The 72,089-nt window shown below is 37.8% G+C and overlaps 1 protein-coding gene across 2 annotated transcripts; it reads right to left on the reverse strand.

The window, feature by feature from the left end:
• Positions 1–31,077: 31,077 nt before the first annotated feature.
• LOC107771276 (K(+) efflux antiporter 3, chloroplastic) lies at positions 31,078–52,791 on the reverse strand. Of its 2 annotated transcripts, XM_075254772.1 has the most exons (20): positions 52,292–52,791; positions 50,433–50,813; positions 49,020–49,121; positions 47,829–47,909; positions 41,212–41,313; positions 39,345–39,422; positions 37,911–37,979; positions 37,569–37,619; positions 37,012–37,125; positions 36,791–36,892; positions 36,574–36,708; positions 36,290–36,471; positions 36,082–36,217; positions 35,578–35,649; positions 35,401–35,493; positions 35,131–35,292; positions 34,767–34,856; positions 34,529–34,690; positions 32,295–32,541; positions 31,078–31,446 (listed from the first exon to the last, which is right to left on the reverse strand). In XM_075254772.1, the coding sequence occupies exons 1-20, from the start codon at positions 52,331–52,333 to the stop codon at positions 31,424–31,426; spliced, it is 2,424 nt and encodes an 807-aa protein (XP_075110873.1). In that variant the 5' UTR covers positions 52,334–52,791; the 3' UTR covers positions 31,078–31,423. The 2 variants fall into 2 exon arrangements, with proteins under 2 accessions (XP_075110873.1, XP_075110874.1); XM_075254773.1 differs by lacking the exons at positions 31,078–31,446; positions 35,131–35,292 and having other exon boundaries at positions 32,002–32,541; positions 34,767–34,832; positions 35,365–35,493; positions 52,292–52,788.
• Positions 52,792–72,089: the final 19,298 nt, after the last annotated feature.

The following is a 72,089-nucleotide window of genomic DNA, read 5'->3' on the forward strand; positions in this document are numbered from 1 at the left end:
AATTAGAAATATAAATCTCAATCTTTATAATTTAGAAAATTGTTCAAACTTGTCTTTTTAGTGATATTAAACAGATATAGCTAAGTGTCACGTCCTTAGTTGTTATCTAAGTACACGTGCGGCACTTGACAACTCGCTCACGATCTTGCACAACTTGCTCATGTTCTTCCTATGCCAAGTCATCCTTACTACCTTTAAGATCGCTAAGAGAATGGAAGAAAGAACACAAGAGAATTGTTCAAGGAAGCTTTGTATTAGAGAGAACTTGAATTGTTTGCTTGATGAATTACAAATGAATGGCCCCCTTTATATACAAGTCTCCTAGGGGCTAGTGTGTAAATATTAATTACTACACAAGTCCTTGATATTTACAAGATAAGGGCTTTTTCTAGAATTCTCTACAAGCCTAGAAGATTCCAAGGACTTTCCTAGCAAATCCATAAGGATCTAGGTTCTTCCTAAGGAAATGTCCATACCTCTCTAGAATCTTCTCACAAATGCTAGCCTTCTTCTTATGTAAGCTTCCACATGGCATTAATATATGCCAAATGTCACCTATGTGGTATGATGACATGGTGGGTCATCACACTCTCCCCTACCCAATATTTCAACGACCGCAGCGCAATGCTGTTGCATAAACTCTCAGATATTATCTTTGAATTGCCACAAGTCTTCATATCGTTCCCACGTGGCCTCCTTCGGTGATTGCCCTTTCCAATGGACGAGGAACATAGCGATGGCTTTTTGCCCTTGTTTTCGCCTGGCTTGGTAATCTATGATAGCCTCAATCTCCCGATCATGCGAGGCGGTGATAGTCATTGGCGCCCGACTTGATTGGCCCCTACTTGGATCATCCTTATCTTCATGATATGGCTTAAGCATGCTGGCATGGAAGATAGGGTATATCTTAAGATACGATGGCATGTCAAGCTTGTATGAGATCTTGCCTACCTTGGCGACAATCTTAAATGGCCTCTCATACTTGCGAATCAGATTCTGATGCATGCCCCATAGTGCCTTGAACTGTCTTGGGTTAAACTTCACCATGACCATGTCCCCAACTCCATAGTATGTGGGACACCGCTTACGGTTTGCAAACTTCTTCATCTTCTTAGTTGCCTTATCCAAGTAGGACTTAGCAGTGTCGAGCTGCTCCTCCCATCCTTTAGTCATATGATAAGCTCCCAAACTCTTTCCCTCAAATGCGGCTGGTAATGAATGTGGAGTTTGTGGTTGTTGGCCTGTGGCTAGCTCAAATGGTGTCCGCCCAGTGGACTCACTCCGCTGCAAGTTATAAGAGAATTGGGCGATGTCTAGGAGCTTCTCCCAATCTTTCTGATGCGCGCTTACATAATGCCTCAAGTAGCATTCTAGTAAGGCATTGACTCGTTCCGTTTGTCCATCCGTCTGTGGGTGGAAACTAGTAGAAAAGTGTAGTTCCGTGCCAAGTATGTCGAACAACTCTCTCCAAAAGTTCCCAGTGAAGCAGGGGTCTCGATCACTGATGATATGCCTTGGTAAGCCCCAATACTTTACTACGTTCATAAAGAATAGCTTGGCGGCTTCCTTAGTTGTGCAACCTGGTGAGGTAGGCATGAAGGTGGCATATTTGGAAAATCTATCCACAACCACCATAATAGTACCATAACCATCAGACTTCGGTAGGCAAGTGATAAAGTCCATAGTCACGCTCTCCCATGGACGCTCTGCAACTGGTAGTGGCTCCAAAAGTCCTCCGAGTTGTTGTTGTTCAACCTTGTCCTGTTGACAGACAAGACAAGTCTGCACATAGCACTCTATGTCATCTCGCATGCATAACCAATAGTAGACTGACTCAACCAAGGCCCTAGTGCGACGTTGACCTGGATGACCAGCCCACATTATGTCATGACTCTCCCTTATGATCCGTCGTCTAATGTCTCCAAACTTAGAAACGTAGACCCCGCCGACCTGTGGTAAGTAGTAGGCCGTCTTCTATCCAAAACCGTCTCGCCTTGCCTTTGTTAGCTAACTCGATAAGCTGTCTGGATGCTGGATCATGCTGCATGCCTTCTTTTATAGCCTCCTGAATGTCCCATCTCGCTGAAGTGATTTCAGTAAGCTCGGCTTTCCGGCTCAAGGCATCGGCTACAACATTACCTTTTTCCGGATTATACTCCAGCGCATAATCAAACTCGGCTAAGAAATCCTGCCACCTAGCCTGCTTTGGTGTGAGTTTCTTCTGTGTCTGAAAGTAGCTAGTAGCCACATTATCAGTCTTGACCACGAACCTCGACCCGAGCAGATAATGTCTCCATGTACGAAGGCAATGCATAATGGCAGTCATTTCCTTCTCTTGTACCGTGTAACGCCGCTCCGTCTCATTTAACTTGTGGCTCTCAAATGCTATGGGATGCTTATCCTGCATCAGGACACCCCCAATGGCAAAGTCTGAGGCATCTGTGTGCACTTCAAAAGTCTTGGCAAAGTCAGGTAATGCCAAGACTGGCTCCTCTGTTACAGCTGCCTTAAGGCATTCAAATGCCTTTTGACAATGCTCTATCCAAACCCATGGCTTGTTCTTCTTTAGCAACTCAGTCAATGGTGCGGCCTTTGTTGAGTATCCATTGATGAACCGACGATAGTAGTTAACAAGGACAAGGAAGGATCTCAACTCAGTTACCTTTATAGGTGCCTCCCACTCCTGGATAGCACGTACCTTAGCCTCGTCCATGCGTAGCTCTCCATTGCTAATGACATGGCCCAAGAAGTGCACCTTTGATTGTGCGAACTCACATTTCTCCCTCTTGATGTATAGCTCGTTCTCTCGCAAGACTTGGAAAACCTTCCTTAAGTGCTCCATGTGCTCCTCCAAGGTGTTGCCTTAGATGACTATGTCATCTAGGTAGACTACCACGAACTGATCAAGGTAGGGATGGAAGATCTTGTTCATAAGGGTGCAAAATGTGGCTGGTGCATTGGTTAAGCCGAAGGGCATCACCAACCACTCAAAGGCTCCATATCTCGTTACACATACTGTCTTTGGATCATCCCCTTCCGCAATGCGAACCTGGTAGTAGCCCTTTCAAAGATCCACCTTGGTAAAGTACTTGGCTTGCCCAAGTCTATCGAACAAGTCAGCAATGAGCGGGATCGGGTACTTATTCTTCACGGTGACCTTATTAATTGCTCGGTAGTCTATGCACAAATGCAACGATCCGTCCTTCTTCTTCTGGAACAATACTGGTGCGCCAAAAGGTGCCTTTAATGGGTGAATGTGACCAGCATCTAGCAGCTCCTTCAATTGTTTCCTGAGCTCCTCTAGCTCGGGAGGTGCCATACGATATGGGGAAAATGTGGGTAGCTTAGCCCTTGGCTCCAACTCAATCTTGTGATCCAACTCTCGCTTAGGCGGTAGGTGCTTAGGCAACTCCTCGGGAATGACATCTTTGTTTTCCTCAAGCAACTTCTCTATGCAAGGCGGCAGTGTCTCTTGAAAACTCTTGTTTTCCTCCAGACTTGTGATGGTTGCCACGAACATCGGCTCCCCCTTCTTGATCCCCTTGACAACCTGCATAGCTGAGAGTTGTGCTTGGCTATGTTTGTGTGGTATAGTCATTGTAGGTACCATGCAAGCTCCTTCTCGCTCCATAACCAAGAGACGTTGGAGGTAGGGGTCGATTAAAGTATGACAATGTCTAAAGAACTCTTGCCCCAGTATGATGTCAAAGATATCCATAGCGGTTACGGTAAAGTTTGTCATACCTTTCCAAGTTCCCAATTTGACACCAACTCCATTAGCTACCCCATGAGCATTCTGTATCTCGGCATTCACGGTCTTGATGCGAGAGTTGATTGGAGCAAGCTTCAATTCCAGTCTCTTTGCGGCAGCCTCAGTCACGAAATTATGAGTTGCTCCAGTGTTCACCATTGCACGAGCGGGCTTGTTGTTGATGGTGAGATCCACGTACTGATTGCCATTCTCAGTAGGTTGGATAGCTTGCTTTGTGACAGCACCACATAATCTGATCATACCCAACTGTGCGGTTCCCGAACTCTCTCCTTGTGGATGCTCCTTCCGCTCACGTACCATGGCACTAAGGCTCTTGAGGTTAGGACAATTCCTGAAGCCATGTGGCCCTCCGCATATATAGCATCCCTTCTTCTCGACCTATGCCTTCTTCTCGGCGTAGCCCTAACGACCACTCGAGTTTTTGAAGTCTTGAGTCTTGGAGTATTGTTGTTGTATCTCCTTGACTTTGCCATGGTCTCCCCCACCTTTGACATTGTTAACCTTTGACTCCTTGCCATTGCCTTTGTCGTGCTTGTCATGCCTAAAATCCATCAATGATTCGGCCTCTACTATGGCTTGGTCTATATCAGTGACTTGTCGGCGTTGCAACTCCTGCTTAGCCCAATTTTGCAACCCGTCCATGAAGTGGAACAACAAGTCATCATTGGTCAGGTTGGGGATTTGAAGCATAAGGGTAGTGAACTCCTTGACATAGTTACGTATGCTCCCTGTTTGCTTCAATTCCCTAAGCTTGCGCCTTGCCTCGTACAAGATATTATTTGGAAAGAACTGTCGCTTGAACTCCGCTTTGAACTGATCCCATGTGCTAATAGTACCTAGACCTTTATCCACGTTGGCCATCTTCCTTCTCTACCATAGCATGGCAGTCTCTGAGAGGTACAATACCGCAGTATTGATCTTGGCCTCGTCGTCCCTCACTTTGCCGTGCCTGAAGTAGTTCTCCATGTTCCACTTCTTGTGCATCACGAACACCTTTGAACACAGGGGGTTTGGGAGCCTCGATCTTGGCCTTCCTCGCCACCACAACATTGCTGGCTACCTCGGTCACGCGAGCATTGACATGCTCCTCAAGTGACTCTATCTTTGCTTTCATAGCATCGATAGTACTCAAAGCCTCCATGAGTCTGCACTCTAAGGCAGTGATGGTTTGCCTTAGTTCCATCTCAGTCTGTGTACGTCCCTCCAAGTCATTTCGAATACTCTCAATCTCTTCAAGAGTGCACCCCTCAAGAACATTAAGGGTGCCTTCCACCTTCCCCAAGCATTGGCCAAATATCTCCATGGCATCCATCCCCGCGTTCATCTTCATCACCCACTCTTTACCGAGCGAGACGTCCTCTGGAAGGACCTCCACTTCATCCTCGCTCACCTCAGTGGAAGATGGTTCTTGGGATGTAAGCCCTTCGTTTGACACAACCTCAGGTGGCACCTCCTGGCTCTTATTGGTGGCATTCCTCTTTTTGCTACGGTCGCTCTTGCCAGCAGCATCCTAGATGACGTTGGCTTGGGTGTTGCCATTCCCTTAGTTTAAACCTTCGCTCTGATACCACGTTTTCACATCCTTAGTTGTTAACTAAGTACACGTGCGGCACTTGACAACTCGCTCACGATCTTGCACAACTTGCTCACGTTCTTGCTATGCCAAGTCAGCCTTACTACCTTTAAGATCGCTAAGAGAATAGAAGAAACAACACAAGAGAATTGTTCAAGGAAGCTTTGTATTAGAGAGAATTTGAATTGTTTGCTTGATGAATTACAAATGAATGGCCCCCTTTATATACTAGTCTCCTAGGGGCTAGTGTGTAAATATTAATTACTACACAAGTCCTTGATATTTACAAGATAAGGGCTTTTTCTAGAATTCTCTACAAGCTTAGAATATTCCAAGGACTTTCCTAGCAAATCCATAAGGATCTAGGTTCTTCCTAAGAAAATGTCCATACCTCTCTAGAATCTTCTCACAAATGCTAGCCTTCTTCTTATGTAAGCTTCCACATGGCATTAATATATGCCAAATGGCACCTATGTGGCATGATGACATGGCGGATCATCACATAAGCCTTAGTTCTCTATGGGATTCGACTCCGGACTTTAAATTTGCAGCGACTGCTTATCCTTTTTAGGACTAGAGTTGGGCGTGATCAAATTTTGGCGCCGTTGTCGGGGATGCAGACCTGAAGGAGATCAAGGATATGTTAAAGTGCCTTCTGGAATAAAATAATGAGAAACAACTGCAGATAGAGAGGCAAGAGGCAACTATTCGCAACTTGGAGGCTCAATTGAGTCAAGTGGGTGGAGTTGTTAATGCTCAACAAGCCAATATTAGGGATAGTAGCCAAGAAGAGAATGAATTTGAGGTGTTAATTGGGGAGGCCAGAGTAGAACATCAACAACCTAGCCAACTACAATTTGAGGATGTCAATGTTGAAGAAGTGGGATTAGAGTCAGCCAAGGACATTGAGGATACAAATTTTGTTGACTCTAGTATCATTGATGTTGAGGATGCTGAAAGTCTTGAAGTTCATGTGTTTGAGCGCATTGGTACTCACTCCAAACATTTTTCCACATTGGGATTGGATGATGATATGGAAATAGAGTCATCCGAGCCGATTGAGGAGTCAAGGAATGAGGAACAAGGTGCCTACAGTCTGGAATATTTCTTGCCAGAAAGACACGACTACATACCTCATCTAAAAGCAAAGAAATGTAGAATAAATGGTTGCTTGGGCCAATTAGATTTGTCCCTCCACCCCTAGATCATAGCCGAAAACTTGATGCCAAATTGGGGGTTCAATTTATAAGCTCAAGGTGGAGGCAAAAAAGTGATTCGCATCGTGCCGCGACGTTAAATCAAGCGCTTGTTGGGAGGCAACCCAACTTTATTGCTTTCTTTTATTTTTTTATTTTTTTTTAATTGAATTATTTTTGTAGTGTCAATTTTTTATTTTATAGGAGCATGGAAAGCAAAGGTATTGGAAAGATGCAACAACAAACCAAATGGTTGGAACTAAGTGTGAGATACCCGCACGAAGGACCAAGCTTGGGAGAAGTCTGAGTACCCCATGAGCTGTTAGTGCTTCGGCCTTTGGCCGACCAGGGAGTTTCTTTTATCCTTTTATTAGTTATGGTGTGCATTGGGGACAATGCACAATTTTAAGTGTGGGGTGAGGAGATTGTCTGGGTGACTTTCTATGCTATTTTAGTTGTATTAGTTTAATTGAATAATTTTTTTTTTAAAATAGAAAAGATTGAACTTTTCACGACGATGGATCTATTAGACAATTTTCTTGAGGGATTTAAGTCTAAAGAAAAAAAACAAAAAGATTTTCTTTTGTTAGGTAGTGTAGCAATTACCCCTTGCTTTTTTCTTTAAACCACAGTTCTTTTTCAAGGGTTTTGTTTGAACCGGGTGTAGTTATTTTTTTTTTGGAGTAGGAGCCATTGTGTTGTGTTTTGAATTGAAGCAATATCTCTTGACTTTGTTATGCCTTGAGAATAGTGAGTACTTTGGTTGTGATGCTTAGGCTCAGTTTTTGACTCTTGTATAAGTACCTTAAATTGTATGATCTTAACTTTGCTTAACTGCTTTGACTAGAGTGTCTATGAATCCAATCCTGAGTGAGTTATGTGCCATGTGTGTGCAAGGTTTTGTGTCATTCTTTGCATTGCATTTGATGCCTAGAACTTGCCACGTGTGTTTGCAAAGAAAAATAGTAGTTTTGTTCAGTCTTGGAAGTGATATAGGCGTTTCTTTGTTGACCCAGATATGTATATTTTATCCGCCTAATTGTTATGTATCTTAGTTAACCCCTTTGAGCCTGTAATATTGTTTCTTTGTCAACCACATTACAAGCCTTACCCATTTTGTTCGAATTAACCATCTATTTGAACTATTGTAACCTCTCATGAGCACTTGAATTGTTAATGAACTTTGTAAAGGTTAAAGTGTGGGGTGGTTGGTTTGGCTTTTGAGTGGAACAAATTAAATAAGGAGAAAGGTGCACTGTTTTGAAAAAGTAAGAGCCACTTGAATTAAAAAAAAAAGTAGTTGGATTGTTGTGAAAAAAAATTCCTTGATAAGTGGTGGCTCTTGATGTAAGTGCGCTTAAAAAAGAATGGGGTAATATATATTGATGTGAAGGTGGAGTTTTGGTTTGACATAAGTATTGTGTTTGAATGTTAAAGTATATGTATTAAAGTGCTTAGGGAGGTGTAGTCACTCTTATATATAAATGTATCATACCCGTCCCGTAGCCTACATTAACCAAATAAAGTCATAATTGATCTTAGATTGAATGAGCTTTATTAGTGGAGTAACACACTACGGGCAAGCTTATGGTACATCTTTTGTGGCATATGAATATTATTTCTGAGAGTGAGTGAATTCTTTCTATCTTGAGTTCCTAAGTGTTCTTAAATTTTTTTGTGTGGAACTACTCTCTTTTGTTGTGTGAGGGCACTTGATTCATGAAGGAAAGATAATGTCAGTGACCTCTATGTTAGAGTAAGTAGGTGAGTTGTGAATAATGCGCGGTACTTGTGAGTTAAATCTTGAGGTGAAGATGTTACGCTTTTGTGCTTAGTCTATTTTAAATATTCTTGGTGTGATGAGTTAGGAAAATTATTTAAAAAGGTCGTGTCTATATAAAGTGTAGTTTGATTGCTCGAGGACGATCAATGGTTTAAGTGTGGGGTGTTGATGATAGGATATAATTGCGTATTTTAGTCGATTATTACACTCTAATTTACTGCACTTTAGTTGAGTTTGCGCTTTAATCGCTAGTATTTTGCATTAACAGTGTGTTTTATGCCTTGTAGGAGTGATTCCGAGCTATATAGATGTTATAAAATAAATTCAAGTGATTTTGAGCTTTGAAGTCTGATTAAAATCCCAAGGAATTAAGCCGGGATAGTATTTGGGGATCAACGGATGATAAAGCAACAAAACGAAGACTCGAGTAGGCATATTGCGTACTGTCTAGTAAAATGCACATAACGTTTTGCTCCGAACTCCATTTGGTCTCCACAATATATGGTTGAAAATCTAACTCAAAGAGCTACAACTTTCATGTTTTACGTTTTTTCATATTCCAAACGGAACAGGGTTAAAAGCGCGGTCGAAACCGTGACCGCGGAGCTGAGGCGGGCTGAGGCAGTATACCTGCCATATACCGCGGTTGACCGCGGCCGCGGCAGTCCAGACGTGAAATATTGTCCTTTTTCGTGTAGGAGAAGGGATAATTGTTTGGGCCCAACCCTACTTGGTATATATGCATGGAAAAACGGTATTTTTAAGAGTGGGACACACTTTTGACATAAAAATTAGACCTAAGGAGGCTAAGGAGACCGAGGATTCGACCTAAGGAATCAAGAACACAATAGGAGCAAGGCGGGGAATTCTTCAACGAGTTTTTCCTTCCTCTTCCTATTTTTCATTGTTGGTTATGATTTTTAGTATAGTAGTTTTACATACTATTATGAATAGCTAAATTGTTATCTAGGGTTTTGATAGAACCTTTTGTAGGATAAATTCTTGTTATGTTTTTATATAATTGAGCCGTTGGATTTCTCTACTTGTTCAACTACGTGTTTATTGTTGTTGATTGAATGGCCATCGATTGACTGTGCCTATTTATTATGTGTTGCTTGAGAAAGTTACATATTTAGGTGATTGTTGAATAACGTCACTCCTAATGTATGTAAGAAATCAATACAGTGAGTTTAAAGGTAGGTTTAGAAATAACAAAGCCTTGACGTGGTCATAATGAGCGGTTAGATAAAGCCAACTAGCGTAGTTCGAGAGAATATGTCTAGTAAATTGTTGTAGTTGCTCGAGAGAGAATTACGGCACCTAAAGTGCTCACGATCAGTAGATAATACATTGGCGAAATTGTAGGGAATATAGCTAGAAGGATTCCGACAATTGGGGAAATCATAACTCTAGACCTCTTTAATTTAGTCTCCAACCCTTTGTCTCGTTAGTTGATAATTTTACCATTTTCTAGTATTTGCTAGTTAATTAGTTAGAAATATAAATCTCAATCTTTATAATTTAGAAAATTGTTCAAACTTATCTTTTTAGTGATATTAAACAGATATAGCTAAGTCTTGGTTCTCTGTGGGATTCGACTCCGGACTTTTAGACTGAATTATATTTGCAGCGACCGCTTATCCTTTTTAGGACTAGAGTTGAGCGTGATCACGGAGCTTGTGAGTAGCTTGAGGTAGCTGCCTTCAATCCAGGGAGACCAAGGTAGATCTGCTGGCGTCCGCATATCTAGAAGTCCCCCTTTCCCCGCTTTAGTTATTTGTTGTCACTTTTCATTTCAAGAACAGTTGTACTTTTCTTTCTGAACCAGTGTTTGTAGAAATTTTTAGATGTTCGTGAGATTGTGACACCAGATTCTATGGGGTAGTTATGTACTTGAGTTGTGGCGCTATCATATTACTTTCGCATTTCTTAATTATTTTGCTTAGCTAATATCTAATTTTGTGTGATTAATGAAAATGGTGGTAACAACTGTAATTGTCGACTTGCCTAGCTTTCATGAGTAGGCGCCATCACGACTCCCGAGGGTGGGAAATTTGGGTCGTGACAAAAGTACATGTTATAACATTCCCAACTTGTCGACTTTCGACGAAACATTGTTTTCTTCAATTCCTTAGCTTCTGAACCCTCTTTGTACTTGTTCTTCATGATCCTCAATATTTGTAACCTCCGTGGTAACATGATTAAATTACTTTATATCCTTTCAAAGATGATCTCATTTGTGAGCTTACATCAATAGACTTACGACATACTCTCACGTACGAAACTATGGGGTGTAACACCAAGTGAAGGGAAGCATTCAAATATGGTACATGTATAGTGGATGCTCAAAGCATATGACAACAAGTAAGAACCAGTTCCTTTCACTTGAGGACCTCAAAGGAGGTAATGTCTTCTTTGAAATGGTAAGAAAGGTGAGATCATTGGGGTTGGAAAGGTAGGTAAGATAGACTCACACTCCATTGAGAATGTCTACTTGATAGATGACTTGGAATACAGCCTAATCAGTGTATCACGACTGTGTGATAGAGGTAACTTGGTAGCATTCATCTCTACCAAATGTATTGTGATAAATCTTACCACTGACAAGATTGTTTTGCAGTGAAAAAGAGCAAACAATATATACATAGTAGATCTATCCACTCTTTCAGAAAATGAACTCACTTGCTTAAGTGTGTTGAACAATGATCCCCTCATTTGGCACAAGAGACTTGGACATGCAAGTCTGAGTCAACTCAACAAATTAGTCTCCAAGGACCTAGTGATAGGGTTACCTAACATCAGGTTTAAGGAAGACAAAGATTATGAGTCTTGTGTACGGGGGAAGCAGGTAAAATCCTCTTTTAAATGCAAGAAAGTGGTAAGCACAACCAGATTGATGGAATTGGTCTATATGAATCTCTGTGGTCCAATGAGAACTTTAAGCAGAGGTGGTAATAGATATGTGATGGTGCTTGTTGATGATTACTCTAGGTTTACCTGGACGTTGTTTTTAACATCTAAAGATGAAGCATTTGACATGTTTACTTCTTTTGTTAGAAAAACTCAGAAACAACTAGGTAATCAACTTGCATCAATTAGGTCTAATCATGGAACTGAATTTGAAAATGCTAAGTTTGCTGAATTTTATGATGTGCATGGCATAGATCATAATTTTTCTGATCCTAGGACTCCAAAATAAAATGGAGTAGTTGAAAGAAAGAATAGGACACTTGAAGATATGGCTAGGACTATGCTTCTTTCTAGTAAACTGCCCAATAGTTTCTGGGCAAAAGCTGTAAATACTGCATGCTACATCATCAATAGGTGCATGACTTGACCTCTTGTAGAGAAGACTCCCTATGAGTTACTTAAAAGGAGAAAACCAAATATATCCCATCTTAGGGCATTTGGATGCAAGTGCTTTGTGAACAATAATGGAAAAGATTCCCTAGGTTAGTTTGATCCCAGAAGTGATAAGGGAGTATTCTTGGGATATTCTTCACATAGCAAAGTATATAAAGTGTACAATAAAATAACTATGTGCGTAGAAGAAAGTGTAAAAGTAGTTTTTGATGAAACAAACATTCTTTCTGAGAGACAGGAACATGAAGATGAAGTTATTCGGCTGGTAAGAAGTTAAAATGAAATCACAACCCAGGCTGAATCTGCACCATAAGAAGGAACAAGTGATGGAACAGGTTCTTCTATCCAAGGCAACCTAACAGGGGGAGCTGAACAAAGAGGAACTGAATCTAATACCTCAATGGAACATGTCATGAGCATGTTCCTCAGCAACAAAACATTGGAGAAACATCAAGAGAAAACCAATTGGTTGTGAAAACTTACAAGTACCAAAGTTCTCATCCCATTGAGAACATAATTACTGATCCAACCTCTAGAATTAAAACTAGATCTTCATTAAAGAATCTTTGTGATTTTGATGCTTTCTTATCTCTTATTGAACTTAAAAATGTTGTTGAGGCTTTGCAGGATGCAGACTGGGTAATTGCAATGCAAGATGAACTCAACCAGTTTGAATGGAGTCAAGTTTGGCATCTGGTTCCAAGACCCAAGGACAGATCAGTAACTGGCACAAAATGGGTCTTCAGAAAAAAACTTGATGAAGGTGGAACTGTTACAAGGAAAAAGGCAAGATTGGTGGTTCAAGGATATAGCCAAGAGGAAGGCATAGACTATGATGAGACCTTTGCTCTAATTGCAAGGTTGGAAGCAATAAGACTCATCATAGCCTTTGCTGCTTACATGGAATTTACTCTTCACCATATGGACGTCAAGAGTGCCTTCCTCAATGGCTATTTAAAGGAAGAAGTGCTTGTCAAGCAACCTCCAGGGTTTGAAAGCAAGGAGTGTCCTGATAATGTATACAGACTTGACAAGGCACTCTATGGATTCAAGCAGGCTCCTAGAGCATGGTATGAAAGATTATCAAAATTTCTACTTGAACATGGTTACAAGAGAGGTAAAATCGATAACACTCTATTCTTGAAGGAAAAAGGTAAAGATCTTCTAGTAGTACAGATATATGTTGATGACATAATTTTTGGAGCAACTACTCAAAAACTAAGTAAGGAATTTGCTAAACTAATGGGGAGTGAATTTGAAATGAGTATAATGGGTGAGCTTAATTTCTTTTTAGGCTTACAAATTAAACAAAACTCAAACGGAACTATGATCTATCAGCAAAAATATGTAAAGAATTGTTTAAAAAGTTTAAAATGGAAGAATTAAAGGAAATCGATACTCCTATTGGAACAGCCACAAAATTGGATATAGATGAACCCGGTTCATCTATTGATCAGAAGTTGTACAGGGGGATGATTGGTTCACTTTTGTATCTTACTGCTAGCAGACCTGACATTGTTTTTAGTGTAAGTCTTTGTGCTCGATTTCGAGCAAATACAAAGGAATCCCACTTGACTGTTATCAAGAGAATATTGAGATACTTCAAAGGAACCATTGACCTTTGCCTTTGGTATCCAAAAAGTAGTAATTTTAACCTAGTGGGATATGCTGACGCTGATTATGCAGGTTTCCTTGTAGACATGAAGAGCACCTCAGGTATAGCACACTTTCTTGGTTCATGTTTTGTGTCATGGGCTACTAAAAAGCAAAATTCAGTGGTCGTATCTACTGCTGAAACTAAGTATGTTGCTATTGCTTCATGTTGTACTCAATTGCAGTGGATCAAACAACAATTAATGGATTTTGGAATTGATGTTGGTTGCATCCCTATTTTTTTTATAACACAAGTTCCATTAGTATGACAAAGCACCCGGTTCATCATAAAAGAACTAAGAACATAGATGTTAGGCACCATTTTTTGAGGGACAACTATGAGAAAGGCTTTATCACTATAGAGTTTTGTGCTACTGATAAGCAAATTGCTGACATCTTCACAAAAGCCTTAAGTAGAGTGCACTTTGAAAGGAATAGGTTAGAATTGGGGATGATTAAGATCACCTAATAGAACCAGTTCAGAATACACAAAAAAAGGGGGGAGGGAAGAAATGAAAAAAAATATTTGTTTAGAAAATCTGAAACTTGTGTAAATAACTAGGTTAATCTTTACTCAGTCTCATACTGTAAATAGTATGCTCCTGTGCTATGTGTTAATATGATTCACTGGTCTCTAATGAAATTTTTCTCTATTTTGGCAAATTGAGACATGATCAAGAGGATTCTCAGTGAGGAACCTGGTTCATCAGTGCTGGTTCATTTGAATAGCGAGGTATGTTTTCTCCACTCTGCACAATTTGAAATACTAATATTTAAATCATGAGCAGAGTCCTACCCAAGTCCAAAATCTTCAAAAGCCTATCCAATTAAGTTTGAACCAGTTCCGTTTCAACAAGAATCCTCACCGTTTTAAAATACCTAGATTCTAGGAAAGCCTTAACCGTCTATTCAAACTGAAATTTCAGGATGATTCGACTTCTATTTGACTGCTAAAAGCTACCGTTGCATATTAATTACCCTCCTCTTTTAAATCCCTCATTAGCATCCTTGTTACTCCCTCATAATTTCTGATAATCATCGAACCTTTCTCTCTTTTCTTCACCTTCAAAATTAAATCAAGCCATCCCCTCCCTTACAGAACCATACTCAAAATGACTAACCTAGTGATAATCCTGGTACACCTCCTCCACCTACCCCTTCCTCTTCTTCCACTACCCCTCAACCTAAGAGAAGGCGAGTAAAAATGCTTGCTCGAAAAACTGTGACTAGAGGTGCGCTCTCAGGAAAATTAAATGCCCAGCTTTAAGCAATCCAAGCCCAAGAGTGCCAAAATTCTTATGACTCTTTCAAGTCGGCGACTGAGGGGGAAGAAACTGGGTCTTCTGATTCTGAGCAAGTAACATCTGTCCTAAACCCTTCTTCTGGGGTCATCTCTAACGTTGTTGAAATCTAGAAAATAGGTTCATACTGGTTGGGTTTGTGGTGGATATGAAAATGCATGTGACAAGAAGGAGATGAGGTAAAAATAAAATAGAAAAAAAAGGAGAGTGAGGAAGTACAGGTTGATGAGAGGGGAAAACGGAAAGAAGTGGTTGATTCTTCACCTACATCTGAAACTGTTAGAATGGCTATCTGTGGAGCTGAGCCAAAAAAGGTGGAAGAAAGTAGCAAGAACGTAGGGGGAAGTGGGTCGGGAGAAGCCGCTAAAGGGCTAGTGAATCTTGGAAAGCAAGCAGATGAACCTAGTTCATCTGTTGAGGAAACACTGGCTGATCTCTTGAAAAATATAGATGACAGTTACAAACCCAAGAAGAAAAGAACCCCTAAAGCAACGAACCCTAGCATAGCAAGAGCCAACAAGAAAAGGAAGGAAGCTCTTTCTGAGACTTCTGAAATTCCTCTCCCAAGGGGAAGAACTACAAGGATCAAGTTAAAACAAAGTGAGGAGGAGTTGCAGAGAGCTTTAGAGGAGAGTAAGAAGAAAAGAGTGGAAAGGGGGAAAGAAAAAGTGGTTGAGCATGTTGAGGCTGTTGAAGTGGATAGGATGGACCTGGTCCATCAAGGTGAAACAGTGACTGTTGAGGTTGAGGTTCATACCCCCAAGCCCAAGAAAGCCAAGACTTCCTCACAGAAGTCTTCATCTGTATCTAAGTCTATTGAACCCTCTACCTTGGCTAAATGGACTAGGTCTGCAGTGAAAGCCAAGCAAGTGAATATTACTGAAGAAGAAGAATGGAGTGGTGAAGATGAGGGAAGAGTAGAATTAGAACTCTAATTATTTCTTCATATACTAACTCTATATATGGCAGAATGTTCTCATTTTACAGGTTGCACAAACGCAGAAGTTAAACGTGAATTGAGAGCAAAATAGCAAGGCAATTTTGCAAGCAGTTCGTGTGTGATTAAAGTATGCAAACCTAAAGCTACATGAACCAGATAGAAGAATTACTCCAAGTATCTATATTTTATTCTAGTTCAATTGTAGTAAGTATTTTCATATTGTACCTTTCAGATTTATCAAGAGTCAATTGTAATAGGTACTCAGAGTTTTCAAGTTAAATTAAAGTTGTCGCAACAGTTAGAGGTTGTTTGCCACAACAGGATTAGAGTTAGTCCTAGGTTTACAAAAGTATTTTTGTAAATGCATTTTTTGGCTCAGTGATTTAGTGAAGAGTTTGGGAAAATCCTACTAGGAAGTAGGTCGTGGTTTTTTCACCTTTTGAGCCAGGTGTTTTCCACGTAAAATACTTGTGTTCTTTGCTTTCCGCATTTACTATTTTTGCAATAATAGGTTAAGGAACACTTAGAAGAACCAGGTCCTTCCATAATCAGTTTAAGCGAAAAATTGGATACCACACAAATCAACCCCCTCTTGTGTGGTATTGAAGTATAAAACATCAGGTGGTACGTACTTCCTCTATACATCTGAAATCTCCCATGCCGTCTAGAACTCGTGACCTTCCTTTCAAAAATAGAACCGCAACCTTGCCCATGAAATCTCAATCCCACTAGACGTACCACTTCTATCATGCTATAATCTAAAAACCATGAGGACCTTATTCTCAAATCTGAATAACCAGTAGGATAGACACTCCATCAACTAAAAACCTTCCTCTATCTCAAATCGTAGAACAATATCACAACATGTAACAGACTCTCCGTGACTGTGGAGCACATCTACCGCAAGTCGTGGCCAAACCACAGCAAACTCTTTGGAACCTATTTGCAAATAATCAAATCATTAGAACTACATCCTTCTGAATCAATCCATGTAATGTAGACCGCTAAGAGCAAGAGTACCTTAACATGAAATTGCTCGCACTAAAGAACCCTTCAATGAATCTGAAGCTGTTCATTTCACCTTTATAATACCACATTTTAGAATCAATAATGATATAAAATACTGCAAGTCTCGGCATCATCCAATGTAAGCCCCAAGTCCTAACAATACTCAAATCTAAAAATCCTTAAATATCACATATGAGTCCTAAACCCATTGGAATCTTCTCGAAAGTCATTCACCTTGATCTAAATCATCCTTGATTAAACCTTCCTCAAACCATAGCCAATCCACAAGCACATCCTAGTCCTATATAACACATGACCATGCAATCCGATCATCAATAGCAGACTCCCCCACTTGGCTCGAAACCATAAAACACATCATTTATAACCCTTAGTACCCTTCCTTTATAATTGTCGATCTTGCTCTACTAACTAACTAAATACTTCATAAAATCATGTAAAACCAGTCATAAAACACTCAAAAGACTCTGCCAAGTGCATACTCATCCTTGCGAAAGTCGTGCAAACTTCTTCAAGCCCTCCAAAATGGTGGTATACTCGCTTTGTTGAATAGAAGCCTCATACAAATCACAAAACCTCGATTCCCACCGGCTAACCTCAAATCAACATCTTCCCATGACCCTACTGTTGTCATAATAATTAGGCAACCAATTAATCCTCTCGAGCCCGTACTCATCAACTAGATATAAGAATCTGTTGCATCCCACAAAGGAACAAGTAAAAGATCTACCATTGCATCTGCGTCTAAGACTAGGCCATATCGCAATGATAATTAAACATCCATAGCCCTTCATAGTCCATCCATAGCATCACAAGTCGTTGTTGCATAGCAAATACTGAGTGTGAAACATCATATACGAGTGAATGAAAGAAAATAGAAGGTACATGCTTCAAGATGAAACAAGGTTGCACGATAAGAAGAGAAAGATGGGAAGTTTCCTAGATGCCCTGTAGCCTCTCGAAGAAAAGTATGGACGTCACCATACCGATCCGCAAGACTCTACTAGATACTTGTTCATGACTTGTAGAACCTATGAAACTAGAGCTCCGATACTAGCTTGTCACGGCCCGAAATCCCATGATGTCATAATGATACCTAACCCAACCTGCTAGGAAAGCCAAATATTATAAGTCACTTCAACATGAGGAATCATCATTATTAGAAATAAAACTGCATAGAATTTAATACAATTTCCCCGAGGACTTGAAGTACAAGTCATCAACCAATATAATTTAGATACAAAGCTGGTAAAATGATTTCAATACAACATCTATTTGAAATTTACATAAATAAAAATAAAATCCTAAGATACCAAGAACAACAAGTAGCATAAATTCGGCACGTGGGTACGTCCCCAATGCAAAGCTCCCTATTCACAGTTACTCAGCTCCAAAATCTACACGCAAGGTGCAGAAGTGTAGTATGAGTACAACCGACCCCATATACTCACTAAGTATCTTGACTAACTTCAAAGGAGTTGAGACGAGGTTACTAAGTCAAAAGATACTCACTTGTCAAATAACCTGTGCAATATATCCAAGACTGGGAATGGAAAGTATAGCAAATAAACAATAACTATAGTCTTATCAGAACAGGTGATAGAAATATACAACAAGTAAGGCTCAACTTCAATAACAAGTCATCAAATGGAATGGCACAATTATCAATTACCCTTGCACGACAAAGACCTTGTGTCACACATATGTCAAACCCGCACGGCAATGACCTCGTGCCACATTATAATCCGATTTTGTATAAATTTTAAAATAACATGTTCAAGAGAACTTTTCAAAATCAATTATAGTAATGCATGATAACAGCTTATTTTTTACTACAATCCATTACGTTTCCAACAACTCAATAAAATATGAGGTAACAATTCTACGCAGGTAAACCCATCTTGGCAAGCAATCATCAAGTAATAAAATAGGCATAGATTAGAATGCTATAAACAACATAGAAAACCATGTAAAAATGCATGACACACATGAATAATTCATAAGAACAATGAGAATTCCCCTCTTTAACCACCACACGCACATAATCAATACAAATCGCCTTCGGGCTATCACATAACATACCCACAATGCCACTTTTATATCACCGCGTGAGCATCACATTAAATATTTCCTCTTATATTGCTACACGCGCATAAACCACCTTTATCTCGTCGGATTTGCATCAATACACACCATCTTTATGTCATTGCACGTGCATCTAGCCACCCTTATCTCGCCACATGCGCATCACAAATGAAATGCTTCCCTTATGTTGCAACATGCACATCTAAAATCAATACACACAACATGTCCACATGTGCCACAATTATCAAACAATGCAAAGTAACAAATTATCATCAAGAGGTACATCCTCATAACTCAACAAAAAGCATACAAGGACATGATAACAACAAAAGTATGAATAAAGCATAATCTTTGTTAAATCAAGTATTGCAACTGTCACGACCCCAAAATCCCTCCTTAAGGATCATGATGACGCCTAGTCTCTAAAATAAGGTAAGTTGATCACTTACAACATATAAACTAAAAATTAGAAGCAGATTTTAATACAAATGCGAAAATAAAGGTGATACAAGCCAACGCAATAATAACCACAACAAATCCCCAAGATTAGGTAGTACAGTGTCATGAGTTGTAACTGATTACATAAACTATCTCAAGTATAATATTGTTTGGATAGAGAATTGACAATATAAGTGTAAGTAAAGGACTCTAAGGGACTACGACGAACAATGCAGCTCTACCATAAACCCTTGCGATCAAGAAAAATTTCGCAACCTGGGGCCGCTACCTACAACACCTGGATCTGCACAAATATATGTAGAAGTTTAGTATGAGTAAACCACGGTCAGGCTGTGATCGGACTCCATGCTAAATTCACGGGGTTATATCGGTACTAAAGATCTCCCAACCAAAAATAATATTATCGTTGGGGCCTTGTTACCAGCACTTCTATACTATTCTTCTATTGTAATTAGAGGCTTCGCAGATAGGTTGTGGGTGGTGTTTGATGTTGGGAATTGAACTAGAAGTGTTGGTATTTGGAAAACATATTTTTCATTATATCTATGAACTTGTAATATTTTAGAAATTATAAATGAAGCTGATTATGGTAATGAAATGGGAGTTGTTAATAAAATCTTTTCAATTGTTTGATTAATGGAGTACATTTTCTCTTTATTCATGGATGAGTTTGGGTAGAAGGAAATCTAACAGGCTTGCTCGATCGGGTTATCTAGGTTGAGCTTCGGTCGCGCTCCCCGAGGTCGGGGCGTGACACCAACCATACTAGTTTCACTCAAATCTGACTCCGAATCTATGTTCAAACTCAAAAATTTACTTTATTAAATTTTAGACAAAAACCCTCTAATTTCACTTTAAAATTATCAATCATATACCAAAAATGGATATGGATTTATGAAATATAACTAAAATCGAGTATAGAACACTTACCTCAATCCATGTAGTGAAAATAACCTCCAAAATTACCCAAATCTGAGCTCCTCAACTCAAAATATGACCAAATGAACAAACCCTTGATATTAAATATTTTTGTACAACTGTTCTGCCTCGTTTCTTTTGTCAAATAATCCCGAAATTTGCTTTTGAAATAAATACATTATTTGTTGGAAATATACATAAACAAATTGGTAAATCTAAAGCTACCAAGAAGAAGAGGCAGATATAACCAGAACACAGGTACATCTTCAATGTCATCTCCCTCCACACACAGCAACATCAGCTCCGAAATCTGCATGCAAGGTGCAGAAGTGTAGTATGAATACAACAGACCCCTTGTACTCAATAAGCAACTACTCTAACCTTAGGTTGAAAGCAGTGACGAGCTTAGACTATGCTGAGAGTCCGACACCAACAGCCAAGAAAAACATGAAACAGTATAATGAAAATAGTATAAGTAGTACTCAAAGATATGATACTCAGCTCGTCCATAGATACGGAAAATAGACATGTTTTTCAGATAACAGTAAAACCTAAATATTTTGCCGAAATCATCAAAATGTGAGTATGTTACAAAAACTAAGATTCTTCCCAAAACTTTCAACAACAGATAAGATGTTTCATTATCGGATGGCATGAGGAAAGTACATCTCTATGCCTACATGTCAATGTGCATGTGAAGTCATGAATGTCACAATACCGTACAGCATGAGAAAAAGTATCTCTATGCCTACATGCCAAGTATGCATGTCAAGAGTAATTCACCATAGTGATAAACTTATGTGCTCATTCTCTCGGAGAAGTCAACCTCACTCACCACGCTCAATCACTCAGTTCTCCCAATCACTCAGTCCTCTCAATCACTTAGTTCTCCTAATCACTCAGCACTCATACTCAGTAGGTACCTGAGCTCACTACTGGTATGTTAAACTCTGGAGGGACGGATCCTACTGAATCGCTAATATAAGCCAATCATGGCATGAATCCATAAAATATGTTGTGGCGCACAGCCCGATCCCATAAATAATACTTACAATTAGGCCATCGGCCTCACTTAGCCATCAATCTCTCCAGTCTCTCAGCTCACAATCTCATGTCAATTAGCCCAAACAATGATAACATGATGTGACAACAAATGATAACAGAGACTGAGATATGATATGCAAATGAATAAATATGATTGAGTGTGTAATTTAAATTTAAACAAATAACTCGACAACAAAAATGACCTCAGTGGGTCCTAACAGGATGAGCATATAGCCTAAACATGGTTTCTAACATAGATCACAGTCCAATTAATTTAGCACGTTTAAATTTCATGGATAGAAACAAGATTAGGTAACTACAAAATACCAGGGAATCAATCGAGTCATAATTCTCACGGTGCATGCCCACATGCCCGTCACCTAACATGTGTGTCACCTCAATACCAAACACATCACACGTATATTCTAGGGTTCATATCCTCAACATCAAGTTTAGACGTGTTACTTACCTAGAACAAGACAAATATAATACCAAGGAAGCCAAACAATACTCTTGAAACACCATCTCGTGTGTACCGACCTCTGAACGGCTCAAAACCAGCCAAAGCAACTCAAGAATATCAAATAATGCCAAAGTAAACAAACCAAATCGATAGAGGTTGAATCTTTAATCAAAAGCCCAAAGTCAACCAAAAAGTCAAACCCATGCCCGCACCTCAGAATCTGATGAAACTCATAAAATCTGATAACTCATTCAATTACGAGTTTAACCATACTATTTTTACTCAAATCTGACTCTGAATCGATGTTCAAAACTCATTAATTCACTTTATAAAATTTTAGACAAAACCCCCCAAATCTCACTTTGAAATCACCAATCAAATACAAAAAACGTAAATGAATTCATGCAAATTCTCAAAGTAACCAGTTGGGTCGTAACAGCCAATTGGTCACAGTTGACCGAAGATATTCACAAAAAATCAAACATAAATCAAACATGTATATATCTCTCTTTATTTCTTCAAACATGTATTATACCTAAAGCTAGAAGAGTTGACCTAAATTTTGACTTTTTAGTATTTGGCCTCAAATTGGAGTTTTGATGGTATCGTTAGGTTCGGATGGTAGTTTTGGACTTAGGCATATACCCAAATTTGTATTTGGATATTTCTAGAAAGTTTCAACATTAATTGGCGAAAGTTGAAAATTTGAAGGTTTGGAAAGTTCACAAGTTTGACCGAGAGTTGACTGTGAGGATATTGTAATTGAATTGTGGTTCCAAGGATTTTAATAGTTTTGTTATGTCATTTGGTACTTGTGTGCAAAATTTGAGTTCATTCCGAGTTGATTTGATATGTTTCGGCGCGAGTTTTGGAAGCTGAAAGTTGAAAGTTCATTTAAGTTTGAATTGAGGTGTGATTTGTCATTTCGATGTTTTTATGTGTGATTTGAGGCCTCGAGTAGGTCTATGTTATATTATGGGACTTTTTGGTATATTCAGATGGGGTCCCGAGTGGCTCAGATGAGTTTCGGACGAGGTTCAGATCATTTTTTCCTCTTGTTGCATTAGTGAAGATTTTTGGTGCTGGTGTAGCCGCATCAGCGAGTATTGGTCGCAAAAGAGACTTCACAGATGTGGGAAGTTCATCACAAAAGCGGGAGAAGACTGGGCTAGGAGTCTTCGCAGATGTAGAATTTGAGTCGCATCTGTGACTTTGCAGAAGCGATTGTCAGGGGCGCAGAAGCGAGTTCTTGCGCATGAGCAAAGAGGAGCTTGCACCTGAATGTCGTAGAAGCATAGAATTGTTCCGCATGTACGAGTGGTCGGCTGGGTAGTTGTGGTCGCAGAAGCGTAAGTTTTGTCGCAGAAGTGATGTCGTAGATGCGACGAACAGTACTGGGTAGAACCTATAATTTCGAGGGTTGGTCATTTTATTCACATTCTTGAGACTTGGAGCTCGGTTTTTGGCGACTTGGAAGAGAAACTTCACCACGTGAATTGGGGTAAGCATTCTTGGCTCGCTTGTGATTATATTTAGGGGTGGGCATTCGGTATTTCGGTTCGGTATTTAAGAATTTTGGTTCTGTATTCGGTTTATCAATTGTGTATACCAAATACCGTACCAAAATATTTCGGTACGGTTCGGTATTTATTATTTTGGTTCGGTACGGTTTCGGTTTAATATTCACTAAATAAGAAACACTAACGAGTGACAATTCTCCAATGTTTGAATGCCCTGCTGACTGCTGTCTAACTATTCAGCCAAGAAATACAATAAAATTGAACAGCCATTTCGTAATACATAGTATACAATATCTACAGTTTCTGTTATCATCATTGGAAAGAAACATCTTTTTTTCTACTCCTAACATGACAGTAACAGCATATACTCAGAAAGAAGTAAATAGAAAGAAGCAAATACACATGAAATTGAACAGCCATTTCGTTAAATGCTGGCATTTGGAGCCAACTCACATTCGTGTGGCTTAATGCCTTAATCTATTATTCAATAAACATGCGACAATAGCAGCCCATCAAGCAAGAACTGTTGGAAATGTCAGAAGATATATACCGCAAAAACAACATAAGCATGCTGCTCCAAAAGAAATATGAGTTGAACTTAGTCCTCTCTTCAATTAACTCAAAATGTAAGAACACAAGAAACCCAATAGGACAAGGAGAACATTTAGATCAAAATGATTTTACTGATAAAGTGATTAAGGAGAAAGATATGAAAGCATATGAAACATAAACAAAATGTAGGAGAAATATATGAAAGCATATGAAGTCACAACAGCCGATCTCCTGAAGTCATAACAACCGATCTCTTGAAAAAGCAGTCGATCTCTTTGAATTTTGGTCTTTGTTTGCCCGGAATTTCTAAAGCAGCAGCCGATCCCTAAATCCTTTCTGAGAAGTGAGGAGTGAGTTCTATGTTGTGAGTTGTGACTGCCTAATGTCCTAATCTTTAGACCCTAATTGAATGAAAGACAAAGAATAGAGAATGGACTTGGGCTGGGGCGCTGGAGTGGGCAGTGGGCAGTGAGCTGGGAATTAGATTAGAAATTGTTGGGCTGGGGCGCTGGGCAGTGTAGTAGCTAACTATATGTCCAACTTAAAAAAAATAAAAAGTCTTTAAAAATTTGGTATTTCGGTATACCAAAATTTCAAGATCCTAATACTGAGGACCGTACCGTAATACCGAAATACAGAAAATGTTATACCGAATTAGACTGAAATACCGAAAAAACCGAAACCGAAATACCGAATTAATTCGGTTCGGTTCGGAATTCGGTTTTTCGAATTTTATGCCCACCCCTAATTATATTTCATGAATAGATCTTCGTTTTCGGTGTATGATAATTGATTTTAAAGAGAAAAATTGGAGGTTTTTGTCTAAAGTTTCATAGAATGAATTTTTAGTTTTGAACATCAATTCGAAGTCGCATTTGAGTGAAGCTAGTATGGTTGAACTCGTAATCGAATGGGTTGTCGAATTTTGTTATTTTTTCTAGGTTTCGAGATGCGAGCTCGAGTTTGACTTTTTGGTTGACTTTGGGCCTTTGATTGAAGATTCCACCTTTATCATTTGGAATTGTTTCCTTAGGCATTGTTTGATCTATTTGAGTTGCTTTTGGCTAGTTTTGAGCCGTTCGGAGGTCAGTGTGTGCAGGATGGTGTTTCCAGAGTATTTTTTGGCTTGCTCAATATTGGATTCAGCCTGTTCGAGGTAAGTAACACTTATAAACTTGATGTTGAGGGTATGAACCCCTGAACATATATGTTATGTGTTGGTGTTAAGGTGACGCATATGCTAGGTGAGGGGCGAGTGGGCGTGCACCGTGTTAATTGTGACTAGATTGATTTTGTGGTACTATGTAGTGTCCTAAACTTGTTTCTTTTCATGAAATTTATATGTGCTAGAGTAATTGAGCTGTGATCCATGCTAGAAACCATGTCTAGGCTATATGTTTATCCTGTTGGGACCCACTGATGTCATTTTTGCTATTGAGTTATTTGCTTACATTGCAATTACATACTCAGTCATACTCATTCATTTACATATCATATCTCAATCTCTGTTGCCATTTATTAATACATCATATCATCATTTTTTGGCTGATTTATATGATATTGTGAGCCCGAGAGAATGGAGAGATTGATGACTGAGTTGGGGCCTGAGGGCCGAATTGTGAGTAATATTGATGTGTCGGGCTGCACACCGCAGCATGTATTATTGATTCATGACGGGATCGGGCTACATGCCACAGCAGGCTTTATTGATTCATGCCATGATTGGCTTATTATATTCCCACCATGAGCGCAGTTGCTATTGATTCACGATGGGATCGGGTTGCGTGTCGCAGCAGGATTAGTATTTTTGGGTTAGATCTGCCCTGGGCTAGATCTTCCTTATACAGTGCTGATTGTGTTGAGTGATTGAGCATGATGAGTGGAAGTGTGAGACAATAAGATTGAGTACTCTGAGAGTGTGGGTACATGAGTTCATCATTGTGGTGCATTGCATTGACATGTATACTTGACACAGAGGCATGGAGACGGATTCTCTCATGTTACACGGTTTTGTGACATTTATGACTTTACATGCACATTGACATGTAGGCATAGAGATGTGCTTTCCTCATGATATCTGATAATGAAACATCTTATTTATTGTTGAAAGGTTTTGGGAAAATCACAGTTTTTCGGACTTACTCATATTTTGGTGATTTCGGTGAAGGAACGGTTTTACTGTTGTACTTGAAAAGCATGACTATTTTTCGTAACTATGAACTAGTTGAGCATTATATCTCCGAGTTATTTATTGTACCACTTTTATTATATTGTTATAAGTTGTTGTTGGCTATTGGTGTTGGACTATAACCTTTGTCCCAGCTCGTCACTACTTTCAACCTAAGGTTAGGTTTGTTACTTATTGAGTACATGGGGTCAGTTGTACTCATACTACACTTATGCACCTTGCATGCAGATGTTGGATATTGATTTTGTTGTGTATGGCAGGAGTTGGATTTGAAGACGTACCTGCGTTCTGGTCATAGTTTCCTCTTGATCTTGGTAGCTTTAGAATTTTAATCTGTTCATGTATATTTTAAATAGATGATGTATTTATTTTATACCAGCTTTTTAAACTCTAAATCCTAGAAGCTCATGATTTGTACTATCAATCCTTGGGAAAATGTATAAAGGTTCAGTTATTTTATCATTTATTTGTCCTAATAAATCTCATTAAATTGGATAATTGTTAGTTGGCTTACCTAGCGGGTTGGGTTAGATGCCATCACGACTAGTTGGATTTTGGATCGTGACAAGTTGGTATCAGAGCTCTAGGTTCATAGGTTATACGAATTGTGAGCAAGTGTCTAGTAGAGTCTTGCGAATCGGTATGATGATGTTCATACCTATCTTCGAGAGGCTATAGGGAACTTAGGATAAACTTCTCATCTTTCTTTCCTTATCGTGCGACATTGATTCAGCTTGAAGCGTATCTCTTTGAATTCCTTCCACTCACTCGTATGTGCATGTGAGCGCTCGGTATCAGCTGTACATCGATGGATTGTGATTCTATGGATGAGGTATGAGATGTGTTTTCTGTGTCTTGGTGATGGGCCAGCCTGGAGGACTTGAGGCTAGGTTTAGACTGCAGCTTAGGCTCGGTAATATTGGTTGTGTGAGTATATGCTCTTGGACTTCTATGTTCGTCAGTTTTCCTATGTGTGGAATTTGTGGCTCGATGAGTAGTTGGATGGCTATATGATGAGTAAGAAGTGACTGCGGGAAGTGTTCAGATGGTTTGAATTTGACAAAAAGAGTTTGCTTGAGATGTAAAAAGGACTATTTGGTGCTTGATTTATGTCTTGATGTTACGTATAGTCTCGAGTTATTAGTGTATTGAAGTATCTTTTATGTTATTTAATTGTGGGATGAATTAGATTCTCAGGGCTTGTTGATGAGTTTGGATTCAGGAAGATTGGGTGATTGTGTAGTAGTTATGGATGTTAAAGGGTATAGAGAGATGTCAGTTTGAGGCTAAGCAGGTGGATTATCACCTACGGGGTAATCTACGGATGTGTGATCCTTATGATATTGCATGGAGGCTTTCTTTTCTACCAGTGGGTTATTTGTGCTATTTGAGTTTGGATGGTATTGCTGGTTCCATTGCATCTCGACTCCTCCCGTAGTTGTTCTTAGCCCAGTCACTTAATAATTATCTTAAGTGATAAATTTTAAACAGCATTGAGACCTCTTCACGAAGATGCCGGAATTCCCCAGTTCTATGGACATGTGTTCTGTGGAATTCACACCGAAAATTAAGATCCCTTTGATTAGGTTCTGGTCGAATCGATTTCGGGAACCTTGACTTCTTGATATTTCTCATGGTCGAAACCAACTCTACTAGACTAATGTTGATATTTTAATCTGATAACTGGGGATATCCTAAATCCCAGGACCCCGATGATTCTTTATCCTACAATGTCGTACTACTAGAACCACGATCCGTCCTTCTATCCGGTCTGAATCTTTCCAATGATTGAAAAACTTTAGCTCCACGTGCATCAGATATTTCATTTGATAAATAAGGTTGGAAATGGCTCTTGAATGATCTCCGGTATGCATCAGAATTATTTTGGAACTTTTCCTGATTCCGATAGTGATTACGACCCTTATAGGACACCGAAGAACTCAGTTAATCATCTTTAATTCTGATTTTTTATAATGATTATGGACATCTGCTCATGTGGTTGCCTGAAATTCTAACAAGATCTCTTTTAATTTTCTCGAGGCATCAGAGCTCAAAGGATTGAGGCCCTTGGTGAACACCTCTACTTCCCATTCATTCGGTACTGCCAACAATAGTATTATCTCCTTTTAGAACCGGATCATGAACTCTCGAAGCAATTCAGTTTCTTCTTAAGCGATTCTGAATATATCCGCCTTCCTGTCTTGGAATTTTCTTTCCCCGGCATGAGTTTGATGAAATAATCTGCAAGCACCTCAAAAGAATTAATTGAATATTTAGGCAAAAGAGAATACATGTTAAAACTCCCTTTCTTAGGGTTTTGCCAATTTTTTGTAGCAAAACAGATTCGATCTCATGTGGAGCCAAATTATTTCCCTTTACAACCATAGTGTAAGTTGTGATGTGCTACTGTGGATCCGAAGTTCCATCATACTTTAAAATATCCGACATTTGAACCTTTTGGAATGAACTCTAGGGCTGCACTTTGTTTGAACGATAGCTGAGTATTCTTTGAATCTGGGCCCTTCAACACCGGAGGTACCCCCGAGATTTGATCCATCCGAGAATGAAATTCTTTAGTATTTTGATCCATCCGATCATTCATTTCCCTCATGAACCTCATGAGCTCGGTTTTAAAAGGATCATTTGTGTTGTTATCATTTTTGGATCCACTGCCTGCTCCACCTGCTTGATTCTCACTGAATCTGAACTCCTCCCTTGAAGCAATGTTACCAATTCTTTGTGTTGTCTAATTCGCAGGCACGCTGGGAGGGGCTCAAACACCTCCAATGAAATTATTTGAGTCAATGTGCCACTGAGACATAAGGGTAAGTTTTATCGAGTGGTGGTTCGACCGGTCATGCTGTATGGGGCTGAGTGTTGGCCAGTTAAGAACTCTCACGTGCAGAAGATGAGAGTAGCAGAGATGAGGATATTGAGATGGATATGTGGGTGTACTAGGAGAGATAGGATTAAGAATAAAGTTATCCGGGACAGAGTGGGAGTAGCCTCCGTGGAGGACAAGATGCGGGAGTCGAGGCTGAGATGGTTCGGACATGTTAAGAAAAGAAGCATTGATGCTCCTGTCAGGAAGTGTGAGAGGCCATGGAGAGATTGAGAAGAGATCGAAGTAGACCTAAAAATACTAGGGAGGTGATTAGGCAGGACATGGCACTGCTTCAACTCACTGAGGACATGACCCTTGATAGGAGGGTGTGGAGGTCGAGAATTAAGGTAAAAGGTTAGTAGGTAGCTTATAGTTGTTTACCGATAGTCTTTGTAGCATGCATGTCTCTTCATATTCTTAGATTTTTATTGCGTTATGTGGTTTTATTCGCCTAAGGTATTGTATTCCCTGTTGCTATTATTTGGTACTACTTATCATTTATCTCTCCCTTTTCTTTTCTCTTCCATCTTTCTTCCTTCGTTGCTTTCCTCTTCTTTTTCTTGCCCTTCCTGAGCCGAGGGTCTATTAAAAACAGTCTCTCTACCTACATTGGGTAGGGGTAAGGTCTGTGTACAAACTACCCTCCCCGGACCCCACCTGTTGGGATCAAACTGGGTTTGTTGTTGTTGTTGTTGTTGTTGTTGATAGTGATTGTTGGAGCTCAGTCATTATTTGGTCCTGTCTAGAGAGATGATTCATGATTTTTCTTTGTTGTGCTCTCAAAACTTTCACCGTAACATCAACGGGTTCATTACCCATATCATCAGGGGTAGGAATCCTTGCAAGCCGAGTATTTTGTTCTTCTCGGATCGGAGTTGCTTCATTCCAATCGTTGTTGGTTCATTACCCATATGATCCAGATGATTTCTACCACGGAAGTTGTCCTCATGCTCATTGACGTTGTTTGTTCCAACATTGAGCGAGTTGTTGACATTATTAGGTATCATATATGTTTTTGTTTTACTAAAGAAAAGCATCAAAATACGTTAGTGAAAGATGAATGGAGCAAAGTAATACCACAATTATATATGCCCCACGATGGGCGCCAAATTATTTACCCATAAAATGATAGAGTTAAATTTGTATATAGAGACGTGAATTAAATTGATCCGAGAAAATTAAATGATAAAGAACAAAATTGAATAAAGTAAGAAATAATTGAATAAGAGATGAGCCTGAGCCGGGAATTGTGCTTTTCTGGTAGCAAGAACAATAACAAGAACAAAGTACTTGGTAAAATAATGTTACTAGCATAAGATAATAAGTTTAGCCTTTTTTCATACATGTATTTCGTGTCCTTTTCTGAATACAGATTTCTCTATTTATAGCTAAATTAGGAGAGACAAGATCTCCAAATCAAGCGCCTCTTTAATGTGAATAAAGACCCCTTTTGGTAGCCACATAATGGTTGAGTATAAAAGCTAAGATTCTTTGTAACGGTTGCTCCTTGAATGCTACATTCTTCAATTGGTATCTTACTTTCAAACTTTTCGGCTCCGGTTCCAATATATTCGGAACTCACACAACACTGGTCACATGCCGGTAACCAGTGATAGCTATTTGTTGATTCATACCTTACTTGTTTTTACTACCATGTGTCAACTCGACAAACGTGTACCGATCATTCGTTAATTTTACCCTCATACACCAACTTTGAAGGATTCTTGGGATTCTTGAGATCTCTGAACAAATCATGGGATTTGGAGGGTTATAAAGATTCATGTTAGCAAATATAATGTAACATAAACTAACCATCTCCAACTTCCGTTGACGGTTGAGAGGGGGTTGGGGTGAAAAAGTGGCGTCCAAAGCCATGACTTAGATCCCATTTCTTTTTTGGAACCAAAATTCCCGAAGTGAGACTCTTTTATAGACCTTCAGCCCATGCTGGAGACGGAGCTAAACTCTGATGGTTCATGATGCCTTCAATGCCATAGCAACATAGATTGTGCCAGCCTCTAATGTTCCACGCTTTCAGCCACGCCATTGCGCCACATTTTTGGGGGGATAAAATCCATTTGAAATCCAATTACTCTTTCAATCCATTCCAAACTAACTCCCTCCATTATCAAACGTCAATATCAAACACATTATTCAATTAAGTCAAGCAATTAAGTATAAGTCAAGCAAGCTCGTGTATGTAGGACATTGTGCGGGGCGGTATACCAGAGAAGTTGATAGGAAGAAAGGTTTCATCATATATAAATGATATGTGATTGAGAAAACTCCATTGTCAAATTTGTCTGGTAGTTATAGAAGCAATGAGGATTTGAAGTGAACAAAAATACGACTATGACTTTGTAGAGGAGAAGGATAATACTATTGAAGATGATTTTTTGCCGGTTAACTGAAGAAGACATAGTATGGTCTACTGTGGAACAGTTATGAATTGTTTTTAATCACTCTTTTCTCCCCAAAAAAAGTGAAGTTGGAAACATGAAGATCAACACATGGAACGGTAATTATTTTGTGAATGCTAACTTGTGGCCGGTGACTGGTGATACAGTTCTTGTTTCAGTCAATGGCAGCACTTAGGAGAGATCACTGGTATTCGAGTCCATACATCATCAGGCACAAGTATGTATGTATCTTTTATTTTCCTTAAAACCCTTTGATCAGTTGCTGCTTCTTGTGAAGTTACATTTACAGCATATGTTCCACATCCTCTGCAAGAGTAAAGTTAGAGCATAAAAGCGTTCAAAGGAGGTGGAAGTAAAGTAGAGACGTCAAAATTACATCACAATTTGAACCATAAATTTGATAAAAATTAATCCCCATCTCAATCTTTCAATCGCAGAACAAGGATAGGATCTTTACCTACAGAAGATTATTAAATGACTGGGAGATTGGCAGAATTACAGATTGATGTGCTAACTAGTTAGAGCAAAGATGGCAACTTATCCAGTCAGAAAGAGAGATGGAAGATTGTCCCAACATGTAACTGTCTTGCAAGAGAGGAATCAGAGGTGCTTTGAAGACAAATACAGCACCGTTCAAAAGCTGAAGATGAATTGTTTCATGCTGTTCTATTTTTGGTGTAAACAAGGATATTTAGAAGACGCTGAATCTATTTTTGACTACACATAGGATCTTTACTTGCATTTTACTGTGTAATTCTTTGTTACTTTACAACTTGTATGGTGCACTTTTCTATATAGAAAACTGTTACCATTATAAATAAATAAAAGTAAAAAAATTGAATCACCTGACAATTTTTCTCGTTTTGGATGCAGACTAAAAACAATAACTAAATATACCTTACATTTTTTTCGGGCGAGTCAACAAAATCTAGCTAAATTGGATACCCAGTCCCTTAAACTCGACTATATACAATATATGATTGCTAACAAATGTTCAATTATGTACGCCAATTTCCTAGCATGCTCGTAAACAATAAAGCTGTCAAAAATTGGAATGGACCTATATTGGATGCCTCTAAATACAAGGTTTGCCTATATTAGAGTGCGCAGTTGCAGAACCAGCTGCCCGCTCTAAGTTAGATGGGAGATCTCACCTGTATCACTTTCCATACCACCACCTTCCGAGTTAGCTGGAAATGCATTCTCTATGTCAGCCTCCTCAAACAGCTGGGTTTCGTTTTCAAAATCATGAGATGGAGATGGATTGCCCTCGCCATCATCAGATGACTCATCAGCTGCTGCATCCGAACTGTAACTTTTATCCATCAAATCCTGCGTTGTATCATTTATTCTAGGTGATAGCGCGGGTTTCCCATTCTGGACAAAGTCTGCAACTCTTACCTGATAAAATGTTCTCCAACTTCGTTAACAGCCATATTAATCCCAGCTTTCTGATAATAATCAGTGAAAGAACATAGAATTTGTTGCAGCTCGGAGTGGTAAGCATAATCAACAGAAACAAACTCCTTAAACTGATCAGAAGACAGCAGAAGCCTTTTACATTAACATACTCTTGTTTTTCTGTCTCATTCTACACGACCAAGTACGGTTGTTTAGGTAAATAGACCAATTAGAAGGTTAGTTTTGGACATTGATTAATTCATTCTTTTTACTAATATGTTATAGTTTTAGGACCAATTTAAAGATATATACTAAAGGAGACATTTAGAATATAAAAAGTTCTGTGGAATATTTGACTCCTGAAATGGTGGTAAAATTAAAGTAAAATAGGGTGGACATACTAAGTGGTTAAAAGACTATCATCTTTACAAACTAACTACAGTTTTGAGAGCCTTCTCAATCGAGCACAAATCAAAATTTGTGCCTTAAACCTACTGGTTTAGATCTTTGGAATCAATTAACCAACTATCATTCTCATTTGCAATTTGCAAAGAACAAAAAGAAAAAAAGGGAAGTGCCCAAGGTCGGAAAATATCTACTTCAGGGAACACGTTTGCTCTCCTCAATTTGTGTCTTACATTTCCTCCCTTTTCAAATATTACTAGCTAAAAAACATGTGTATTACATGGTAGCAATGGAGTATGGCAATAAATATTGTCATTTTTATAGAAAAAATAATGAATGTAAAAAGTTTTAAATTAAATTAAATTTTGCGCAAGAAAATAGAGAGAATTAATTTTCATAATACTCAACTCATTTTTTGTTCTTTTCACTTTATTTAACATTTTAAGTTTGAATTTGAAGAGTTCTGCTCTCTAATTTACTACTCCTGTCCTGATAAGCATGATGATAGTGTGCCAATATGTATAACTGAACAAGAATTTTTTAGAAGCGGTAAAAACCTGTACAAAAGGAGAGGGAACATTCTAACGTACACTCTTTCTTTTTACATAAGGAGCATGCTTTATGTTCCATCAAGGACTCTTACTCTTAGTTTGCCAACTATGTCTACTTCACTACATTTCTCACTTCCCTCTGTCTTAATTTATCGGGCATAGTTGTTCTTTTGATAGTATTATTGTTGCATTGCAGATTGACTTCAAAGTTCAGAGCCGAGCTAAAATGCGTCCTGGTTGTGGGTGTTATCAAGGACAGTGGAACTGGATCAGCAGTGACAGGAGGGAAGCTTGCGAAAGATTAACACTAAAACTCTCTTTGTATGTGTATGGAATGAAAGAAATAAACAGTTGCTCCACAATAATGAGAATGATTAGACAGTATTAAAAGAGTTATCTTATTTCAGTTGTATCTTTTATGTAAACAAAGCATAATGTTGTATAGGCAACTGGCAAATTTGATATATGTATATATATAGACATCTTGTACATACTTTGACACTGTTTTTGTATTTAGTAATGAAAACTTGACTTTAAAAAAGAAAAACCCTCTCGTGTGTTTATTACCTAGTTCATCCACTTCTATAGTTGACCATTTTCTTGCATTAATAGTTTACACTCCTCATTATTCTTTTTTTCTTTTGGTAACTGGTAAAGCAACTGAAAAGTACTGCTACCTAACTTCTCATTTTACTTTTTAGTGCTACCATTACCTGTACAAATTAGTTTTAACCAAATACTACTCCAGCCTATTTTTTTCACATTTGACTTCCCAAAATAGTTTTAAGTATTGGGACAGTTGATTAAAGTATAAGGATGAAATACGAAAAACACTTGATCATCAGTGCTAGACCACTAGGAAACCCTAGTTCACCTCACAGGGATGCCAGCTAGTGCTAGACTACTAGTACTGGAAATAATGTCACACCACAGACATGCAATCTTAATGGTCCAATACTAGTAAATTCATAATAAATATTCATTCAAACATGTAGAAATGAAGCTTGCATTCTTTAACGATTAATTGGTACCTGCAATGGTTTCATAACTTTAGACACTTGATCATCAGTTTTATCAACAACCTCTTGGGCTTGCAGCTCCATAGAATCTCGAACAAGTTGACTCAGAAAAGTTACATCATCAGACATGACACCAAACCCTTTTAGAAGTTTAGACCCCAGCTGTAAACTTGTCTGCAGGAATATATAGGGTGTGATCAGAATCCACATACACTGAAGCAAAGAAAAAGAAGAATTTCCATTGCTGTACCTCTGCACTTTCAAGAATGGCATCCGTTGCTCCTACTTTTTTCAGATCTAATAAATGCATCACGTCCTGAGCTCGTGCATATATTGGTACCTATAAAAATTGACATATTCAGTCGAAAAATAGCAAAAGGTCAGAATTCAATAGGTGATAGACACACTATGATGAGTCATTAAGAGTCCACGTGTGCTCAGTGTATCTAACAATGCACAAAAATACTAGTCACAGCTTTGTACTTTTCTGCTATGTAAACTTTCTTATCCATTTTGATCTGGATTATCCTTGCTTCAATTTGTGAAATTTAACTTTTTCTCCCACTTTTCCATTTCAGCCCATAATACACAACAGGGAGGGGGGGGGTGAGTACCGCTGGAAAGGCTAGTCGAATTCTCTGAACAGCGTCTGTGGTCCTATCTTTTCCTCTGTACATGACCATGACTGCTTTTGGAGAAGATATACCAGCAGACTGCAGAACTGCAGGACGTGAACCATCACCGTAGAGAACAGGAAAACCAAGGTTTCTAGAAGCCTGTTGCAGTAACAAGGACAAAATATCACTAACCAGTTCCTTTGATTTTCCAATAAGAACATGCAATGTTGCAAGTAGCAGACAACTTAATCTATGAAATGAAATAACCTTTACAACTTTAGGATCTAGATCAAAAGCAACATAGCGAAACTCCTCGCCGTCACTTGAAGCTAGTGGTGTTGACAATAAATTGGCAAGGACCTGTGTGGAGAGAAAAAAGAACAAAGCATCAGAAAAACAAAGCAGAGCTTCTTCCTAATCAACAGTGATTGACAATTGCATTACCTGACCCATTTGCCCAAATCCAAGGATAACTACTGGTTCACTCACATCAAAATTTGCCATTTCAGCAGTTCTCTGAAATGATCATGAATTTATCTTTACATAAGTAGTTATTAGAATAAGTAACTTCTGATTCACGAAGATCAGGGAGAGAGAGTATGAGGACCCTAGATAACTACTCTGCTCTATTTCAAATAACCTCAAGAGAAACACAATAAAGCATCTCTTTTTTTCCTCAACAGGTGAGGCAACCAAGCATCTTTACTAAATTATATTTACGTGTAACACACGAATCTCAACTAAGTTTGCATTCTAACGTGTTTACTGAAACTAAAATGCATTTAATTCGCTGCTACAGAAAACTCAGTTTTCATATCTGAAATTTCAGGATTCAAGAGAGACGAACCAATGAGATAATATTCAAAGAGAGAGATAGTGGTCATGGCGTAATCAGCCTCATTTCAATATTTAACATTCCTCAAACTCAAGGACTGGTAAAAGACTTACATCCTCATTGTCAAACTTCTCACCAATAAACTCAGAAGCTTTCCGTCCAATTTCATTGAGTAGTGGAGTCAGTGCCATAGACAGCACAACAACAATAATAAGTAGTTTATTTAGCTCAAGTGGCAGTACTCCTAGCCTACAATAAAATGGCATCGTTAATACGTTGAAGAAAATAATTCTACTTCACAGAACTTCAGATGAAAGTCACCTGTTTGCTAGGGAAAAGACCACAAATCCAAATTCACCTCCTTGAGAAAGAAGAAATCCAATTCTCACACTCTCCTGAAGGGATAGGCCGACTCGGGGACCTATTGCTGTTATGATCAATGTCTTGATAACAATCAGACCAGCCAAAAGGGAAAGCACATTTGGCCACTCACGGAAAAGAAGCTGCATGAGATTAAGAATTATGTGAAAATGGATAAAGAATTACAGGCCCACAAAGAGTGCATACTACAGTACATAACAAAGGTCATACTTAGGAGGAAATACCTGCATATCAATAGAAGTTCCGGTAGTCACAAAAAATAGTCCAAGAAGTAATCCTCTGAATGGCCTTATATCAGCTTCAATCTGAGTACGAAAGTTTGTCTCTGCTAGCAGAGCCCCAGCTAAAAAGGCTCCAAGCTGCACCATGGGATAAATATCAAATGATAAACTGAACTGTTATCTGCCTCAATTGGCATCACTTGTTTGAGATGTATCTGACCGTGTCACTAAAACCCAACTTCTGTGTTAAAAGTGATGTTCCTGCAACAGTCAAAAGGCAGAGTGCAACAAAAGCTTCCGAGCTTCTCGTTTCTGCAACAACCTATAACCGATAAACACGATTTGTTGCTTCAGCAGCAAAAATATAAGTGTATCTATTCACTGTTCCTATATTCTCCCCTGGTTACATTTTATACTTGGCCAAAGAACAAGGATGAGCACCTCAAAAACTCGCCTCCATATGTACTTCCCTCCGAGAGAAAGCAACCCCAGTCCACCTAAAGCCTTCAGACTTTCTTTAGCAAGCATTGGCAAAATACTTTCTTCTATCAAATTCTGCAGAGATTTGATGATCAAACAATACTCATGGTAGTCATAAACACATATAGCAGTAGTGCAAGAAAAAAGAAATTGCAAGAAAAAAGAAATGGCAAGTCCGTTAGCTTGATCTTACATCTGTATAAAATTTAAGGAAAGTTAATGCACATACCCGTGCAGAGGAAATTTAGACTCAGTTGGGAACAAATTTTGCTAAATTAAGACTCATTGATAGCTCTTGCAATTAAACATATTGTCCATGTATGAGATATTTTTACCTCTCTTCCTTCAGAGAAAAAAATTATCTAAGTAACTAGTTAAGATAATGATGCTTAGACATCAACTTTAAGTTCAATGTTTTCCCACTAACTGCATCAAAGAAAATTTATTTACTTAATATTTTCCCACTAACTGCATCAAAGAAAATTTATTTACATTATAGGTTTCCAAGCTCCATGTACCTGGGTCTCCAGCACCGGTAGTATGACTAAAAGTGGCACAACGGCAATGTCCTGCGGATATCAAGCAGTATAGAACAAATGAGGAAAACTAAACGGGCAACATGTCCTTGAATATTCACACCATTGTCCTTGGACAGAATACAGAAAAGGAACAAGACCTTTTCGCCATTCCAAATGCAAGTGATGTGCCTTAAGAGCATTTAAATGTCAAACATGTAGATCTATACGAATATCAAAAGTTCTAGTTCCTTTATTAGTTCTTCATTTCTCTTGTCTCTCTTTTACTTCCCCTTGAGGGATGGGGTAAATGTATTTTCTTGAATGTAAAGATGCAAATAGAACCTGAAGTAGAAGTATTCCCAAAGTAGCTGAGCCAAATCTAGTTGGAAGCTCACCCTTCTCTGCAAGAATCTAAAATTATGCCAAAATGAGTAGAGAACCCATCGATCTATTCACAAGCAATAATTTCAGCTTCTGCTAACATAGGGTAAACCCCACATAAATTCAGCAAGTAAAGAGAAGATATCTAAAAGTTAAAAGGGTTAAAAACAAAAGCAAGAATGTTAAAGCAAGAAAACTAGAGGTAACAATGAGAATACACATGAAAGGTCTCTAAGAACAGGTTCAGCATCAGTAGGAAATTCCATTTTTATGTAAGTTTAGTATATAAAGCCACGATAAATATTAGCTTGAAAAGGTCTAGATGTCAGGAAACAAAGGGTGCTGCTGAAGCTTCTCTCTCATTGCAACAGATGTCTCCTGGGAAACATATTCTCTCAGGCAATACGGATTGTCCTGAAGATGAATGCTATCTTTGTATTATCTTAAAAAGTTAAGAGTGAAGTGTCATAACCGTCAGTGCCATACAGAATCTCTCGATTCCAAAATTCAATCTTTAAAAAATCTTTCTATTTACGCTTAAAGGCAAATAAACAGGAATGAGGACAAGAGAAGCTGAGTAAGTCACGCATCAGCTAAACAACGGGTCCATGGTGTTAAGAGTTGTAACAGATCTAGGACTGCAACTACATGATTAGTAGTTATATAGATGCTGAACTGTGTGAAGGGGATACATTTTAATTACAGGATGCTGTTCCATGCTAGTGGTCAAAATCTGATAAGATGTATCAAGTGCACAATCTGCTACTTCCTCCGTTTCAATTTAGATGATGTAGTTTGACTTGGCACAAAGTTTAAGAAAAAAAAAAAGACTTTTGAAACATGTGATCCTAAAAGCTTAAGGGGCAAAAGCTTTGTGGGGCCATGATATTTTTGTGGCTATAAAAGCTTCTCATTAAGGTAAAGTGAGTAAAATGAAAAGTTTAAAGTTGTATTGTTTCCAAATATAGAAATGTGTCATTCTTTTTGGAACGGACTAATAAGGAAAGTGTGTCAATTTGAGACAGAGGGAGTACTTTGCAAACTTCAAAAGAACTTAGTCTTGTCATCACGGAAAAGAATTGAAGTATAAAATAGAAGTGAGTCAGACACCAGAGAAGTTTTATGATAGTTGCAAGACAAAGTCACAGCCATATCATAAGCAGAAGCCTCGTCAGCAGTAACTAAAGTTATCAAACAAGTTGCACCCAAAATGCCATTAACAAGGGATACATGATAAATATCTCCTTATAAAATTTCAATGTTCAGCTGTTGCAGATTTACACTCAAAATAGCATTAATAGGATGCCAAATATTTCCGCAGAAATGAATCTTTAACAAGATAAAGGGATTTGCAGAGTTCATTCACAAACCAGGCATTGTAGCATAATAAATTACCTGCAGAACAAAAGCTGAAGAAGATAGAGAGAGAGCGGCACCAATCACTACAGCCTCATCAACACTTCTAATATTCACCTGCATCCTAAATAAGTTACTGATGAAGAAGCAAAATGTGGATAAAGGAGAGTGTAGATGGTGGATAAGTGCCTAATAAATATCTATGCCTAAAGACAAAAAAGAGGAAAAAGAAGAAGAAGAGAAAAAGAATCGTTTATATCTCTACGAAAAAGAAAAAAAGGAAAAAGAAGAATCACTACATCCAGTAAGCCACTGATGAAGCAGAAAGAGGATAAAGGTGCCTGTAGCTGGTAAGTAAGTACCAATTGAGTATCTATATTTTACTGTATAAATTAATATGAAAAAGAAAAAGGAAGAAGCCTTCTGTCCTTTCTTATGAAGCCTTGCCTTCTAGGACCACCGGCTGATGGGGGATTCTAAAGACTTGCACAAGCCCCAGATATGACTTGCATGATCTGCCTGCTACAGCAGTTATTTTCTGTAGTCTTATTAACATCTCTAGGTGACGCATTCCTTTCACACCCAATGAAACCTGAATCAGACAAGCCTCAGGGCCTAGAGCAGATAAGCCTAACCACTAGCTGAAAATGCTCAAAACTATTTCAACAAGTAAATTTACTTGAGGCACATATACAAATATTGAATTTGTGAACCGTCTCATCTCAAAGTTTAAACTGTTGAAGATGGAATACTCTTTATTAACTAATTTTAAAACTTCAACATGCCACTTCACCTTCGAACCTGATATTTTTTCTTCGGCCAAGCATAAGAAAATATTTTGTGAAATGTATCATCTGTTAGAAATAGAATACTTCAATTTATTATTTAAGTCGTCGACACGCCTATTCAGAACACACTCTCTCTCTCCCTCTCCCTCTCCCTCTCCCTCTCCCTCTCCCTCTCCCTCTCCCTCTCTCTCTCTCTCTCTCTCTCTCTCTGCTCTCTCTCTCTCTCTCTCACTCTCTCTTGATCTCTCGATGGGTGGTGGTGACAACCTTTACCTGCTCTACTACCGCATAGAAGTTTGAATTGTCTCATAGAAATGGAATGTTTTTATTTATTATTTAGTCTTCGACACACCGACTGTATTAAAAAATGTGAACATTTCTTCTCTCTCTCTCTCAAACTATACGTGTGAGAAACAAAGGCAGCTCAAATATGACAGAAAATTCAGAAAAACAATAGAAACGAGCCTAAGTAAGGCCGAATATCGAAGGATTCATATATTCAAGCCCAAGTCTCAACCAGCTTGAGATTCAAGCATAGCTGATTGTTGACTGATTGATTTAGAAAACCAATAAAGGCTTCTTTCTAAGGAGGAGGATTAGTGAAGGGTCAGGAAATCAATTGTATGAGTAAATAACATAAATATTGGTTGACCTTTACGATATGAAAATACCTAAACGAAAGATATTCACAGTGGCCTATGCTGTGCCACAGATGTCATTGTAAAGTACAGTAGCATATATAAATTAAGACGAAAGAAGGCAAAACAACGTGAAGTAATTGATTCCTTCAACAATTACATGATCGCAATTTAGCAAGGAGCACCATTCTTTCTGGTTTCTTTAAGAGAACAAAAGTGAAATGACAAGGGACTAATCAACAGAACAATATAACGAAGAAAAACATGGTGAAATGACGAAGAGCTAAATAGAGTAAACGAAGGGAAGGACTGACAAACTACTTAGTCATGTCTGGTTAACTATTTACCCAGTCGGGTTTCTTTCTTCTAAGTGGTATACCAACATACCACATGCACACTCCTGTATCTATATATATTTCTAGCCTTCCATAAAGGTCTTTCTGTCAATTATACAGAGGTATTTCAGTATAGAAGACTTACTAGATCAGGCCTTGAGTGAAAAAGAAACTCCAGAATCTTTGTTCCAATAGCATCATTAGGTGGAAGCTCGAATGATGTAAATGCTAGGGTTGATAATACAACCTTCAACATAACAAACAAGAAAATACAAGGAAAAATGTTAGAAGGACCTCATAATACCTAGGTACAAATATCCTAAAGGAATTCACCAAATAGATAAAACTTCAAGCATCCCATTATACTAGAGCACCAAAAAATAGCACATACTTGATTTTCATAACAACGTTCAACAAAAAGATGTTAGAAAGACCTCAGTACATGAGTACGAATATCCTTCAGATGCAGAACAGAAGTAAAACTAGGGCCTGAAATAATTTTTAGCTGCTTAAGAGGCAAACTTTTCCTCATCAGTTTGAATCAATATTGTTTATTAACTATTCAAATTATGAAGGGCATAAAATAGTGTAAACAATGTAAACTAAAAAATAACACAAAGAATACAATGCTGCATGTACTAATGCAGATGCTTTTTTCCCAAAAGTATAACAAAAAACTCTCTTCCCATCTCCGATCCTTTCAGCCCCCTATCATCATGCTTTCTTTTTCCCAAATAATTTTTTGCTCAAGAGATAGCTCATCCAGATTTAAGTTTAGCATTTCATTACAAAGATATTAGCTAAGAAAGTAAAACCTTCACTGAAAACCAACTGAAACAAATAAAAGTACAATAACAAGTGCTATTGGGTTCCCCAACTTACACACAACCATGTAATGAAAACAGAAAAAGAAACACTTGGTGTATCATGATTTGTGAAGTCTTAAACAGAACTTAAATAGAAATGAGTCAAAGAGAAAGAGAAGGGTGGGAACTCTGGCTTTGAGAGGCTTTCTATTGAAAAGCATGTCTGTAACAAGAAGGGGATTGTTTCCACCTGGTAAGGAGGAGATGGAGCTGCCCTCGCTCCTCCATCATGCTAATGGCAGACGAAGGAACATAAGCGGATAAACTGATATCTCTTGAGACAAGGTGATAAGGAAGGTTCACAATTTATACACACCATTAGCTTTGAGCTTTCGTTACAGTACAACAACTACTACTACTACGTCTAAGTCCTAAACAAAGTTGGGGCTAGCAATATGAATCTTCATTTCTTTCTTTAAACTCAACTTATATCATCATCCTGCCAAAATCAAGTAACAATAGTAGTGAAAATAAGTTTTATATATTTAATAGTAAAAGTAATAAGAAAAATAGTACTCCCTCTGTTTCAAAAAGAATGAACCTATTACTATTTGGGGAGTCAAATAAGATTTTCTTTGACCATGTTTTTTGCAAATAGTTATTAATTTTTCTTTTGAGAAGGAAAGAAAGTAGTTTTTTTGCAAATAGTTTTTGGATATGTTGAATTGTTGTAGATTTTTCAGAAGAAGAAAAGGCTTCTTGTATTTCTGTGTATTTCTTACATCCCTAAGTAAAGGTGTTTATACACCAAGTCCTATGACTATTTTAGGAAGGAAAATAAATTACAATCAATTATAATCAATCAGAATAAAATCAAATCTCAATCAAAATCAAATCTTTCTCAATCAAAATCAAATATTTCCTAATAATTAAGTCAATCAACACTCCCCCTCAAGTTGGTGCAAAGATGTCGCACATGCCCAACTTGCAAACCAGCATATGAAAAATTCGTTGGTTGAGACCCTCGGTAAACACATCAGCTAAATGTTTTTCCGGTGGCACATTAAACAAACTCAAGACACCAGTTGTCATTTTCTCTTTGATGAATTGTCGATCAATTTTCACATGCTTTGTTCGGTCAGGCTGGACTGGATTGTGAGCTATACTCATGGCGGCCTTATTGTCACAGTACAAGGAAAGTTTTCCTTTTTAGACAGTCGCAAATCCTCTAGTAGTTTTTGTAGCCAAAGCCGTTCGCAAACACCCTGGGCCATAGCTCTATATTCTGCCTCCGCACTTGATCTAGCAACTACACTTTGCTTCTTGCTTCTCCAAGTAACTAAGTTTCCTCCTACGAGCGTACACTAACTGGATGTAGATATTCTATCATACAGAGATCCAGTTCAATCCGCGTATGTAAAGGCTTCTATTTAAAGGTGATCATGTTTGGAGAAAAGTAGACCTTTTCCCTGGAGCATACTGCAGATGCCGCAAAATGTGAAAGACGGCTTGCATATGAGGATCTCGGGGATCATGCATAAACTGACTCACCAAGCTAACCGAATAGGCTATGTCTGGTCTAGTATGGGAGAGATAAATAAGTCTTCCAACCAACCTCTGATATCTCTCTTTATCAACTGACTCTACAACTCCGCTTTGTAACTTGTGATTGCTTTCAACGGGAGATTTTGCTGGTCCGCAACATGTCATACTAGTTTGAGATCCAGAATATACATCCTCTAAGAAATAAAGATTCCTTTTTTTGATCTAGCACCTCAATTCCCAAGAATTACTGCAATTTTCCTAGATCCTTGATCTCAAATTCATGTGCAAACAATTTCTTCAATCGGGCCATCTCCTCTTTGTCATCTCATGTCATTACTATGTCATCAATATAAATATGAGAAGAGTGAGTTTACCCGACTGATTTCTTAGGAAGAGGGTGTGATCAACATTGTTGATAACCAAAGGAGATCATCGCTTTGCATAATCTATCAAACCAGACTCTGGGGGATTGCTTCAATCCGTACAAGGCTTTCTTCAATCTGCATACCTTTCCTTGACTTTGTGCAGTATCAAATCCAGGAGGAATCTCCATATACACCTTTTCTTCTAAGTCTCCATGAAACATCAAACTGTTGCAAGTCCCCATCAACATAAGATGTACAAGATAAAAGAATTCTAATAGTGTTCATCTTAGCAACAGGGGCAAATGTCTCTTGATAATCCACTTCATAAGTCTGATGAATCCCTTAGCCACCAATCTTGCTTTGAATCTTTCACCCGAGCCATCAACTTTGTGCTTCACAGTGAAGACCCATTTGCAGCCAACCAACTTTTTGTCTGGTGGTGAAGTGACAAATTCTCAAGTCTCATTTCTTGACAAGGCCTTCATTTCTTCAATCATAGCTTGCTTCCATTTAGGATCTGCAAAAGCTTCCCTCCAATTCTGGGGAATAGACACAGAAGAAATAGACAAGGCAAAAGCTCTATAGGAGGGAGACAAAGAACTATACGAGACAAAATTAGATAAAGGGCATTTGGTGGTGCAAGATCTGACTCCTTTTTTGTGAGCAATAGGTTCATCTAACTCATTAGGAAATGTAGATAACTCACCAGTAGAAGAAGGTTCAGCTTTGGTAGATTGCATGATGGCTTCTTCTGCTCTATTTTTCCTTGAGTAAGTTTTCAAATCAGGCCTATCCAAATGCCCAATAGTCTCCCCCTGTATTCTTTCTCCAATTTCACTTTCCCCTGTGACAATGTCATCAAGAGGTCCAGTAATGGAATTAAGTAGAATCACATCTTCCTCCTTGTTGCTCTTCCCCTGAAGAGGTGATGAGGTAATACTGAAATAGGGCTCAGATTATCGAAAAGTAACATCCATGCTAACAAAAGATCTCCTAGATGGAGGATGATAACATTTGTAACCTTTCTGTGTCGGAAAACACCCAATGAAAACACATTTTATAGCTTTAGGATCAAGTTTCCCAGGGACACAGCAAACACACCCAAACACCTTTGGAGGGACAGTATATTCATTTTTACCCTTTAAAGCTTCGAGAGGACTTTGAGAATTGAGGGTTTTAAGTGGCATTCTATTGATAAAATAGGCACTCACTAGAATAGCATCCCCCAAATAAGGTTTTGATAGATGCATGGTGAACATAAGAGATCGTGCTACTTCTAACAAATGGCTATTTTTTCCTTCATCAACCCCATTTTGTGCACTAGTGTAAGGACAACTAGTCTAATGAACTATCTCATTCGACTCCAAATAAGCACCAAATCTTTTATCCATGTATCTGTTGCCATTGTCAGTTCTCAAGATTTTTGTTTTGGCATCAAACTGAGTACAAATCATCTTATGAAATGACTAAAAACAAGAGTAAACTTCAACTTTTGGTTTTAACAAATATACCCAAGACGTTCGAGTGCAGCAATCAATGAAAGTAACAAATCATCCACTACCAGACAAAGAAACAGTTTGTGTAGGACCCCATACATCAGAATGAATCGTCATATACGGAGTTGTGCTTCTATTATCACTCACAGGATAAGAGTTTCTAGTATGCTTGGCATATTCACACGCATCACAGAACAAAGATTCAAATTGAGTCTTTGAAAATAAATCGGGATATAACCTCTTCAAAACAAAAAATGATGGTTGTCCTAGCAGTCTATGCCGCTGTATTATTTCTTGATTGACATCCTTACTTTCCCCAAAAAAGGTTTGACCAGAGTTTTGAATTCCATCTAATATATACAAGTCATCATGCAATCTACCACTGCCAATCATTTTTTCTGTTTGAAGATCCTAAAAAATACAATGATCGGGAAAGAACTCGATTTTATAGCTTAGAGCTTTGATGATGGCACTAACAGATAAATGATTGACAGGGAACTCATGGACATGGAGCACGGATGATAGTTTAATATTAGGAGTACAAATGACACAACATGTTCTAGAGATAGTTGTTAAAGAACCAATGGCTATTTTAATATTATCTCCCTTGAGACACGGAGAATAGTTTTGAATGCCTTTAGAAGAGCCTGTCATGTGTCTATTTGCACCGGAATCAACAATCCAAGAATTAAGGTGGGCAGCAAAGGCAGTACTTGATTACACATAATTGGATGTGGCAACATTAACGGAGTCAAGTTTGGCTAGGAGGCGACGAAGAAGTTGAATTTCATCTTAAGACAAGATTTCTTCAGAAACCGTCTCCTTGAATGTCTACATATTTTCTGCCCAATCAGAAGGAAATCTGAAGAAAATTGCTCAATGATAATCTGCCTCGCTGGAAACCAAATCTGTCTCAATGGAACCGGAAGGAGTTTCTGTTGCGGACAGCCACCAAGAGAGAGAAAACTCGACTTCTTTGATAAAAATGGAACCATAGTGCTGCGAGGGAGATAACTCACCTCAAAAAGGCAGCAATGACTCTGATACCATGTAGATTTTTTAGAAGAAGAAAAGGTTTCTTCTATTTTAGTGTATTTCTTACATCCCTAAGAAAAGGTATTTATACACTATGTCCTATGACTATTTTAGGAAGGAAAATAAATTACAATCAATTAAAATCAATCAGAACAAAATCTTTCTCAATCAGAATCAAATCTTTCCTAATAATCAAGTCAATCAACACTTGTTAATTATTATGACTTATAGTACTTTTACGTAGTTTCTAAATATGTAATTCTATTTCAAAACTTCCTGAATTTATGTGCAAAGTCACACCGAGAATTAGTAAATTTGACCATCATACTCCGAAAAGGTTAATAAATTGAAACAGAGGGAGTAATATTTAAAAGCCTATTCCTAACTAGTAAGTATCACCTATATGGATCTTTTTTGTTACTATAAATCAACAAAATAATTATGAGAGTCTAAAACATGATTGGACATTCTCTTAGTTCAAGTTTCTTTTTTGGGTTATGTTTCCTACCCGGTGTCCAGTACCAGCATTGGGGCCCGACTACCACTCTACCACACCCTTGTTGGTTTAGTTCAAGGTTTTCATTGCAGAATTTTCCACTAATAGTAGTACCTTAATCAGGTCTAGAATGAAATTGGCTGCTAGAGTGAATCACATCCTTCTGTCCTAAAATAGAGCAGAGGATGAGTGATTTACTATCAGCTCAGTTGGTGCTTGAAGAAAAAAAAAAGTACTCTAGCAACACCAGAGTGTAAGCCTTTATGTATCAACCACACTCATGTCAAGACGTGCTACAAAGATTAGATGAGAGAGTAAACTGATGTAATAAGAACCAAAGAAGATGAGGTGAGGACTTCCTTGATGAAAGTGGCTGATTCCAACACACACACCGTATATTATCCGTTAAGCTTTATTTGTAGATTTTGTTATGCAACAGTGACTATCCATGAGCCAGAAACAACAATAATAAGATAGAAAAGATAGATAGGGGGAATGAGAACCATATTTTAGTGGTAGCTCTATAGATAGCAATACCCGACACCCTGTTAGTCTCATTGGAAAGATGCAATGGAATCCAAACTCCTAACGGCCAGGAAATGGTTCCAAAAGCTGAGAATCAACTTTTACTCTATGTACAACCATATCCCATGTAATATCTGCCACATGCTAATTCCTAAAATATCAGACAAGAACTGTAATAAATGTCTCAAGAAGGAGATGCATTATCCTCAAGCACAACCTGTCAGCGAAAGTATTGTAACTTCTTAAAGGAAATCTAATAGAATAAAATGTCTGTTGCTGAAACAATAGATGGTCTTTAGCCTATGTTGCTCAGACTCTCCAAAAGTGTTGCCACACCCGTGTCGGATCCTCCAAAAATTCACTAAATTTGAAGGATCGGACACGCACCCAACAACATTTTTGAAGAATCCGAGTAACATAGTCTTTAGCCATGGGATGTATTATATAAGTAATCTATCAAATGTGGCGATTCAAAATATTTTATGATAAAATACCTGAGTCAGTCCCATGCCAAAGGCAAACTTTGCAAGAGCTTTCAAGCGTGCAAGTGAAAGCTCCAATCCCATTTCAAAAAGCTGTAAAATGATACTTCCTTCAGTTAAATCCAGCCTTGCAACATTCTTAACAAACAAAAACCAAGCAATACAAGAGAAAGAATACAGCATATGATGAAAATGGGAGAAGAGAAAAATTTTGAATTAACAAGTTGGGCAACATTTAAATTCTAGCAGATGGAACACAGAGCATATTCCTCCATTTAAGATATACGCCCTCCGTTTCAATTTATGTGAACCCATTTGACTGGGCACGGAGTTTACGAAAAGATAGAAGACTTTTGAACTTGTGGTGTAAAATGAGGCACATATATTTTGTGTGGCTATAAATCATTACATAAAGGTAAATTGTTTCCAAATAAGGAAGAGGTCATTCTTTTTGGCACCGACTAAAAAGGAAATAGATTTACATAAATGGAAACGGAAGTAATAGAACTTGGAAAAGGTCTAAAGAAACCTAGAACCTTTTGAAATACAGATTACTTGGGTTTTGTTTCCATGGAAATATTGCTAGTCGTTTAGAGCTAAGTTCTAGAAATAAAGCTTTCTCTTCTTTTTTGTGCTTCCTTACCCTGCAATAGTCCCACTTTAGCAAGCCACGGCAATATCAGCCTTTATTTTTCAAGATTAAATAAAGTATTCGCTTGTCACTTCCATTCTCCATCCCCCATCCCCCACAACAAAACAAAATTCTGATCCAACCAAAAATAAAATCATTGATCTTAATTAAAATGGTCTTTGCTTGTCCGCATAGATTTAATTGATTGTTTGAGATTGATCTTTATATCCGAGAATACACAGTACATAAGAAAAGCAAATTATTTCACATAAATCTAAATGCAAGTAATGGGATGAATACAATATCAGGCACTACCATATGCATGGCATATCATGCAAGTATATCAATAGATTTCTCAGTGCACGGCATATCATGCAAGTATATCAATAGATTTCTCAGTGTTCTTAGGATAAGTAGCAGAAAATTCCAGCTCTGCAAGTAAAAAGGTTTTTTAAAAAGAAAAGGAAGAACAATAACAAAAGAAGCGAGAGAAGAATGATACTAGATTGTTGTTAGGCATTACATGCACAGTTAAACCCTCAAAATAGGATGACAGCAACCAATGAGCTTACCAAGAAAAGAATCCCCCATTCGGAAAGAACTTTAACATCCGTGATGTTTCTGATTAGCCCAAATTGATTGAGCACAACTCCAGCAAAGAAAAAACCAAGTATCTGAAAGGAATAAACAGATTAGCACCACATGACTACAAGAGATCAAATTTTAGTTCTGTACTACTTAACCACTATCTCCAACTTCAGTGACATGTAATTTGATGCGATTCCAACAAATTTCTAGGTTACAAATAAATTCATCTCATGCTTTCACGAATAAACTATGAGAAAGTAATTGTTTGCAGATACCGGAGGCCAATTCACGGCATCATGTCAAGTAATTAAAAATATAATCACTTCTAGGAACTTCTTGTTTTTGTCAAGGAAGCCAAAGAGTCATTTAGCCCGAAGAGTCACTACATTGTTTTAAATCTTAATGTGGATGTGCTATAAGAGCCTTGAGCTAGACTTTGAACTGTAGATTATTTGCCAAATTCATCAAATACCCTCTTGAAGAGTGGTAAAATATATCAAAGACTTCACCTAGGTTATGTAAATTTTGACTCAAGTGCGGGTGCAAGTACTAAAAATGGCTGTTATAGTACTAAGGTTTTCAGCAGATTGATGTGTTATGTTGAACACTAGCAACTGAGTTCCATAGATAGACTCAGAGGGTTGCAAGTATAGTAAATGTCAAATATACACAATTCAAAGTTTCTTTTCACCAAGTCAAAAGCTGCTTTATTCTCTCATTGGAAAAAACAAGTTCAAGGAAATAAGTCTTTGGTTGAACTAGGGTGTAAGATGGATAAGCAGGTCCTACTCATTCTAAACTTGACTTAGAACAGAATCCAAGATACAATTTGAACTGTGATTGTGTACATCGGTATCTTGACAATACAGAATAAAGGCATATAATTCACTTAGATCAATGTTGTCAAATGTAGGACACATGAATAGGGATGTAAAAAACTGTCACGAGTTTATTTATGGATATCCTCATTTCGAAAGGGCATATTTAGAAATCAATATCACGTACATGGCTGCCTTTCCTTTTTAGGCTACACCAGATCATATCCACATTGCCCTAACTAACTACCTGCTTTACAGCAACATTGATACTGATTGAACTAGAAACTCCATTTGGTATTAGGATCTCTAATACCTCAATGTTGAACAAAGGTAATCTTGGCGAAAGCTAAGGCCTTATTTGACCAAAAAAGTCATCAGCAAAATTTATTCACTAAATGAAGAGAAGCTTCACTAACGTATCAAATAACATAAGGAGATAGCACTTGATTAAAAAAACGGAAATTTTTAATAATAAGGTACTTATCTTATGATACAGACACACGTAACCAATATTGCACACATGTTGCTGATTATGAAGCTAACAAAGATAAAAGGACTTGAATATTGTAATCAACTCACAGGGCTAGCTTTTATGCTCTTGAAGGCAGGTACAACCAGTACAGTCACAGCTAAGAATGTCAAAGTGTCCAACCCGAGGTCATTGATAACATCAACAGCACTGGCAACATCAAGTGATGCATATATCTGAAACTTACTCCTCAAAGACTTCTGGTGTTTTAAGATGCAAACCCCTCTTCCACCGCAGGAAAATGACAATGGTTTACTTTTGCAGACACCATTTGTTCCAGAAAATGGACGGTTTATCTTGTGATGCAAAGAAACTGATGAAATATGAATGGATTTGTTACAGGCATATGATACATTAGAATAATGTCGGCGCAAATAAGATGCTGTAAAAGTGGACCAGGTAGAGCTCGTTTGAGATATTACATTATATCCCTGCAAGTTGAACATCAGGAAAAAAGGTTCACTTGCCAAGATATTGCCCTTAAGAAAGTACAATTAAATCTAATTAATTTGAGTATATGTCACTAGAGAATTCTAAACAGATGCAGAGAGACTATAAAAGAACATGAAAGAAAAGCAGATATTCAGATGAAAGCAGCACCAGGACAAACTTAAGTAAGCAGCACTATGTAGTAGTGGTAGGTTGACGGCCAGCATAAAAATAGTCAAATTTTAATGAATCCCCTGAATATGGATAGAGGACTCACATAGCCGCCTCCAACAAGTTTCTAATTCACATAGTGGACTACTTTGCTTTAAAAAGATAGTAAAAAGACAATTATTTCAAGGCAGTCCACTCCAACAACCACCTGAGCATAAATTTGCAAGAAATATTATGATTAAATAATGCTAGAACTAGAGTTGTTGGGTAAGCGAACAAAATTACACATTGGTAGCTCCATATTAATAGTATTTTTGGGCTCTTTTAGAACAAAACTTGGTATCACGGCCAGGTTCGGCGAGATGAGTATGGCGATGACAGAGTGATGGTGTGGGGCTCGATTTACTTCCCTTATGAGCTTAGAGACACACACATACAAGAAAAAGCTAGTAGTGGGTTTCGGTTGCCATAAATACTCTAACAATGTGGGTGGCACACAGTGAATCACGAAATTGACCCATGGATCGTGGTAGTGGGCCACGTGGAACTTAGTTAGAGCGGGAGATCGTTGGGTATACGAACAAAGTCCTACATTTGTAGCTCCATATTAAGAGTATCTTTGGGCTGTTTTAGATCAATAGTTGGTATCAGAGTCAGGTTCGGCAAGATGAGTACGGCGATGGCAGAGTGATGGCGTGGGGCTCGGTTTACTTCCCTTTACGAGCTTAGAGACGCCCACACACAAGAAAAAGCTAGTAGTGGCACACAGTGAATATCGAAAATTGGCTCGTGGATCGTGGTAGTGAGCCACGTGGAACTTAGTTCGAACGAGAGATTGTTGGGTGTGCGAATAAAGTTCCACATTGGTACCCTACATATAAGGTGTAGGGGACTCTTAATGGTGTAAGGCCTTTTGGGGAAAATCATGAGGGGGCTTGACCCAAGTTAAGGGTATCTCGCTCGACAGAGATTAAGCCGTCATTATCAAATGTTTGGGCGGGGGGGGGGGGGGGGGGGACCAAAAGTATTCCTCAACCCACCAGAAAAGAAAAAAAAGGAATGATATAGCATCCTCAAGAATTCTACCCTGTTTGGCTAATAATAGGTAGAGTAATATTTTCAAAAACTATACGCCATGTATAGATTATCTCGGTTTGCTCTTGCAAAGAATAGCCCTTCCCAACCCCGAATAAGGAGAATGTGTTATGTGTAGGTTGACAGCCATCATAAAAATTCAATCAAGAGATATGAAGCGCAGGCACAAACTCGAAGAATATACAAATTTATGAACACATATGGAAAGACATACCTTGGCGTTGGGACCTGGACAATGAAGGACCAAGTCAAACATAGTGTTCACTTTGAAGACAACAAAGTGAAAGCTTTACGATAGACACTAAGCATTGAGCAAATCTCCAATAACCCAAAAATGGATTTTCATGAAGACCTTCCCAGATTTTCGAATTGTTTTTATTATGAGTCTATTTTTATACTGAGAATGAAAAAAGTTAATGGTAACAGAAGCAAAATCCAAGAAAGAATGAAGAGGGTGACGAGTGGCCACGCTGTTTAGAGAGAGAAAGAGAAAGGGGTGTTAGGGCCTTAGGGGGAAGAGAGATAACCGGAGAATCTAGATTGAGGAGCTAAGTAGAGACATTTCTGTTGTAGCAGCAGAGAATAACTGGTTCATGGACGAAAATGGATTTGGAGGATTTCTCTGACAAAAGACCGCTGTTTACGTGGCCTGCTAAAAATGTTGATAAATTTCTGGTTTTCCTTTTTCTCTTTCCATATTTTTCTTTCTCCAGTATTTTTGGATGTCCCACACGGCCACATCATATTTATCCGAACCCAAAATCCCGAAAATGTGGATGGACGATTGGTTCTCCATAACGACGACTTTTCTAATTTATAGCAATATAACCCTCAGAGTAATGGTTTTGGCAAATAAATTTTGAGGCCATGCAAAATGAGAGAAAATATCCCTATTATTTGCGAAGGCGGCTCAATAGATCTCGTGGTATAACGCAAAATCATATTGAGAGTCCCTTAAATTTATTTTATAAAAATTTACACTAACAACAAAATTTATTTTCTAAATAACAAATTAATTATTCAAGACAAAAAATAGTGAATTTTTAAAAAATAAAGTGGTGGATTATCAGATATTGGGGGTCCATAAGTCAAAGTGAAAATTTTGATTTGGCTATCATCACAATCAAGAAAAAGAAATAAACGTACATAACGTAATAGCTTAAGTTTTGAGCATTGACAGTATCAAAAATATTTACTCATTCTGAACAATTTAAACGATAAGTGTAGTTCATTCTACTAATTAGTAGCACTTATCGATGAATGTCTAAAATTAATTGTAAATAACCTAAAATATATAGTATGTCAAATTACACTAAAAGAAAATTGATGCATGAATGTTTTTATGTTCATGCAGTCTAAAAGAAGATTGTACAAGAAATTCATTATGTTGTTGATATATATCTTAATCCCTATATAAAAAGAATAAAATTAAAATTGAAAAGTGAAGCAAATATACTAATTAATGAGTGAAAAACTATCATAATTTATGAACTTATTGGTATAAAATAACCTAATCAAATAACAAAAAAAATATACTATAACATTTTTCTTTATAATGATTATTTATATAAATTCTATTGTATATAGTAGTCATAATAATGCTGTATAGAGCCCGGGCCTTAGCGGGCCTAACAGGCCGGGCTTCGTGGTCCTGGGCTCTGGCGGTCCCGGGCCTGGCGGTCCCGGTCTTCGTGGGCTCAATGGGTGGAACCGGCCCGTGACAGGCCTAAGCCCACATGGTCCTGTGCTTAACGGGCCGGGCTCGTGGGCTTCGCGAGCCTAGCGGTTTTTTTTTAAGGCAATTTTTTGTAGTATCATGGCTATATTAAAAATATATATGTAGTATATATGTAGATCTAATTATTAAAGTGCTTGACGAAAAAGAAAATAACAAAATAATAGTAAAACACTAAATTGTCATGCATAATATATTGTCTTGTAGTATATATATTGTATCTTATGTATATATATTCGCATAATATATTGTCTTGTAGTATATATATTGTATCTTATGTATATATATTCGCATAATATATTGTCTTGTAGTATATATATTGTATTTTATGTATATATATTCGCATAATATATTTTCTTGTAGTATATATATTGTATCTTATGTATATATATTCGCATAATATATTTTCTTGTAGTATATATATTGTATCTTATGTATATATATTCGCATAATATATTTTCTTGTAATATATTGTATCTTATGTATATATATTCGCATAATATATTGTCTTGTAGTATATATATTGTATCTTATGTATATATATTCGCATAATATATTTTCTTGTAGTATATATATTGTATCTTATGTATATATATTCGCATAATATATTGTCTTGTAGTATATATATTGTATCTTATGTATATATATTCGCATAATATATTTTCTTGTAGTATATATATTGTATCTTATGTATATATTGTAGCTTATAAATAATTCTAAGTATAGACAAAGAAATATTGCGAAAAGATATTCATGGGTAGAAGCAATAAATTTTATTACCAAAAATGGCATATCTTTCTTAGTCATTCTTCCCCCAATGGAATGAGCACAACAAGATACTAATACCACCATTAGAAGGGAAAAAAACTAAGGAAGATGTGCCAAAATACAAGTTACATATTAGTCTATGTATTATCTCTAACAAATCTCATAAATCCTTCAAGGTTCGGAGGAGGTTGCGTTGGTGGTGGTGGAAAAGAAGCTTGTTCATCACCACTTCCGGGCGAAGCCGAATCCTCCGCAAGTTCCGCTATCATTTCTTCATACGCTTCATCTATCGCCGGTTGTGCTTCTGCAATTCCAAAGTTTCTTCTTTCCGAGCGGATCCAATCTCTAAACAATACTGATTTTTCCAAGCTATCCCTCATAGACGCTCTATGATCACCTATTTGCAGTCTTGCTTGACTGAAAGCGCTCTCTGATGCAACAGTTGAAGCTTGAATTGATAAAATATCCCGAGCCATCCTTGCAAGAACATGAAAATGTTTTTTCCTTGCCTTCCACCATTCCAAAATATCAAAAGAGCCGTCTGGATTCTCCTTTTCAAGTCCCTGAGACAAATAAACTTGAAGTTCATTTAGATGTGAAGTTTCATCATAATTTTCACCTTGAGACCCCCTGAACTCCGTCCAAGATTTAAGAGCTTTTAAGCCCGCAACTCTTTTAGACGATTGTGAGCTAGACGAAGTAGGGGTTGGAATAGTTGGCCTAGCATGCTCTAAGGCAAGTTGATAAGCATTATAAACTGTTTGAGCATTAATCTTAATTGAAGCTTTTGCATCTGCAAGTGTAGCAAATTTCCTCATTTGAAAGATCTAAAGCCTTATAAATATTTGAATACCAAAAATGAGGACCTCCCAATTTCATTGTAGGATTTAGCATTGCAGCAAGACCATAAATATGAGGGATAGGAAAAAAATATTTTTTAAACTTTTGTTTCATTTCATTTATAGCAAGTTCATAAATGTCCCCACCCTCACTAAATTCAACAAACAAATCAGATAGTGCTGCAATATAAACTAAACAGTTTGAAATAGTAGGATAATATTGCCCAGAAAATGCATTTGTAGCAATTTGAAAATGTTCTAAAAAATCTAAAAGAATTTTAACATTCGTCCAATCTTGAGTAGTAAGCATTTCATCATCATCCTCACCACCTACCCGAGAATTAAACGTTGCATTAATTAGGTTTCTATATTCATATGCTACTACTAAACTTTCGTACATACAATTCCATCTAGTCGGGCAAGGTTTAGGAACCTTTCTTTCATCTAATCTTTCACCTGGTGCAACATTATGGTAAAATTCACTATCGGTAAATTGAAAACAAGGGTGATCACTATCAAGAATTACGGAAGGAGGAGGACGTCTAGGTTGGCGACTACTTTCAACTTGCTTATCTTTTCTAGGTCGGGGAGCCGGGGGAAGGGTAGTTGGTTGGCCACTACTTTCACCGGTTTTATCTTTTCCTTTACCAAATATTTTTTTCAAAGTAAATGCCATATTAATTATAATTATGCAAGCTAAACCACACAAAAATATATTCTTAAAACGTAAGAGTTGAAACGAGTTTACCGGATTGCCGAACAACTTCTTGAAAATTGAAAATCGTTGAACACTTGAAAACTTCAATTCAACAACTTCACAATTTTTCACGAAATTTCAATAATAAATTAAGTAATTGTAGTAGAGAGATTGAGAGAGATTGAGAGATATTGAGAGATATTGATGAATGAGTGAATAAAAATGAAAGAATGAGGGGGTATTTATAGTTGAGAAATGGGGAAAAGTGTAATTATATAAAGTTTGGGGTTAAAATAAAGTTTGGGGGCCAAATGGCCATTTTTTAAACTTAAAAACGGTCATATTTTCAACCCAAACGGCTAGATTTTAAATATGGCCGTTGGAGAATTTTAATTTTTTTAAAAAAAAAAAAAATAGCCGTTGGGCCCGTTAGGCCCGCCAGGACCGGCCCAGGCCCGCCTGACGGTCCCGGGCTCGTGGGCTCAAACTAGAAGACCGGCCCGTCACGGGCTTCCCAGGACCACCAGGACCGGCCCACCAGGCCCGTTAGGACCGCGGGCCCGGTCCGGTCCGGTTCAGGCCCGCCCCACCGAGCAGCCTTAAGTCATAATAATAAGAAATTAAGTAAATTTGGGGCCTTTAAATTTTGGGGGCCTAAGGCAATGGCCTCACTGGCCAAGTCTTTAGAGCCACCCCTAATTGTTTGTTATAAATAAGATGAAAGAATGTGCTCGTCCATCTAATCTATCCATACATGGCATTCCATGAACCTCTTGTATATATGTATTGTCACGACCTGAAATTCCAATTGTGGTGTCGTGATGACGTCTAACGTTCACTTGCTAGGCAAGTCAACATTCGTACACAATTAATCATTTTTAGACAGTTGATATCAATATAATAAGAATTAAAGCTATAAAATTTTAAAGTAGATATAATAACTCCGAAATCGACTAGCCAAAACTCGGAATCTAGTGTCACAAGTACATGAGCATACTAAAAGTGCTACAACCAATGTCTTGATGAAAGTACAACTGTTTGAAACAAAATAAATAGTAAATTTAGATAAGGAAGGGGACCCCAGGGTGTCACGACCCAAAATCCACTAGTCTGATGGCACCTAACCCAACCCGTTAGATAATCCAATTAACAATTAACCATTTCCATTTAACTTAATAAAATAATTAGACAAAGGAATTATCTAAATCTTATACATTTTTCAAGGATTGGCAGTACAAATCATGAGCTTCTAAGAGTAGAGTTTTCAAAACTGATAGGAAATAAATACATCTTTTGTTTGAAAAGTACATAAATAGAGTTATATAACCTAAGGCTACCATGAACAAGAGGCAGTTACAACCGGGACGCAAGTACATCTTCCAATCTAGCTTCCGTCGAACACAGCAATATCGACATCCGAAATCTGCACGCAATGTACAGGAAGTGTAGTATGAGTACAACCGACCCCATGTACTCAATAAGTAACAAGCCTAAACTTAGGTTGAAAGCAGTGACGAACTGGAATATAGGTCGGGTCTAACACCAATAACCAATAGTAGTTTATAACAGTGTAAAGCGAATAAATAAAGAAATAGCTCAGAGATAAAGTGCTCAGCCTTTTCATAATTTTTTCAAAAACATTTCCGCTTTTCAAGTATAGCAATGAAAGCCCAAATCCTTTATCGAAATCGTAAAAATATGAGTAAGTTTGAAAATTGAAACTTTTTCCCAAAAATCCTACAGTAAATATGATGTTTCATTTTCTTCCCAGATAGCATATGTGAAATACCTCTTTATAACCACATATTAATGTGTGTAAAAAGTCATAAATGACGTGATACCGTACAACATGAGGAAAATGCATCTCTATGCATGTATGTCATGTGCATGTCAAATGCGATGCGGCTCAGTAATAAAACCATATGCATACTCTCAGAGTATCAATTCACTCAGTCCTCCCAATCACTCAGTCTTCACAATCAGTCAGTCCTCACAGGCACTCAGTCCACACAGTCACTCAGTCCTCACAGGCACTCAGTCCTTACAGTCACTCAGTCCTCACAGTCACTCAGTCCTCACAGTCACTCAGTCCTCACAGTCACTCAGTCCTCACAATTACTCGACATTCGGCACCCGCACTCAATAGGTACCTGCGCTTACTGGGGTATGTACAAATTCCGGAGGAGCTCCTTAAGCCCAAGCTCTATAACAAGCCAATTATGGCATAAATCAACAAAACATGATGCGGCATGCAGCCCGATCCCATAAATATCCTCACAATCAGGCCATTGGCCTCACTCAGTCATCAATCTCTCCAGTTTCTCGGGCTCTCAATGTCATGAAACTAGCCCGACAACAATGATATGATGTATCAATAAATAACAACTGAGACTGAGATATGATATGAATGCATGAATATGACTGAGTACGAAATATCAATGAAATCAGTGAGGTGACCGCAAGAAATGACCACTATCGGTCCTAACAATATCAGCACAAAGCCTAAACATGATATCTAGCATGATTGATAGCTCAATTAATTAATCACATGGTGAAAAAACAGATATCAACAAAGTAGGGCCACTATACAATGCCATAAAGGCAACGAAGTCACCATTCATTGGGTGCACGCCCACACGCCCGTTACCTAGCATGTGCGTCACCTCATCATCAATCGCATAGCATGTAATTCGGGGTTTCATACCCTCAGCACTAAGTTTAGAAGAGTAACTTATCTTAAACAAGCTAATTCCAATGTCGGGCAAGCCAAGCGATGCTCCAAGGATGCCATCACGCGCGCAGCGACCTCTGAACGGCTAAAAACTAGCCAAAATCAACTCAAATACATCAGATAAATCCCAAGGAAATAATTACAAATGATAAAGATAGAATTCTACATCAAATCTCAAATCCGGCCAAAAATCACACCCATACTCATGCCTCGAAACTCGACAAAACTCATAAAATCCGACAACCCATTTAATTACGAGTCCAACCATACTAGTTTCACTCAAATCTGACTCCAACTCGGTATTCAACTTAAATATTCATATCATGAAACTTTAGGCCAAAACACCCAATTTCCTCTTTCAATTCATCAACCAAATGCTAAAAAATAAAGATGTTTCATGAAATATAATCAAAACTGAGTAGAGAGCACTTACCCCAATCCTTGTGATGAAATTTGCTCCAAAAATTGCCTCAATCCGAGTCCCACATCTCAAAATATGAAGAAAGAACAAAACCCTCGATTTTTATAACTTTGCCCAGCACTTTCGCATCTGCAGATAAGTGACCGCATCTGCGACCTCCGCTTTTGCGGAAAAGGGCTCGCATTTGCGAAACAGGCCGTTTCTGTGATGGCCATGACCGCATCTGCGCAAATACCTCTGCACCTGCGGACCTTCAATCCTCAATGAAAACTCGTATTTGCGATGCTTGGCTCGCATCTGCGGCCATCGCACCTGCACAAACCAGCCGCAGGTGCGGTCATACCAGAACCAGAAATCTTTAGCAATGCAACGTGAAATGAAAATGATCCAAACCTCGTCTGAAACTCAACATAGCCACTTGGGACCCTGACCAAATATACCAACAAGTCCCATAACATAACACGGACCTACTCGAGGCCTCAAAACACATATAACAACATCAAAACGACGAATCACACCTCAATTCGAAATCATTGAACTTTGAAACTTCAACTTCCATAGCCGATGATGAAACATATCCAATCATGCCTGATTGACCTCAAATTTTTCACACAAGTCACATTTGACATTACGGACCTGCTCCAACCTCCAGAATCAGAATCCGACCCCGATATCAAAAAATCCACTCCCGATCAAACTTTCCAAAATTTCAACTTTCACCATTCCAAGCCAAATTACACTACAGAACTCCAAGTCACAATCTAGATACGATCTTAAGTCCAAAATTATCCAACGGAGCTAACGGAACCATCAGAAATCCAATCCCAGGTCAAACACTAAAAACAAACTTGGTCAAACCTTCCCAATTTGAAGCTTCTAGCTGAGAATCCTTCTAAATTAATTCCGAATGACCTAAAAACCAAAACCGACGATTCATATAAGTCATAATACATCATACGGAGTTACTCATGCCCTCAAACAACCGAGAAAAATGCAATTTCTCAAAATGATCAATCGGGTCGTTACATCGGGACTACAATCGCCATACAAGTCTACTTCAAGTCTCCAGATATAGATATGATCTGAGCAGAAGCAACGCTAGATACCGTTGCAACCAATGCCAGAATATTCACAAGAAGTGCAAAAGTATGGCATGAGTACAACCAACCTAATGTACTCTGTAAGTGTCGAGCCTAACCCCAACGAGGCTATGACAAGACTCCTACTAAAAATATGTGTAGATATATACCTAAAGCAACAGAAATAACAAGTAGAGCATTTAAAATAATAACAGGGACGGAACATATAAAAAGGGATTAAGTTAAGAACGGTAAGTACAAAATTGCCAAGTATCCTCTTTACAAAATGAAACGCAATGCAGCCAAATAATTCACAAATCCGGAAACCAAGTACAACAATGAAATCATCAAATGGCACGTCATTATTCTTCGTGCTTTTACTTTCATCCTCACCATATAATATGATAAATGTAATGGCACATTATCACCCTTCATGCTTTACTTTCATCCTCACATGATATAACAAATGAATAATAAGCAATCAAGTGCACGACATCACCCTTCGTGCTTTAATCCTCACATTCGCTCATTCAATGTTAACAATATGCAAGTATGGTACGACAACACCCTTCATGCTTTTTACTCTTCCTCACCAAGCAAAAACAACAATACAAAGTATCAAGCAAGGTTGGAAACCAATTTCAACTTCAATCATGATGCTATGATACGCAAATTCAACTTCCGACATCCTAACAACTTCAAATTAATCAATAAACATGAAGTGGACCATCAAATAATAACAATCTAACTAATGCATAAAAGGCATGGTAAAGAAGCAAAATGGTACAATATATCAACTTTCACTCGCATGTTTTAACCCATGATGACGTATATATACTCGTCACCTTGTATATACATCGTTCCGACGCATAGTTTACATAGCAAATAGACCAACAAGTCCTAATTCCCTCAAGTCAAAGTTAAAAATAATACTTAACTCACTCCGCATTCAAATGAATCAATCAACCACGGACTTGCCTTTCGAACAAGCCTCCAAACCAACTGAATCTAGCCAATTATCGAACAAATAATTTAAAATAAGCTTTAGAAACTACCCACGAATGAAAAAGGTTCAATTTGATCATTTTTGAAAAAGTCAACAAAAGATAACCATAGTTTATAGTTTAGGAAGCTGTCACAAAATTTCTTAATTTCTCCAACTCAAAACACTAATTAAATGATAAAACGATGATGGAATCATGAATAATAAGCAAATCCGAGTCAAAAACACTTACCCCAATCCAACTCTTGAAAACTTCCTCCAAAATCACCCAAAACCGAGCTCTCTAACTCAAAGTATGAAGATGGAATAAAACCTGCGGCTCTAACCTTTTTTGCTCAGTTATTCTGCTTCTGCGGACATTTGGTTGCTTCTGCGACTCTGCATTTGGGTAAAATGACTTGTAGACACTTCTGTGATCCACATAGGTCTTTTGTAAACCAAAGGCACTTCTACGCGTCTGCTTCTCCAGAAAGAGCCCACAATGTGGTCTGAAGACAACAAGGAAAACTCCGTTTTTGCGGAAGATAGCTGCATTTGCGGTTGCGCACCTATGCATGAACCTCCACACCTCTGAACACAGTTCACCAGGCCTAATCTCACTTCTGCGTTACCGCACATGTGGCCATTCTATAGCATGTGCGATTGCATCAGAACTCAGCAGGCATAGAAAATCTTTCAAGGCCAAAATGAATCTGGATTCAATCTGAATCACACTCGGGCCCCCGGGACCCCGTCCAAACATACAATCAAGTCCCAAAAGTCATAATGAACCTACTCGAGGCCTAAAATCATATCAAACAACATCAAATCTATGAATCTCACCCAATTCAAGCCTGTTGAATCGATGAACATTCAACTCCCAAAACTAACGCCGAATCATATCAAACCAACTGTGAATGAGCTCAAATTTTGCACACTAAACTGAAATGACACAACAAGCTTATACCCACTCCAGGAATCACAATCCAAATCCGATGTCAATAAAGTCAACCCTCGGTCAAATCTATCAAAATTTTAAACCTTTAACTTTTCAACTTTCGCCAAAAAGTTTTATACCAACCTACGGACTTCTAAATCAATATCGGACATATGCCTAAGTACAAAATCACCATACGAAGCTATTTGAACCATCAAAACTTCATTCTGGAGTCTTTCATATATAAGTCAAACTCCGGTCAACTCTTTCAATTAAAGCTTCCAACTTTGGGACTAAGTGTCCCAATTCATTCCGAAACTCACCCGAAACCAAACCAACCACCCCAAGCAAGTCACGTAGCCACAATTGAACATAGAAGAGGTAATAAATTGGGAAACAGGGCTAAAATACTCAAAACAACCGGCCGGGTCGGTACAGAAAATCGTGGAATTCGTCTTGAGTTCTTATTTTTCCCTTATTTTATAGATTTTTATCTATTCTTGGGAATTATTTGAGATTGCGACCATGACTATGCGTGGCTAAACATATTTATTCTAGGGTTATGATTTTACATGAATGTTGATATTCGGAGATTGATTGACGATTTAATTTATCATATTGGGTTGTTCATTCATATCTGAGCCTAATTATTTTACTACCTAGCTAACAGTAAAATACTATATATGAATCTTGAGTTGAACTTAAAAGAGGTAATTTTTTATTGCAATAGGATTGAATAGAGTGCAATCTTGAACCTAGTCATTGGGGAATTGATTTGTGAATACTGATAGAAATATACCTATTTATCGTGCTTAATCAGTTGTGCAAGAAATTACTAATGTGTTCTTTTTATCTCTAATCTCATAGAAATATAGGGGTTAGAATAAATTGAATAGGCGAGTAGAATTTGTCAAATTTTTACGAGTATTATTGTCCTTGCATGTTAATATCCTAGATAAATTAATAAGTCTAGTTGATTGAAAAATTCAACAGGATTATTTCCTAACTATGACCCTGGAATATTATTTCTCATTGAATTCACTCTTCTTGCTAAGTGTTCTAGTTAATAAGTTTTTATTTTAATTGAAATTATCATTAGTAGAACTAATTAAACAAACATCACCTTGAACTTGTTCTTGATTTGATAGATTAGAAATTGCTTGATTTAATTTATAATTGATCACAAGTCCTAGTGGGAACGATACTCTACTCACTCTTTATTACTTGATTGACCGTGTATATTTGCTTGTGCGATTTATGGCAAAAGTAAATGTCAGTATCAATCCTTCGTCACTACTTCTTCGAGACTAGACTTAATACTTACTGAGTATCGTAGTTTTGTACTCATACTATTCTTTTACATATTTTTATGTAGGTTCTGAGGCTTGTATTAGCGTTATCCTTTGAGTTGAGTAGGAGTATTTCCTTGGAGACTTTGTGGTGTTCTTTACTTGATTCGATCCACATCACATGGAGTCCTCTTCCCTACTCATTTATATATGTTTATGTATTTTTATTTCCAGACAGATGTTGTTATTTAGTTTAGACTATATACTCTTATTATATGCTCATGACGATGTTGTGACACCATGTTTTGGAAGAGTTTGTGATACTGTTGTGGTCGTGTTTAGACCCTATCTGAGATTCACATACTTTTGATATTAATTTAAGACTTATTCTGTCTTATTATTTATATCATGAATTAGTTAATGACCTAATAATTGGATTCTATTATTGTTCTTGATTGTTGTCTTGTCTCGCAAACAGGTTATGCGCTATCATGACGTTTGAAGGGATTTTGGTTCGTGATAAAGCACTAGGTTCGAGAGTAAAAATTGGTGGTGGATCTTGAGTAGTCATTGGAGGGGGTGGATAAGGCTCTTTAGATTGCCTGGGATCGACCTCTTTGGGTAATACCTCTGTTGAAGTATCCGAGATGAGAGGTGCTCTAGTTGGTCGACGACCTCGGCCCCTCATTTGGACACCTGCAGCATGGGGTACATCATTTAGATGTCACTTCTGTAGCAACAATTGTCTTTTTGTTATTCTTGGTCTTTCTCTTTAGCTTCACTTTTTGATAATGCACGAATTAGAAATCATTCCTAGAGTAAAGCTCTATCGTACGATCTAGAGTACTGAAGTAGGGTAACATTCTTAAATGTTAGTGTAGCCTCCCAATTATAGATGTAATATAAAGCCCCGTAAAATTCGTCAAGGAATTCAAGTTTTATGGTACCGAGGTGGGGAAATGTTTACGGAAGTAGTAGTTTGGTACGGACTTTTTGGATTGAAGAATGCATAGAGGAGTTGATGGAAAAAATCTGGCAGAAGAAGGCAGTTCTACGGTCAACCACTCTATGGGCCGCATACCCATCGCGGAGTTGAGCAGAAAAATTATTGAATTTTCAAGGTCATTTTGCGGTCCATTCTGCGAACTCATATCAATTTTGCGGTCCGCATTTTCGTCGCATATTTGGCATGAAGAATTCTGGAGAGTGATTCTGCGGTCCACTCTGTAGCCGCATAAGTGGTTTAAGGATTGCAGACCTATCGCAGACCGGTCCAGACCAGCCCAGTTCTTGGCATCATTTTCGCGGTCCATTTTTCGGGCCGCCTACTTGTTCTGTGGTCCTTTCTGCGACCGCAGACTTGAGTTCGGAGGGTCCATTTTTCTATTTTTATAACCCGACCCCATTTTGATAAATAGCCTTTGGGTCTCATTTTGAAGCGAACGTCTGATGCTTTTAGAGAGAAGTAAGAGTATTTTAGAGAGAGAAGGAGAATATCTAGCATTCTAATAATCCATTCTTGCACCAATCTTCAAGAATCATGGAAGCCACTCACTAGACCACCATCCATCTGGGTAAGTTCTTGTCATACATCATCCATGCAAGTTTGTTTAGGGTCTAAGTAGATTGTGGAGTTAGAGATAGGCCATGCATGTGCCCCTAGGCGGTAGAATGTGAGGTTTTTGAACTATTTTGGGTAGTATCTTTTTGAAATTTGTTGGAGTAGGAAGGAATTACCATTGTAGAGCTTTGTAGTTAATTCTGCACACTAGGTGTTTTACAAATTTCCTAAGAGAGTTACACCATGAAAAATCTTCTAATTATTAAACAATTTCTCTATCTTCCTATAGATTATTATTTCTAGAAGTGTTGGGATATTGTAGTAACTTAAGGAAAGCTTAAACAAGGTATGTTGGCTAAACTTCTCTTTTAAAATCAATTTACATGATGTTCCCCTAAGTTTCAAGTGTGATTGGCACAAGTTCCTAATTCCCATGTTCCGAGTTGTTCCTAATAATTCTGAGTATCCCAAGTAAGTGTTGAGTTGAAAGATGCCTATGCTCAAAACGTGTCACAATTGTTCCTATCCTATTATGACCTCTACGAGAATATGTTCAAGTATGGTTTATGTATTAAAATGTCATGACTTCAATTAGTGTTTCAAATGAATGTATATTATGCTTAACTTGGAAAGAAACCCAATGTGCTTTAGACTCATATAGCTTATATATATATATATATATATATATATATATATATATATATATGTGTGTGTGTGTGTGTGTGTGTGTGTGTGTGTGTGTAAAATCCCTATTTTTAAATGCCTTTATTATTGATAAACTAAGACAATGTTTGGAAGTGAAAGAAGTGAGAGTGAGATATAAGATGTGGTCATGGTTGTTGTAACTAGTGCATTTGATTTGAATTCATGTTTCAGTCATAAATCACCATGCTCTCTTTTATGAATATTTCTCATGTGATTTGAGTCCTTACCTATTCATGAGTTAAAATTGTGTGTTGCCCATTTGGGAAAGAGTATTTCGAGATTAAGTGGTGTATCACTTGTTTATGATTTTAACTCGTGCTTCAAATGCTAGTCATTTCGCTTCATTCTTTGGGAAGAATCTGTTGTGCTTAAAACCTTCACTACTAATGAACCTAAAGTTGTGATTTTCGAAATATTCTATGTATTGATGTTTATGATGATGATCCTTGAAAGTAAAGAAATGAAAGTATTAAATATGAAATATGGCCGATTTGCCGAGAATGATATTACAATTGTGGCCAATATTGCCAATTAAATGGAAAGATATGTGAGAGATTATGAAATAAGCTATAAATCCTTTAAATAATAAATGTTTTGGGAGTATCGTTTAGTCACTGAGGAAGGGTAGGTTGAAGTAACCTAACCCCAAAACTACATGTGCCGGTGTAGGAGTGAGTGAGGGGTAAAATCCCCGTGTGAGGTGATGAGAGTTTTTCCCTCAATATGGGATAAGATTGATGTGTTGAGATAATTTTTCCTTAAATGGGATGAGATTATTTCTAGCGGGGTGTGAGGTGACGTCGACCCACAAGGCATTGTGGTGAGACGGCTTAGCCGATCGAGCTGAGATCGGACTCCGTGCTAAAAGCACATTGGTGTTGTGAGTGGACATCGCGGGGTCAGACGGCTTAGACGATCGAGCTGAGATCGGACTCCATGCTAAAAGCACGATGGTATTGTAAGTGTACGACTCGGGGTAAGATGGCTTAGCAGATTGGGCTGAGATCGGACTCCGTGCTAAAAGCACAGTGGTGTATTGGTACTAAAGACTTCCCAACTTAAAAATGATGTAATTTACTTGAAATCTATCTTTCTCCTAACTTAGTACTCTGATATTGTTTGAGGTTCTCATTGATTCCACGTTTTCTTTTCTCATTTTACTGTTGCTCGTTCTATTAAGAGGGTGTTTAGTCTTACATACTAGTACTATTCCATATGTATTAACGTCCCTTTTGTCGGGGGCGTTACATATTCAATGGATGCAGGTGGTTCCTCAGCGGGCAGCCTTGATCCTTGTTAGTAGTTACTCTCTACTCAGCAAGTTTTGGTGAGCCCTACTCTGTTCTGGGCTTTATGTCATTTGACGTTGTATTTTGTGCTTTGAGGTATAGCCGGGACCTTATCGCCGACACTTCCATACTACTCTTCTATTATACTTAGAGGCTTCATAGACAAGTTGTGGTTGGTATTTGATGTTAGGAATAAACTAGAAGTGTTAGTATTTAGCAAACATATTTTTCATCATATCTATAAACTTGTAATACTTTGAAAAATCATAAATGAATTTCCTTTGAGTAATGGAAAAAGAATGTGGAACACTTGACTCTTCTCATATCTATCACTTGTACTGATTCTTATATTATTAATGGGCAAGGTTGGGTGGAAGACATCTAGCATGCTTGCTTAACCGGGGTATCTCAGTTGATTGAGCGCCGATCGCGCTCCCCGAGGTCGGGGTGTGACATGTAATCGACAAAGCACCGATAAGGAATCTATTAGACATGGCACCAAAACATCCTAGGATACTCTTAAACCTTAGACTCCAATACAAAGTTGTTACGCCTCGACCTTAGGGGGTTAGACACGGCACCAATGCCCTATATTTGTTCGGATAAGCCAGTCACTCTCTAGCCTTGATGAAATGAACTCAACATCCAGACTCTCTTCTTTATTCGAGTGAACCAACTTACCATGACAAAAGGAACATTATAATGCATGAGTAAAAGGAAGTTAAATGATTTCTGAAACTTTTAATAACTTGAAAAATTGTCATTTGATAAAATAATAATTATTCAAACATGCCATATGAGACCTCAATCGAAATGACAAAAACATAAATCTTGCTTCAAATCAAAGAAAGAAGGTCTATTTTCCCACGTAGTTCGTCGGTCAAACCAACGATTCTCTTCTCAAAATAATAGAGAGAGTCTTTTTCTATAGACCTGCTGCCGCAAAAGCTTTTTCTGCTGCTTCTTCACCTGCGGATTAAGCTGTAGAAGGCAAGCAAGCAAACCTTAACATGGCTCATTGTGTCTATGGAGCCTCTATGACATTACGAATTAAAATAATATTGTTGGCAGGGCTCCGATAATAACCAAAAAGATGTAATTGTCCCAATAAAACAGAAAATTGCCCCATGCATGAGATGGGAGGAATAAGGGAGCGGCTAATGAGTCCCCAGTTCGTCTGGAGCATCAAAATCTGAATCCATAAACAAATGTAGTGCCCTCGGCAAGAAGGAACGTAAGTACATGGAGAAGAGCACTCGTGTGAATGGCAAGCTCCCCTGCATAGCATTGGGGACATCAATACAGAGGGGACATGGGAAAGACAATATGCACCGTTTCTTTCTCATAAACATACAGAAACTAACACTTCAAATAACTTGATCTTGAGGTGGGACTTCATTAGTTACCAACATAACATACAGAAACTAACACTTCAAATAACTTGATCTTGAGGTGGGACTTCATTAGTTACCAACATAACCGTCGCCACCATGTGTACCTCATAGTGCTTCGTACTTTGGCCCATAACGGACTAAACGTCTCACCACAATATCGTATGGAATGATATTACTTTCTAAAAAAAATGCCATCCCCTATCAAGGGAGACTTATCTTATCGTCCCGAACCAACGATCCAGCCATAGCACTACACCAGCACGTGTAGCTATGGGTATTCAGTACTTTTGGCCTATAACTTCTCGATTATTTAAAAAGAATCCTAAAAATATATTTTTTTCATTTTGTTATTTTCGTCACCCTTGGCCAAAAATTATTTCTTTTATGGTTTGGCTCAACGGCCATAAGACATATTCATAAAAAGCTTTAAGATTCATTTTGATTACACATGGAAGCTTAAAAACATATTTATCAATATTCATTAAAGCTAAAACTTATAACAAGGAAACAAGGCACTTGAAAAATTAACTAATCATGAGAGCACATTTTAAAACATGAACCGAATAAAAGAAAGACTCCATGAGAGGATTTTATCTCAATACACCTTGGGTGCTCAAGGTACCTAGTCCCTTGAGTTCAAATCAATGTCATGAGATCTTACTCACTTTGGTTCAAGAACCCTAGCTTAGATCTCGGTTGAGATTCTTGAATCTAGGGATGAAATCTTATATTGTGTTCATAAATGGTATTAGAATAACATTAAATGGTGATAGACATTATAAATACCAAATTTGGTGAGTATTTATGAGAGAGATGTTCCTCCTTCTCTCTAGAAATTTCTCCGTAGTGAAAATATTTTTGTTTCTCTCTCTTTATGTCCTATAATTGTCTTTATATAGTGACATGGGGTTTCATGTAAGGTTTAATCTTGATACATGTAGGATATTCCAGTCAGTCAAACAGTCGAAAGAAGCTCCGGATAATCGTGGAATGTGTCTAGATTCTCCCCTTATGGTGTAGATGAGGCATCCTTCAGACGTTCTCTCTTATTCAAACTCGTCTTTGGGTATTTACCGGTCTATATAGAATTTAGGATGTCTCGAGGTTGTACATCTCCCTAGAACATTCAATTACTGTTAAATAATAAAATAAAAATAAAAAAAGCAAAAGCAAATACATAAAAGAATAACCATAAAAATTTATACTAATATGAAAAATACCAAGAATCAACCAATTGATACTTATTGCTCATCACCGATAATGGCGCCAACATTTGACAAGTGAAAATATAAAATTTAAGTTCTTTTTCGTAAATTCTAAAACAAGAATTTAAAGTGATCTAAAGTGCAAAACTAAAATTGAAGAGTTTTACCATAGGAACAAGACAGTTATCTTGAGTTGAGATGATTAATTTATACTTTGTTCCTTGAGTTAATATTTTTTCTTGAATATAAATATTGATTATTTCTCTACAATGTTATTCTCAAAACCAATTAAATTAAGTCTTCTCTCGAATAACTTTAGTCTGACGATTATAATAATGCATTAAGAGTTCAACAGGTGTATGGTCATTAAGTGACGAATGTTAGGATATTGAAACTTCTCATGAATATCCCAACGCATAAACTTTCATAACCAATTCTTCTCTCGAATAAATGGGTTATAGAATATTAATCCTATAATATATTCTTTTCTCAGATAAATAAAATACAAGAATCATTTCAAGCTCATAATCGACTTTATTACTTTTCTTGAATATAATAAAGTCAATCTCGAAGGATAGACAGTCATTCATACACAACAAATTTTAATTCAAGAAACTAAAGCCTAAACAAAATCATCATCAAGCACCTCTAGAAAATTACTCCACGAAGGCGTACATGTTAAAAATACTAGAAAAGAGAAGAAGAGAAAGTATTACAATCAATTTCTCAATCCAAACTTTCGTATTGAATTGATTCATTGATAGAAACTCTCAAAATCCTTGGGTTGCCACACTTTAGCCGTCTTCTTCTCTTCTCTAGGTCCAAAGTGCTTTTAAAATTATTTTTTCATATATTTATACTATGCAAAAAATAATCTTTGACCAAAATACCCTTCATAAACCGAAAGAGGACTGCACATGCCCGAACATAGCCTAGCACGGCATGTTGTATGGCGCACCGCATGCCATGTTAACATGGATCTTCAGAGGGTTATATTTATTGCCAATCTAGCCCGAAATTGTTGTGGCACCCCGTGCCATATGGTGCATCGTACGTTGTTATAGGCCCTTTTTTTGGCTTATTACTTTTTCGTCAATTTCTCTCCTTCACACTTGGTTCTCGACCCTCGAACTAAATCCATTTGATTGTTTTGGACTTCTACTCAAACTTTGAAGCTCCATTTTATCAGTTTTAACTATAAATTAGTTTTTATGCTCGGAATCAAGTCCTACATAATAAAAACAATCCAATTAGTCGCTATCCATGTAAAATTTCCCTTAATTCACTAACAATTAGCATTAAAAAGGACCAAGAATATCCATAAATAATTGACTCATCAGATAATCGGCTCGGTCTCCTAGCTTACCCATGTGGCAAGTCTTTAGAAATCGCTGGCAGTACATATATACATAATATCAAGCAATACAAGTATAAATATAATATACAAATAAAACATCAGAATCTAAGATTATAAATACAAATAATAAAAATAATCATGATGTTGATATAGACTAAAGAACTATTAAAGCTATTATTAGGTCATGATTATGCTCACTCAAGCTCAAGCCCATCTATGGAGTCATAAGTAGTCTGATCAAGCTCAACCCTCTATCTATGGAGCCATGAGTCATCTTTGAAACTCAACTTGTTGTCTATATATAAGGACATACATCATGCCCAAGCTGTGTATAATGTTGACTATGTGATAATACATGCTAAACAACTTAACAAGTATAACAAGGAAGTAAAAATATATATTGAAAGATGGTTGAGCGACAAAGTATTCTAAATAGCTAAACTAGTATCACAACTAGGGCTGTGCACGGATCGGATCGGATCGGATTTAGCATATTTCGGATTCGAATTTCGGATTTCGGATTCTAGAAAATGCAATCCGAATTCAATCCGAATTATATCGGATCGGATCGAATTTTAAAGTTTGGATCGGATCAGATCGGATATCGGATCGTATTATTATGCCTCAAAGTTAAACTAATATGTATATTTTCTTTGTAAAAGAGGCAATACATTAAAAAAAATTCATGTTTATGCAATTATGAGAGTACTATGGTGCCAATATAACTAAATCTAGCAATTGTAAAGGTAATAACTTGGAGGTTGATGTAAATTAAAGTGTAGTATTTATACATGTCCTAATAATTTCGGATTTCGGATTGGATTGGATTAAAATATACCAATCCGAAATCCGATTCGAAATCCGAAATTTTAATAAACATAATCCGAAATCCAAAATTCAAAATTGAATGGATCGGTTCGGATTTCGGATATCCGATCCGAATGAACAGCCCTAATCACAACATGCCAAGAAACTGCTAGAATTATTAAATATTATAATAACATATGCTAGGATCCCCCATAA

This window comes from Nicotiana tabacum, chromosome 6, assembly GCF_000715075.1.
Source record: "Nicotiana tabacum cultivar K326 chromosome 6, ASM71507v2, whole genome shotgun sequence".
NCBI classification, from domain to species: domain Eukaryota; kingdom Viridiplantae; phylum Streptophyta; class Magnoliopsida; order Solanales; family Solanaceae; genus Nicotiana; species Nicotiana tabacum.

Excerpts from the sequence above, each read along its gene's own strand:
- LOC107771276 (XM_075254772.1), bottom strand. The coding sequence starts at position 52,333 with ATGTTTGACTTGGTCCTTCATTGTCCAGGTCCCAACGCCAAG. Across the intron at positions 37,620-37,910 it reads TGGGAATACTTCTACTTCAG|GACATTGCCGTTGTGCCACT; the intron begins GTTCTATTTGCA and ends TGATATCCGCAG. Across the intron at positions 35,293-35,400 it reads TAGATCCTAAAGTTGTAAAG|GCTTCTAGAAACCTTGGTTT; the intron begins GTTATTTCATTT and ends TTACTGCAACAG.